General features: G+C 42.7%; 1 protein-coding gene across 1 annotated transcript; it reads left to right on the top strand.

Moving 5' to 3' along the window:
• Positions 1-17,919: 17,919 nt before the first annotated feature.
• On the top strand, positions 17,920-56,663 carry LOC106604621 (ankyrin repeat domain-containing protein 50). The gene is made up of 5 exons (XM_014199439.2): positions 17,920-18,175; positions 19,128-20,188; positions 40,213-40,448; positions 52,343-55,884; positions 56,379-56,663. The coding sequence occupies exons 2-4, from the start codon at positions 19,686-19,688 to the stop codon at positions 55,879-55,881; spliced, it is 4,278 nt and encodes a 1,425-aa protein (XP_014054914.2). The 5' UTR covers positions 17,920-18,175; positions 19,128-19,685; the 3' UTR covers positions 55,882-55,884; positions 56,379-56,663.
• Positions 56,664-72,089: the final 15,426 nt, after the last annotated feature.

The following is a 72,089-nucleotide window of genomic DNA, read 5'->3' as shown; positions in this document are numbered from 1 at the left end:
GAGGTGCTGGAGGTCCCCCCGCCCCCCCTGGACATCGGGGGGGCCCCGGCGTACACAGTCCGAGCCATCCTGGACTCCCGACGTCGGGTCGGGGGCCTGCAGTACCTCGTGGACTGGGAGGGGTACGGTCCGGAGGAGAGGTGCTGGGTTCCGGCGGCGGACATTCTAGATCCACCTATGCTACAAGAATTCCATCGTCTCCGTCCGGATCGGCCGGCGCCTCGCCCTCCGGGCCGTCCCCGAGGCCCGGAGGGGGAGGGGTACTGTCACAGTATCTAACGAAGGTGGCGCCCCTCCTCGGTCGGGCGGCGCTTGGCGGTCGTCGTCGCCGGCCTATTAGCTGCCACCGATCGTTGTTTCTGTGTCTTTTGGTTTTGTCTGTCTGTCTATCTCGCACCTGTTTTGTGTTTGTCATTAGTGGGGGGTTATTTAGTGTGTATTTTCAGTTGGGGTTCTCGTGCGGGATTGTTTATTGTCCACTCAGGACAGTTGTGATTATAAATTGTGATTGTAGATTATTATTGCCGGGCTGCGCCCCGTGCGCTTTTCGTTTCCAGTGCGCTTATTTTGGGAAGGTGTTTTTCCCCTGGCAGACTTCGCCACGCGCCTGGTGCCCTACGGCTATTGCGTGTCAATAATATTATTAAAACACCGTTGCTCCGGCCCTCTGTCTCCTGCTCCTGATTCCACCTCTCCACTGGTCCTAGACAGTCGTGACACAAAACCTTTATCCAGGTTCACTGGGGTTGGACAAGATTAGTCTTGCTCTGTGAGAAGTCACATTTGAATCCATTGAAAGTAGAACTTGTCGTTAGTTTAACACAGTAAGCACTGTTGTATTATAAAAATAATTCCAACATTGATTATTTTAGTAGAAAAAAAGGACGAAAGAGAATGCTGCTGGGATACAACAGTAGAACTCTGTAGGTAGAAGGAGCTCTTTGGTAAAAGGGTTAAATAGTCTTTCAAAAAAATGACCAAGGCACTCTTCATATAATTAGTTTAAATGCCTTAAGTTATGGAATGTTCAATAGAACAAAAAGTTTAAAACGCTGACGCGTTTCGGCAGCATGGCCTTGGTCAGGGAGAACAAAGAGGATTGTTATAGTTCTTATAGTCTATTTGTTTTTCTTAGCTTTTTGCATTATCCATAGGAAATTCTGTAAATGGTTTAAATTAAGTAGGTTCCCGTTTGCAACATGTGTCATAAACGGTTTTATCAGTGAGTGGCACCAGATGTTCTCTTAGGGTAGCAGATGCATAAAGAGTTTTGTCTTCTTGTAGATAGAATCTGAACCCCTGTAGTCAAAACAAACATTGTGCTGAGACAAATACACGGTTGAATGGCAATGCTCAGAGGATTCAGCATGACTGGTAGCCAACAAAGATTTCAATCACAATGAAATACTCTGACATTTTAATGTTATGCAGGGTTATTGTGTTATTGAGACGGTCATACATACACCATAGCACATTATTGGGTGGCTGGGAGAGGGAGTTTGACTATTTCAGGGGCCATGTGTAAGTGTCTGCTTTTTTATCATGATAACTGGTTGGGAAGCAGTCAGTTGAAGTTACATTGCGGAGACAAAATGTTGATCTTATGGGAGAAAATGTGGCTTTTAAGAAGAGAAGAACAATAATTTTATTTGTGTAGTAGAAGCTGTGTTTTGATGCAATTTCAGTATATTCCCCATTCAGTCAGTTTGGGTGGTTCTTACAGTATGGGCAACATTTATTCTGCCTGGGCCATCACGGCCTAAAGATGCATCTAAAGTAGAAACAGCATAGCCTGCGATCATACAATACCAGGCATGGAAATGTAGATCACTCAGCTCATAACCATAAGTATGCGATAATTGAGAATTTCAATAAGCATTTTTCTACGGCTGGCCATGCTTTCCACCTGGCTACCCCTACCCCGGTCAACAACCCTGCACCCCCCACAGAAACTTTCCCAAGCCTCCCCCATTTCTCCTTCACCCAAATCCAGATAGCTGATGTTCTGAAAGAGCTGAAAAATCTGGACCCCTACAAATCAGCCGGGACCCTCTGGGCCCTTTCTTTCTAAAATGATCCGCCGAAATTGTTGCAACCCCTTTTGCTAGCCTGTTCAACCTCTCTTTCGTATATTTTGAGATACCCAAAGATTGGAAAGCTGCCGCGGTCATCCCCCTCTTACATTTACATTTAAGTCATTTAGCAGACGCTCTTATCCAGAGCGACTTAGAAATTGGTGCATTCACCTTATGATATCCAGTGGAACAACCACTTTACAATAGTGCATCTAAATCTTCAAAGGGGGTGACACTCTAGACCCAAACTGCTACAGACTATATCTATCCTACGCTGCCTTTCTAAGGGCTTCGAAAGCCAAGCTAACAAACAGATCACTGACCATTTCGAATCCCACCGTACCTTCTCCGCTATGCAATCTGGTTTCCGAGCTGGTCATGGGTGCACCTCAGCCACGCTCAAGGTACTAAACGATATCATAACCACCATCGATAAGAGACAATACTGTCCAGCTGTATTTATTGACCTGGCCAAGGCTATGAACTCTGTCAATCACCACATTCTTATCGGCAGACTCAACAGCTTTGGTTTCTAAAATGACTGCCTCGCCAGGTACACCAACTATTTCTCAGACAGAGTTCAGTGTGTCAAATCCGAGAGCCTGTTGTCTGGACCTCTGGCAGTCTCTATGGGGGTGCCACAGTGTTCCATCCTCGGGCCAACTCTTTTCTCTGTATACATCAATGATGTCACTCTTGTTGCTGGTGATTCTCTGATCCACCTCTACGCAGACAATACCATTCTGTATACTTCTGGCCCTTCTTTGGACACTGTGTTAACTAACCTCCAGACGAGCTTCAATGCCATACAACTCTCCTTCTGTGGCCTCCAACTGCTCTTAAATGCAAGTAAAACTAAATGCCTGCTCTTCATCCGATCGCTGCCCACACCTGCCCGCCTGTCCAGCATCACTACTCTGGACGGTTCTGACTTAGAATATGTGGACAACTACAAATACCTAGGTGACTGGTTAGACTGTAAACTCTCCTTCCAGACTCACATTAAGCTTCTACAATTCAAAATGTAATCTAGAATTGGCTTCCTATTTCACAACAAAGCATCCTTCACTCATGCTGCCAAACATACCCTCGTAAAACTGACTCTTCTACCGATCCTTGACTTCGGTGATGTCATTTACAAAATAGCCTCCAACACTCTACTCAGCAAATTAGATGCAGTCTATCACAGTGCCATCCGTTTTGTCACCAAAGCCCCATATACTACCCTCCACTGCGACCTGTATGCTCTCGTTGGCTGGCCCTCACTTAATATTCGTCGCCAAACCCACTGGCTCCAGGTCATCTATAAGTCTTTGCTAGGTAAAGCCCCACCTTATCTCAGCTCACTGGTCACCATAGTAGCACCCACCCATAGCACGTGCTCCAGCAGGTATATTTCACTGGTCACCCACAAAACCAATTCCTCCTTCGGCCGCCTTTCCTTCCAGTTTTCTGCTGCCAATGACTGGAACCAACTGCAAAAATCACTGAAGCTGGAGACTCACATCTGCACAACTGCACCTGTACATAGCCCATCTGTAAATAGCCCATCCAACTATCTCATCCCCAAACTGTTATTTATTTTATTTATTTTGCTGCTTTGCACCCCAGTATCTCTACTTGCACACTCATCTTCTGCACATCTATCACTCCAGTGTTTAATTGCTATATTGTAATTATTTCGCCACTATGTCCTATTTATTGCCTTACCTCCCTTATCCTATCGCATTTGTACACACTGTATATAGACCTTTTCTATTGTATTATTGACTGTATGTTTGTTTATTCCATGTGTAACTCTGTTGATGTTTGTGTCGCACTGCTTTGCTATATCTTGGCCAGGTCGCAGTTGTAAATGAGAACTTGTTCTCAACTAGCCTACCTGGTTAAATGAAGGTGAAATAAAAAATAAAAAAAGTAGACTTCAAACAGTCCTGACACACCATGTTCATTTGAACAGTACACAATTTTTGATCTTTATTTAAATGGCACACTGGACAAAACTAGATTTGAAACATCAAATAATAGAAACCCTCAAATGTTTGATTTTACCATAACTTTTAAATTATTATTTATCGAAGCCTGATGTCTGAGGATGTCCGAATATGGATGCTTTGATCCACACGGACATGAGTGGGCGAGACGGGTGAACTACAGTAAGAGATTATGTGATTGGACACACACCGGCATTGTTGATACTCTAAAGCTAACTTACGGTGCCTTTGGAAAGTATTCAGATGCCTTGAAGCTTGGCACACCTGTATATTGGGAGTTTCTTCCATTCTTCTCTGCATATCCTCTCAAGCTCTGTCAGGTTGGATGTGGAGCGTTGCTGCACAGCTATTTTCAGGTCTCTCCAGAGATGTTCGATCGGGTTCAAGTCCGGGCTCAGGCTGGGCCAATCAAGGACATTCAGAGACTTGTCCCGAAGCCACTACTGCGTTGTCTTGGCTGGGTGCTTAGGGTCGTTGTCCTGTTGGAAGGTGAACCTTTGCCCCCATTCTGAGGTCCTGAGTGCTCTGGAGCAGATTTTCATCAAAGATCTCTCTGTACTTTGCTCAGTTCATCTTTGCCTCAATCTTGACTAGTCTCACAGTCCCTGCCACTGAAAAACATCCCCACAGCATGCTGATGCCAGCACCAGGCAGCATTAAAGCTCTGTCAGAGTGACCATCAGGTTCTTGGTCACCTCCCTGACCAAGGACCTTCTCCCCCGATTGCTCAGTTTGACCGGGCGGCCAGCTCCAGTAAGAGTCTTGGTGGTTCCAAACGTCTTCCATTTAAGAATGATGGAGGCCACTGGGGACCTTCAATGCTACATAATTTTTTTGGTATCCTTACCCAGATCACTGCCGCGACACAATCCTGTCTCGGAGCTCTACGGACAATTCCTTTGAACTCATGGCTTGGTTTTTGCTCTGGCATGCACTATCAGCTGTGGGACCTTATATAGACAGCCTTTCCAAATCATGTCAAATCAATTGAATTTACCACAGGTGGACTCCAATCAAGTTGTAGAAACATCTCAAGGATGATCAATGGAAACAAGATTCACCTGAGCTCAATTTCGAGTCTTATACCAAAGGGTCTGAATACTAACGTAAATAAGGTATTTCTGTTTTTCATATTTAATACATTTACAAAAATGTCTAAAAACCTGTTTTCATGTAGTCATCATGGGGTATTGTGTGTAGACTGCTGAGGAGAATGTTTTATTTAATCAATTTTAGAATAAGGCTGTAACGTAACAAAATGTGGAAAAAGTGTTGGGGTCTGAACACTTTCCGAAGGCACTGTATATGTCCAGAAATGGACGTAGTAACTGCAGATTGCCCCTTTAAATGCAAGCTGGTCTCTTACTTTCAGGTGAAAATAAAAATGCTGCCCATATGTTGTATTATGCTATGTGAAGCTTTGACCTTACTCAACATGTAAATATATACTCAACAAAATATAAACACAACATGGAACAATTTCATTGATTTTACTGAGTTACAGTAAATATGAGGAAATCAGTCAGTTAAAATAAATTCATTAGGCCCTAATCTATGTATTTCACATGACTGAGAATACAGATATACCTCTTTTGGCCACAGATATCTTTAAAAAAAATAGGCCTCACAATGGGCCTCAGCATCTCATCATGATATTTTTGTGCATTCAAATTATACCATCAATAAAATGCAAATGTGTTTGTTGTCCGTAGATTATGCATGCCCATACCATAACCCCACCATGGGGCACTCTGTTCACAACATTGACATCAGCGAACCACCCGCCCACATGACGCCATACATGTGGTCTGCAGTTGTGAGGCCGGTAGGACGTACTGCCAAATTCGCTAAAAACATGTTGGAGGTGGCTTAAGGTAGAGAAATGAACATTCAATCCTATGGCAACAGGTTTGGTGGACATTCCTGCAGTCATGCCAATTGCACATTCCGTCAAAACCTGATACATCTGTGGCATTGTGTTATGTGACAAAACTGCACATTTTAGAGCAGACTTTTATTGTCCCCAGCACAAGGTGCACCTGTGTAATGATCATGCTGTTTAATCCACTTCTTTATATGCCACACCTGTCAGGTGGATGGATTATCTTGGCAAAGGAGAAATGCTCACTAACAGTGATGTAAACACATTTGTGCACAACATTTAATAGAAATAACCTTTTTGTGCATACGGCAAATTTCTGGTATATATTTTATTTCAGCTCATGAAACATGGGACCAACACTTTACATGTTGCGTTTATATTTTTATTGTAGTATGTTCGACAGACATTTTTCTTCTAGAGGCTAACATTGCGAGACATAGGCTTTTCTTTCTCTCTCTGAACAACCTCTGATTGAGAAGGCAGCTGTTGCGTTTCTCAGGGGCACTATCAGTAGATCTGAACTAGCTAAACCCTGTCTACAACCAAGTCCTTCTAATCGAGAATGTGTCAGCTGGCGGACCTCTACTGCTCTCCAATTCACAGCACAATGCTTACCTCTATTAGGAAGTTTCGCTTGACGCTCACTGCAACCAGGCTAGTTTGACAGTGACACCCACTAACTAACTTCTGATGGCAGAGTTTTATGAACTTCTGGAACCAATTACACATGCCAGAATTTGACATGAACAGATATAGTAAGGCTGGCGCAAATGATGATGGAAGAGAAACACCAAGATGGATTTCTATGACTCTGGCTTATAGTTATGGCCTAAAAAATACACTTGGAGATGCATCATTTCAGATTTTGGACTAAACCAAAAACATTACTTCTGCCTGAAAGCCAGACCAGTGTATTCCAGAAATGTAATTTATAAAATGTGTTGCTTCCTGTTGCAGGATGGGAGGATGGGTCTGATTCAGGGCTGGATGGAGAGAGGCAAACTCCAGGGCTGCAGTATACTGAGGAGTCAGTGGAAACCTAATTACTTTTGTCTGTGGGAGATGGACGCCTTTGGCTCGTCAGCAGAATAGCAGACGAGATTTAGGGCCCTCAACAGCGCTGGGCGACACTGCTGCAAGGCAGGCTGGGAAGGACGGCTGCAGACTGCTCAGACGGCACCTGACAGGGCTCTGCTGTCATTATACAGCCTCTATTAGTGGGCCAATGACACGTTTCATTGCTGTCTACAGTTGACGGGCATGTTTCCAGATGCAACCCAAAGGCTAGTTATAGATACTGTATATAAATATAGGAGTTTTGAAGTGGGACACAAATAACATTAATGCAAACCTTTTTAGAAAACAAAATCTATATATGTGAATTATGGTGGCTCGATACTCTCGGCACGCTTTGCAACACACGGGACAGTCTCAGGTGCAGTCTGGCCTATTGTACTACCAGCGGGCGAGTGTGTTTACATAAAGACAGCTGATTTCAGTGACGCCTCCAAGACACCTCGGGGTCACTCACTGCTTTGTTGGTTGTGACAGCAGAAGCCTGTGCGCATGTGTGTGTCTGTGTGTGTGTGTGTGTGTTTATGTGTGTGTGTGTGTGTGTGTGTGTGTGTGTGTGTGTGTGTGTGTGTGTGTGTGTGTGTGTGTGTGTGTGTGTGTGTGTGTGTGTGTGTGTGTGTGTGTGTGTGTGTGCATGCACGTGTTAAATTGTATGTCTGTTATCTTTGGGCTGCAGACGTGAGGCTTTTTAATGTATCTATTTTTTCCCCACTTTCTCTTAAATTTACCAAGGAGCAAGTCCTCTCACTGGTCAATGGAACATGTCCCAGAATGACTTATCTGTCAATCAGTCTACCCTCCCACCCCAGATGCCTAACATTCTCAGACAAACTCACTTCTGCTAATGTTCAAATGGTCTCATAATACACCATGGGTAGCCTGACTAATGGCAGTCTGTGGTGAATAAACATCAGAATGTCATCTGGACTTTATAAATAACGCATTTTCTCAAAACATGGTTGTGTAAAAAAAGATTATAACCATATAACATTGATGAGGTAGAGTGCTAGATATGCTTCTTATCATCCAGGATGTTTTCTCATATCAGTAGGCATACTGTAAAGTAAACAAAAAGTGTCAACAGACAAAATAAATGTAAAGGATAAAGATTTCTAACCTCGACGGGAGCACCCAGGCAACCCTGAGGCTACTATCAACGCCTTGCTACGGAGTTGCAAAGTTAAAGCCATATCTCAGACTGGCCAATAAAAAGGAAAGATTATGATGGGCAAAAGAACACAGACACTGGACAGAGGAACTCTGCCTTGAAGGCCAGCATCCCGGAGTCGCCTCTTCACTGTTGACGTTGAGACTGGTGTTTTGCGGGTACTATTTCATGAAGCTGCCATCAGGGGGACTTGTGATGTGGGACTTGTGATGACTTGTGATGTGTCTGTTTCTCAAACTAGACCTTCAAATGTACTTGTCCTCTTGCTCAGTTGTTCACCGGGGCCTCCCACTCCTCTTTCTATTTTGGTTAGAGACAGTTTGCGCTGTTCTGTGAAGGGAGTAGGACACAGCGTTGTACGAGATTTTCAGTTTCTTGGCAATTTCTCACATGGAATAGCCTTCATTTCTCAGAACAAGAATAGACTGATGAGTTTCAGAAGAAATGTCTTGGTTTCTGGCCATTTTGAGCCTGTAATCAAACCCACAAGTGCTGATGCTCCAGATACTCAACTAGGCTAAAGAAGGCCAGTTTTAGTGCTTCCTGTATCAGCATAACAGTTTTCAGCTGTGCTAACATAATTGCAAAAGGGTTTTCTAATAATCAATTAGCCTTTTAAAATGCTAAACTTGGGTTAGATAACACAACGTGCCATTGGAACACAGGAGTGATGGTTGCTGATAATGGTTCTCTGTACATCTATGTAGATATTCCATAAAAAATCTGCCATTTGCAGCTACAATAGTAATTTACAACATTAACAATGTCTACACTGTATTTCTGATCAATTTGATGCTATTTGAATGGACAAAAAAGTAGCTTTTCTTTTGAAAAACAAGGACATTTTTAAGTGACCCCAAACTTTTGAACGGTAGTATAAATATATATGTATGTATGTATGTATGTATGTATGTATGTATGTATGTATGTATGTATGTATGTATGTATGTATGTATGTATGTATGTATATATATATATATATATATATATATATATATATATATATTACCAGGACATGTACTCCGTGCATGCGCTGACCACCTGGCAAGTGTCTTCACTGACATTTTCAACATCTCTCTGTCTGAGTCTGTAATACCAACATGTTTCAAGCAGACCACCATAGTTCCTGTGCACAAGAACATTAAGGTAACCTGCCTTATAGACTACCGACCCGTAGCACTCACGTCTGTAGCCATGAAATCCTTTGAAAGGCTGGTCATGGCTCACATCAACACCATTATCCCAGAAACCCTAGACCCACTCCAATTTGCATACCTCACCAACAGATCCACAGATGACGCAATCTCCATTGCACTCCACACTGCCCTTTCACAACTGGACATAAGGAAATCCTATGTGAGAATGCTATTCATTTACTACAGCTCAGCTTTCAACACCATAGTGCCCTCAAAGCTCATCACTAAGCTAAAGACCCTGGGACTAACACCTCCCTCTGCAACTGGATCCTGGACTTCCTGACGGGCCACTCCCAGGTGGTAAGAGTAGGTTACAACACATCCGCCATGCTGATCCTCAACACGGTGCCCCCCAGGGGTGCATGCTCAGTCCCCTCCTGTACTCCCTGTTCACTCATGACTGCACGTCCAGGTACGACTCCAACACCATCATTAAGTTTGCTGATGACACAACATGGTAGGACTGATCACCGACAACGATGAGACAGCCTATAGGGAGAAGGTCAGAGACCTGACCATGTGGTGCAAGGACAACAACCTCTCCCTCAACGTGATCAAGACAAAGGAAAAAGACAAAGGATTGTGGACTACAGTAAAAGGAGGACAGAGCACGCCCCCATTCTCATCGACGGGGCTGTAGTGGAGCAGGTTGAGAGCTTCAAGTTCCTTGGCATCCACATCACCAACAAACAAACAGGGTCCAAGCACACCAAGACAGTCGTGAAGAGGGCACGACATAGGGCAGATCCTCAAAAGGTTTTACAGATACACCATCGAGAGCATCCTGATGGGTTGCATCACTGCCTAGTATGGCAACTGCTCTGCCTCCGACCGCAAGGCACTACAGAGGGCAGTGCGTTTGGCCCAGTACATCACTGTGACCAATCTTCCTGCCATCCAGGACCTCTATACCAGGCGGTGTCAGAGGAAGGCCCTAAAGATTGTCAAAGACTCCACCCTCCCTAGTCATTGACTGTTCTCTCTGCTACCGCACGGCAACCAGTACCGGAGTGCCAAGTCTAGGTCCAAGAGGCTTCTAAACAGCTTCTACCCCCAAGCCATAAGAATCCTGAACAGCTAATCAAATGGCTACTCAGACTATTTCCATTGCCCCCTGCCCCCCCCCCCCCACCCTTCTGCGCCGCTGCTATTCTGTTATTATCTATGCATAGTCACATTAATAACTCTACCTACATGTACATATTACCTCAATTACCTCGACACCGGTGCCTCCGCACATTGACTCTGTACCAGTACCCCCTGTATATAGCCCGACTATTGTTGTTTACTGCTGCTCTCTAATTATTTGTTATTCTTATCCCATACTTTTTTTCTTTTATTTTCTTAAAACTGCATTGTTGGTTAAGGGCTTGTAATTAAGCATTTCACTGTAAGGTGTTGTATTCGACGCATGTGACAAACACACAAAAAATGACTAAAATGTACATGTAAACACAACTTGATTTGATTTGATTTTGATATACACTAGCGTTCAAAAGTTTGGGGTCACTTAGAAATTTGAGCCTGTAGGAAATTATATTATATTGACCATATTTCCTATTCATGTTGCAACTCATTTCATGTATGTTTTCATGGAAAACAATGACATTTCTAAATTACATGGATTACATGTAATCTGTAATCCCTGCTGTCTCTGGTATCAAATGGTATCAAGAATATGCATATCCTTGCTTCAGGTCCTAAGCTACAGGCTATGTCATTTTAGGCGAAAATTGAAAAAAAGGGTCAGATCCTTAAGAGGACACCCTCTTTTCACCCTCTTTTCTCTTTTAACGAGCAGGAGAAAATGTTTGAATAGGCTTGCAAGCCTGGCATCACATCCCTCATAGACCCCCATTGGTGAGATTTACAAGCCATATGTTCTCTTTCTTCCACCTATGCAGCACAGCCATACGACTGGCTTCCATATATTTCCGGACAGCCTCTTCAGATGGCCCAGAGAACAACATAGATCTGGGATCTCACTTCCTCTGACAATACCAAGCCTGCCTTCCATTTAGTCATGTTATGTTCCATAGCTTTGAGACCTCCCTAGTCCTTGTCCTCCTCTCCCACTCAAAATGGACTGTTCATATAACTGAGGATGATCAGTTCTGCAATAAGTCTAAATAAACAATATTAACACATAAGAGAAGCGTGTTTTACATGGTGAACATTGTTTCGTTCAGTACATAAAATCCAAATGTACATTATTCCAGTGCAAGAAAAACGTCTGAATCCACCCTTTCACTCTAACAAATGGAGATGATTTAACAACATGACATGGCTATCTGGACGTGAAGCGAGCAAACGTGCTTTCGTCCATTTGTCAACAGACTGTTCTTGACTCCAGTGTACAGAGTAGAGGGGTATTGTGCCAGGGACAGATGGGTAGCCTACATTGTGAATGCAGTTCGCATCTGCTGAGATACAATATATTGTCATGAATGCGTGCCATTGTATGTTCGGGCTAAGTGTAGAAAAAAATATGAATGGCCTAAGCCCTACGCCAACAACTACTGTTTATATGCAACAGTGCATTCAGAATATTCAAGATTGCCAGCTGTGTTTCTTTAGCTTTATCGATGACAGAGAACCATAAAAGGCCTGTGAGGGAGATGATAATGTTGGTATTCCCTGAACAGATGGCATTCTTGCCAAACACACAATTTCCAGCCGCACCTGGTAAGACTTCAGACAGAGCCCAGTTTAGGCAGTAATTGCATAGTGGGTAAGGGAAAGGAAATGCCACCCTGTGAATGGCTACCTTACAGTGTAATCTCCTCAGCAATACTGAAACCACAGTGAAGTTATGCTGAAACATGGTTAACAAGGGAGAGAAGTATTAGGCATCATGTGTATTTCTGAAAACACCGACAACACTAGTGCAGAGTCTTGGAATCGTAGATGGTAGAATTATGCTATTCATTAAGGTAGTGCTTCACAATAAAAATAAACGTGTCAAAAAACGTTAGTGTACTGTAAGTAATATAAGACAAATCTAGATATCCCTGATGGCATCTCTCCAATCACCATGAAACAGATATCCCTGATAGTATCTCTCCAGTCACCATAATACAGATATCCTTGAAGGTATCTCTCCAGTAACCATGGTACAGATATCCCTAATGGTATCTCTCCAGTCACCATGATACAGATATCCCCGACGGCATCTCTCCGGTCATCACTGACCTTGAAAGTCACTCAAGCTAATTAGACAAACGCAATAGACTTTAAAACTAATGTCACCTGTCTTCACACATTTACACATTTTATTTGTTATAATGAAGGTCCTTTACAGCGTCCTTGTTTTTTTAAAAAGGCATTGAAAACTAAGAAATAGGAAAACTAAGAAATAGGCAGCAAAGAAAGAGGCAGCTAAAAGATAGAAAAACTAAGATGTAGGAAAGTAAAAAAATAGGCAGCTAAGAAATAGGCAGCTACAAATAGGCAGCTACAAATAGGAAAGCTAAAAAATAGGAAAACTAAGAAATAGGCAGTTAAGAAATAGGCAGTTTAAAGATAGGAAAACTAAGAAATAGGCAGCTAAGAAATAAGAAAGCTAAAATATAGGCAGTTAAGAAATAGGCAGCTAAGAAATAGGGCAGCTAAAAAATAGGCAGCTAAGAAATAGGCAGTTAGAAATAGGCAGCTAAATAGGCAGTTTTGCAGTGTGGCAAAACAACAGACATGTCATCTCCAGGCCAGTTGGAGGTCACTGCAAGGGGAAGGAAGTGGGACTGTCCGGACGGAGGAGCAGCAAAGGTATCCACGCACCAATCTACCTCTATCGTCAAATAACTTCTGCAGTTCTAAGAGTTGTAATCACATTAGGTATTATATCTGGGTATGTCAAGGGTACCGATACCCAAATACTTGCCCCAATGTCCTCAGTACTGCTGCTTTTAATTTCTCCTATATCATGAATGGGACAGAAAGTCTACTCTCAATCCCTGAGTAGTGGGAAAGGATGCAAACCAGCAGCGCTGCAGACTGTGTGGCACAAATGATTAATGTTATATAAATGAACATAATGAATTTCTAATTACTTGTAATACGTTATTAATTACTGGTTAGTTTTTTGAGCAACATAGGTCTCCACCCGCACCTTTTTGGCCTCTATTCAGATCCATTTTACAACTAGACTATTTTACATATTCTCACCACTACTTAAACGACTTCTAGTCCTTCGTGCAGTACGAGGAACCATGCAAACAATGGTAACATGGTGTGGTGGAGGACCAAGAGTTTATGCTCTTGGTATGAGGTCATCACTCCGCACCCAGAGAGAATGCACGAGGACATCACTCCACACCGACACGCCGTGCTCTTTACTTGTGAACATACGTTGTCTCAAGTGACTCGCTAGCAAAGACGGTGGATAAATGAAGAGTTCACTCAGGCCGTTTTCCTTTTTTTATGGTCAGTTCCGGTCTACGTAAGTGGGTGTCTCCCAAAGACACCAATGCAATAGCAGCTGGGTCTGGTCTGCTTAGATCATTGACTTTTACTGAACCAGAAAAAAACAGCGAGTGGGGTGTCTCACTACCTCTTCCGTCTCTGTCAATAGTGCGCCATGATGAGTCATTGCACAACATATTTCTCCTCCAAAGGCGCTCGTATCTCATAGTTTTGATAAGAGGGAAAGTTGGAAATAAAGAGAAGAGTGAAACTTGTAGCCTTGGATGAGCCAGTTACGTAAGCGAAACGCTGAGAGACAAAGCTGTTCTTTTTTCAAAGGAGTCCTTCAGAGACACATAGACACAGACATCTAATACTCTCATGAGTATCCACCGCAGTCTGGGGGCTTATCACAAGTCCTTTGATTCCACCAAGACTTCATCAATTATTTAAGTCTGTATTGTTTTACAATGCTCACGATTCAATGTCCATGTCCTAGATTTCTGAAGATTACATGTTATTGTTTCATGTTTTATATTGTTATTTTAGAATTAATAATTCAGTACTCAAGAGGTTATGAATTTACAATGAGAATTTGGGTATGGAATTTGGGAACAGTGCTGCAATAGAATCTCAATGAAAAGTGGTTTTGATTGTTATGAGGGTGCCTTCACATGTTGACTCATATAACCCTTGTTCTAAATTCAATGATATAGCTTATGTGAATACCATACCTTATGTCTCATAGGGAAATAGTAAGAATGACGGCAGACTGCATAAACTTGTAACAGTTCTTTTAAAACCACACTTCATTAAAAGCATCCATTAAAAGCATTACTTTTAATGCCCCCCTTAAATACTTTAAAATGTATCCTTCTTTGAAGTGCTCACTGATCTGTACGTGGATGGTTAGTGTAGTTTCCATTCTCTTTCTTTGACCAATCAAACCTTGGCAGATCAGTAATTACTCCAAGCAAGGGACGAAGAGTGGACGCATTTTGTATACAGTAAACAGGGCATTTGTATGACAAATATAGCAATGCTTGGAAGTCACAGGATCTTTAGCATCGATAGTGGGAGATGTAGCCTGAAGACACACACAGAGAGAGAGAGAGAGAGAGAGAGAGAGAGAGAGAGAGAGAGAGAGAGAGAGAGAGAGAAGACTTCCCCCTTTAGTAATGCATCAATGTTGTGCCAGTTTCCCATCGACAGCCAACACACACTCTCACTCCAGGGATATTAATATTTCAGAGAGTAGTTATTGTTAGTTCCAGTCTGCTGGACAACATTGTACAAAGAGTGTCAACTTGGCCCCAGAGCTGTGTGAATCTGTCTTATAAAGTGATTGACAGCATTATTCTCCAATCCACAACTTCTTTGGAGTAGATGGTAGTTATTTATTTTCGGAGGCCAAAAAACTGCAAGGAACAAAAGCTTATTTTCCATGAGAAAACTAAACCCACTCCAGGTAGACAGGTGACAGATGACGTTTACACTATCAGGTGTTGTTATTAATTGCCTGGCTCAGCCTTGGTGTGATTTCTGACATCCCGTCAAACCAATTCACGTCATTTGAGATGAATTCACACAGTAGAAAAACCCAGCAGCAAAACTAAAAGTAGGTCTATTGTATTGTGTTTCTCTGTCCTGAAGGCAGCAGACTCATTATGGTCCTCAAAACCTAATGATATGTCTTAACCTCAAACATAGTGGAGCTCAATGGCCTTGAAATTGCCAACTGCCCTCATTGTTTGAGGGGTCTTAGTACTCTGTTGAAGCATGACACTTGAGTTTCTCTCAACTTGTTTCTGTAGCCCTGAAGACATTGTGTTATGAAGGATTTTTCTAACTGACAGTGAGAGGAAAGCGTGACATATGAAACATGTTTAGCTCCAATAATGGTCCAACAGCAAGGGAGTATTGTGTCTAACAGCAACATATCAAGCCTTAAGAAGATAAAATATTAGTAAACATACATGCTCGTATCAAAGTATTTTCCATATCTACAATTAGAGAAGATGTTGGGAGTGAGAAGGTCATGTCAGTGTCACCCCAAATATCAATAGTCTCTAAATATGTCACTTTAATGGGATATTGATATTTAGACTATATGATTGCTAATCTATTACAGAAGGTGATTCATGCTTTGAGTCCATGATGCAGCAAGCCAAACATTTACTGCTATGCACAATAATCATGCCCCTAAATTACTTCAATAACTATGCTGTGCCTGTACACACACACACACACACACACACACACACACACACCTTAAAATACGTATTTGTTCTTTAGCATGCTCAAATCAAGGAGCTCAAATTGAGTGATTGCTAATTATTATTCACCTGCTGACCTGCTGCTGGGATTTGTAAAGTACACTAAGTGCTATTGCATGTGAAGAAAAAAAAAGAATATGATGCCCCTTATTGTTCATCAATGTTACATTGTCTTCACTGTGGAATATATAGATTTGCATGTATGCTTGTATACAATACATGTCTGTTTTGGAAAGCATGCTGTAATATTTGAGTGGAATAAGCTTGAAGTGGATACACTCAAAATGTTGGATGCACATTGCAGTCCTCTGGGCTTTGTTTGCTGTCTGTAGTGTTGAAATAAATGATATATTACAAATATTTGTTACCCCAGATCTGCAAAACACATCAGCAAATGGCCAATATCTTTTTGTTTTGATTGCCATTTTAAAGGTCCCGTTCTTTATCCTTAAGTTGCAAGTCAAGAAGGTGCAATATGAAGAGCCAGCAGTAACCCACTAACCTACATTCTCAGGCCCTGAAGATCTGTGTGTTTTAGATACCTATATACCAACAACCTTTTTACAGGGCAGTAGAGCATCTGCCAACATTTCAGCAAGAGTACAAAATGGCAAAGACATGGATACTCTCTCTACACTAATTTCCCAAAATAAATACCCTGCTGCCAACCTAATACACCAAATGTGTTAAACTGTTGAGGCGGAATATATTGGACATATTTACAAACGAGAATCCTTATTATGGCACACAATGACCCCCCTGACCTGTGTCTTGTTCTGAAATGAACCAGTTGGTATTTAACTGGCACAGAGAGGGAAAATTACCCAAATTCCGCAGATTGGCTTGAATGCATTGTTGGATACACCTATTGAGCAGTTTGTGCATGGTATAAACAGCAACATGCAGCCTTACCAGAGCTTAAGGGAAGGAGCTTGTAACACCTCAATTCCAGCTGACATTAGAATCGGGTGCAGTGCACAATAACAACCACTCTCTTCTCACAAGAGTGCCATGCAAATGTTGACTGTATGAAGTGAATAGTACATTGGAGGTGATTGTGTTTTGTTATTTTCGTGTGAACAGCCAGATGAAACATAGATTCATACTTCTCTGTGGAGACCCTTGCATGGCATACTGTATTAGTGAGAGGTAAATGTAGGAGGAGACAGAGAGGGGAGATGAGTGTGTATGTGTGTATGATTACAGGAGAAAGGCTGGGTTCAATATATAGATTTGCTTATCTCTCTCTGTCTGTCCACTGGGGGCAGCTCTATAAGCATGCCTTCCCCAGAGGGTAAGGGTCAGACAACACTTTTACAAGAAGGAAAGGTGTTTACTTTGAAATGAAAACCCTAATTGATTCTGTGTGATCTGCAGGCACAAGCAACACTGTTTTTAATTACAACATGTTACAACTGCAACACCATTCTTGTCATTCTTGCATCAAATAGTCAGTGATCTTAGGCAGTTAGCCTGATAATTCCTGTATTCTGTTCTGAAAACACCCATGTGATCAACCAGTTGGAAAACAATGTTTTACACCATAGTGCCTTGAATGATTAACGGTACCTCAATGGTCATCAGTGATTATAAATTGTCTGGAACATTTTTTACTGTCACTTTTTCCTCTATGCAACATTGTCGTAATAACATTAGACCTATATTAGCATTGTTGTTATACATCTATGTAAAGAAAGAAAACAGCTGGTTTTAACGCTAACACTTTTTACTAATTACTGTTGTTCTATAATGCAGAAATTGTGCGATTATTAGGCCGTTATAATGGCGGCTTGGGGAGCCAAAACCCCAATTCCCATCAGACTTTGCGTCCATCCTGCGTGTGTGCTCTGTATGCAAGGAGGGATGGAATTTTGGAGAGCGTTTGGAGGAAGAGAATGGTTTACTGGCTACGGTGCTGTGTTGGATAGCAGGAACCGCCGCTGCTTAAATAAAGAATAATGCAAAGACGCGGATGGACGAAGTGGAAGATGGGGCTTGGAAATCGATTAAGCAAATCAAATATTGCTTTTAAAGCATAGCATTTGGTTAGACGACAGATGGTTTTACCACGGACACAGAAACCAAAGGAAAAGGGAGATTCAGCAAGAGGTGAGAAGCCGTAGGCTATACGAGACATTTCAAAATGTAACATTGAAAAACGTTATACACATTTGCTTAAAGTTTAAAAAAGAGTTGCATTGTATTTTACAAGATTAAGGGCAGCATTCCGTTAATTGGCCTATTTGCTGTTTATGGGCATGACATTATCTTTACATAGTGTATGTTTTTAGATTGACTAAAGGTGTTCAATTGTATTCTATCTGAAATGGGTGAGGTTTTTTGTCATACAAAAGACGGTGTAGCCTAACCAGTCTGGTCCACGTTTCATCGACACCTATGACAGTTTACCCCTAATAGTGGTTGTGTCTACCTATTCGTAGGGTTTTTTCTTGCCGTTGCGTTTCAGTAATGAGTTAAAAACTACCTCTGTAATTTCTTTCTAAAATGAGAGCGCCGTAGCAGGCTATAATGGTTACTTGATAAAGTGTGTGCCTAGAAAACTGGAGAAAGGTGAATAATAACATTTACCGGACATAATACATGTGTTTTAAAGTGACATACCTATTACTGTTATGCAGTATAGCGCCCACCTGTATTACAGATCTGAATAGAAACCGACACTTTAAGGTTATTGCTTTTAGTCATTATTGCATTGTGGGATGGGGAACATCGATGTAGTAGGAAGAGAAAGGGGGTCCTCTCATTTTGGAGTTTTTCCCCCGTTCAGGACGGATGTGAATTATTTGCGACACAGCCACATAGGAAGGAAGAAGGATCAGAGAGTCGGCTAGAGAAACTGAACGAAACCATGCCCACAATCCAAGTGTGAGGACCATCCGCAATGTCTTGTTAGTTACAGTGTTATAAACAAACTCCCCATTCAGCAAACCAATGCTATGCATTTTCGAAATGAGAGTGAACTGTGTAGTTGTATTGCTAGATAGAAGTTGAACCTGTAATCTGATTTTTTTTTTTTTTTACACCAAACTGTTTATTCCAGGAAAGTGACCAGGCGCTCAATGTTTATGGAGAGACCAACGCATCTCTGGAAAATGTAATGGAAACAAATCTCTGCTCCAGTTTCTCTTTGAAATGTATCAAGGGAAACAAATAACTGACTCTCAGGGCTAATCAAGCAGTGGTTGAGTTTGAAAGTGGATGTACTCAAAGCACTGTGCCCTGTCATGCACAACACCATGTTAAAGCAACAAACCTGGAATAACACTGAGCATTCAGTCCAGCCAATGAGAAAGCCATGGAAAAAGTTTGTGGAAAATGTACAGTATAAGCCTCAATTGTGACTCTTTTTTGCCCCATATATTAAGCGACGTCTCAAAAACTGGTTTTCTTGTCCACAACCATTCTGTGTTTTCTCAGAAGGGAGCCTCAGTTTCACTTTGGCTTTATGACAACACTAAGGACAGCTGCAATCAACTTGGAAAGGCACATGTGGAGCCAACAAAATGGATATTCGAATTTACAGCTGGCCCACTCTGGGTTGAAAATGTGAGGGCAAGGAAAGCCCTATGAGGAATAGTCGGAATAGCAGTATCTCAAAATGGCCCAAACCAGTTTGCTGCAGGGGAAGCGTTTTTACTGCAGGGACTGGGTCTTCCACAAGATCCAGCACTGCATCCGGGAAAAAACGAATGGCCTGAGTGGTGTGACCACCACTCCCAGCAAGCAGTCCTCTGCCTCCGGTACTGGCGCACCCAACCCCAGCGGCAGTTCTGCAGCAGGCTCTGCGAAGGCCACCACCTGGGGGGTGTTACTGGTGGGAGGGCCTGGGAGTGGGAAGACGGCCCTATGCACAGAGCTCCTGTGGCCCACCTCAGTCCAGGGTGCTCATCGGGGGCTGCAGCAGCAGAGTCTGGCGTTCCATTTTTGCCGTGCGGACGACTCGGACACACTCTGCCTTGGCGGCTTCATCCGAGGCCTTGTGGCCCAGATCTGCCGGAGCGGCCTGGTGCCGGATTACGAGGAGAAGGTGCATGAGCCAGCGGTGCAGAGCGCCCTGCAGCCCGGGGAGTGTGAGAGAAACCCCACTGAGGCTTTCAAGAGGTAAGTGAAACCTGCTACCCCACCCCCTTCCCTCCTCTCCCCTCCTTGCCTTACCCCACCCCTCCCCTTTTCACTGCTCAAACACTTTCCTTAACCCCACCCTCCTCTGTCCCCCTACTCATTGATGAAATGTTTGTGTTGTTGTTTTCCCCTCGTGTGGCATGCTGTGGGACTGTCCCCACTAGCCCTTGGTTAAGGAAAGGTCAGTTATTTTAAGTGGCACCAAAGCTCAGGTGGCCAAAGGGAAGAACATACAGCTTTGAAGTGTTTGACTGATTGCCCTATATCTGAAACAAGTACAATTGGACATACAGGATAAAAAAAACATGTTAGACTGGGGCTTTAAAAGGGGTTTAAACCTGTATTTTTAAAGTAACTGCCATGTGTGTATGTTACTTGCACGACTTGTCTGCAAGACGTGTTAGCCAGTCTATACTATTACACACATGGGATGGGTCAGCCAGTCTATACTATTACACAGATGGGATGGGTCAGCCAGTCTATACTATTACACACATGGGATCGGTCAGCCAGTCTATACTATTACACATATGGGATGGGTCAGCCAGTCTATACTATTACACATGGGATGGGTCAGCCAGTCTATACTATTACACAGATGGGATGGGTTAGCCAGACTATACTATTACACAGATGGGATGGGTCAGCCAGTCTATACTATTACACAGATGGGGTGGATTAGCCAGTCTATATTATTACACAGATGGGATGGGTCAGCCAGTCTATACTATTACACACATGGGATGGGTCAGCCAGTCTATACTATTACACACATGGGATGGGTCAGCCAAGCTATACTATTACACACATGGGATGGGTCAGCCAGTCTATACTATTACACACATGGGATGGGTTAGCCAGTCTATACTATTACACACATGGGATGGGTCAGCCAGTCTATACTATTACACACATGGGATGGGTTAGCCAGTCTATACTATTACACACATGGGATGGGTCAGCCAGTCTATACTATTACACACATGGGATGTGTCAGCCAGTCTATACTATTACACACATGGGATGGGTCAGCCAGTCTATACTATTACACAGATGGGGTGGATTAGCCAGTCTACACTATTACACAGATGGGATGGGTCAGCCAGTCTATACTATTACACAGATGGGATGGGTTAGCCAGTCTATACTATTACACACATGGGATGGGTTAGCCAGTCTATACTATTACACACATGGATGGAATGCAGTGTTGAACACACATGCCTCATGTCTGGCCATCTGGTGATGCTTATTGCACCATCTCTACATCACACACTGGGAAAGTAGGTCAAACGTTCAGCGAGGTAAATCATTTTTAAATGGTCAACAGACTCATTGATTTCCCTTGGGTTTTACACCTTTCCCAACGGAAGTTGAGGAAGTAGCCCTGTGTCAGTTAGTATAGTAATAAGGCACTATTGATGCCTGGGACTTGACTGTGAACTTTAAGATAGAAGACAGGTTAACATGGGGACATGGACAACCAGTGGAAATACAGAGGTCCATTTCTGGTCGGTGTCAAAGGAATGGAAAGCTTCTCACAGACTGCATATCCAACTAATCCTGCCCTAAACAAGGGTATTTCTTTACCGCTTGAGGTTTGGTTCAGACAACAGACAGAAATGTTATCCAATGAAGATCACAGCCTTTTGTTTGTGGAGTAAATATGAACTCTGAAGAATTTCTTATCACCATCTCAGGTGTAAAAGTGTCGTGGATGCTGTTGTACACAAATAATCTCACGGCCCCTTGGCAATCTACTAGATGTTGTCAGGTTGCAGAATGTTGGAATGTGGAAGATCTGTAGCCAAGCCAAGATCCTCCGCTTTATTTTTGCGGACTGGCATGTACAATAGGCAAAGCAAGTAATGGAGGAATATAAAAAAGTGTATTATTCTTTCAAAATGATGGTTCCCCTAATTGACTTTAGGGACATAATTTCACAGTGGGTGGAAAACTCATCTCAGGTGAACGTGTTCCAATAACTAGGCTATATTCTCGATCAATAAAGGAAAACTAGTGTGTTCATTTGTTACATTTTAGTCATTTATCAGACACTCTTATCCAGAGTGACTTACTCTGGATAGGGTTAAGTGGGTTAAGGGTTAAGTGTCTTGCTCAAGGGCACGTCTACAGATTTTTTCACCTAGTCGGCTCTGGGATTCAAACCAGCTAACTTTTGGTTGCTGGCCCAGCGCTCTTAACCGCTAGGCTACCTGCCGCCTCCAAGTAAAGATTTGTTGCTGAACAAGACTGGTGGAGCCTTTGGCCCCCACTCAGTTTTATAACCTTACCAGCATGCGAATGCCAGAGAGGTTAACCAAGTTCTTTGTCCTCGTCAAAGCCAAACAAGCATGTATGTTGATCGTAATCACCGGTTGTGTGTCAATACATTAAACCTGGTTCAGTCGTTGCTTGACATCTCCATACTATGCACTGCCATCCTCTCCATTCACCATTGTGTGCTTTTCTAGTCACCAGAGTAAGCTATATCTTGAATAGGATATCTTGGATAGGAACAACAGCAACATGAAAACCTGTGAGGGAGGGGATCTAACTACAATATGCTTCCCCTCTATTAATGGCCTCTACCGTGTTTTGACTAGAGCACTAGCAGTGGAATTAAATTAGGCCTTGTTTGAAACTATCCAACAACAGTCTCTCTCTCCCCAACATGTCTTTTTTTTCCTCAGGACAAAAGAGCACATAAATAGCTGGAATTAACTCAGTCATGTGGGCACTCTAGAAGCTGAAGGCACTGGGAAATGTGCTGAGAGGGCAGATTACTTTTTTGTTTAGGTGAGAGCTTTTGGGGTTTGTTTGTAAGTCTAATTTCCAAATGAGCGTGCAGTAGTTTGAATAACTGCCAGGCAAATCTGTACGTGGTAGCAAAGGGAACTTGTGGCTTGAATCTGGCTTGAATCTGAAAACCAGGTTTGAGTTTCTTGGCAGAATTTTGTCTGCGTTCTTGCATTTATGACCCATTTGCTTCGAAAGTTGATTGAGGTTTTTCCAAATGTTCTATATTTGCTCCAAATCAACATTATCCACTTAATTGAATTGACTCCCGAAAACAAAATAAAAACATTGTTAAATACATAGGCCTACAGCTAGCATAACAAGCTAATGCTCTAAAGCTTTTTACATGCAAGGACTGAAGGCGATGACAAGGTTGTTGCTAGCCTTTACAAATCACATTGACAGCAATATGCTGCTTTTTGTCTACTGTAGTTGGAGCTTCGGATGTTATTAATAACATCAACATTCATAAACTCCATAAATGATGGATAGTGATATGGATGTATTGAAACTCTGCTGACACTTATGTTCATGGTATATGATTGTCCTAACCTCACAAACCTGTGTCATGATTATCTGGTGCAATTCACCATAACATCGCTGGTATCCTGAAAATACATCTCAACTCTGAGCTTATTTGCATGCCACAAACAGGTGCAACTATGTATCTGCCTACCATCCAAATACATTATTATAAAGGCACAGTTCTTGTAAAGTTGGATCAGTACCTGTACTCTGTTTTTGTACTTTGTAGTACTTATTGTACTTTGTAGTACTTTGTAGTACTTCTTGTACTTTGCAGTACTTATTGTACTGTTGCTAGAAGGTTGGGGACTGCAGAGCGGCAGTCGGGGGGGAAAGAAGAGGATGCTAATCGAAGATGAAAGCGCCGCGCGCCCTTCATGTGGTGCACGGCTGCGGAAGACTCACTGCAGATTAGGCCACGTTTTAAAGGATGCCGCTGTGGCGCGTCAGGCTCAGCCCCAGACAGCCAAAGAGACGGTCTCAGTGGCTGCAGCTATGACTCAGCATTCTGGAGCCAGCCCCTCTGTCCACGTCGCTTTAACTTGGCATACAGGGGCGGTGGGTATGGGAGGGGATGTTATGACACCAAATAGCCCAAACACGTTCATCGGATCCCCTTTGCGTGTTTGCATGACGAACATATTAAATGTTAACTGAGCTATTGGCTGCACACATTAGGAAACGGGGAGGTCGCTAAGTGATGTGAAATGAAAGCCCCGGCAGATTTTTTTTGTGCATTCAGAGGATGTCAATTTGGCAATGCCGTGTGGGATATGCCTACTTCTGTCTCGCGCTGACTGGAGTGAATGGGAGGGAAGGAAGTTGCGTATGCTTTGTCTGGCACATGATGTCTTCTTGTGTGTCCTCATCAGGATGAAATACAGGAGACCCTCTCATTGTCCCCACAGGCTGCTTCATCAGACATTTACCATGCTGTGTGTGTACTGTGTAGCGTGTCCCAGAGTCCAATTTTAACAGGAGTATATACATAGGGGTAGGAGGTTAAGAAACTAAGATTTAAAGTGGGCTTTTTTTTACAGAAACAGATCTGGTCTCTCTCTTGTCAGCAAGAAGCAGATTGTGCAGTCAACCTTTCTACCTGTTCTTGGTTATGGTGATAGTATTTATCAAAGTGAATCTGCCTCTACTATTAAACCCCTGGATGCCGTTTTATCACTGGAGACAGTTTTATCACTCATCACTATATTCTTTACCAAAAGATTGTCTGGACCGCTTTGAAGTCACGTAGATCACATCATTACACTCTTTTTATTTACAAAAGCCTACTCCACAAACTTCTGACTTACCTAACATCACTGTTAAGATTTAAAATGAAAAGTGATCAAACCCGTTCAAGGGTTGATTAACTCTGGAGACTCCTTTGATGTCAAGGGAGTTAGGTAGATCCGTTGTGTGTGGAATGATGTAGAATGCACTTTAGAATTGGAGGAATTGGTGCCTCTAGGGCATTTCAGACGGATCTTAGGGAACTTTTTTACTGAAGAATGTGTCTGTTTTTTTATGATTTTGTTTAGCTTTTTGTGTGTTGTTGTGTATAATAACGTCTAGTTTAATGTGTATATGAATGTGTAGTTTCATGTGTTTATTGTATTTTGATGTGTATTGTGGTGCTATACAGGGATCATCTGGAAAAGAGACCTTGGGTCTCAGCATTGACTCCCTGTCAAAATAAAGGTTTAATCAAATAAAATAAAAATTGGTCTGGGAGTTGGCGGGATGAAATTTCAGATTCCACTGACATTGTTGAATCACTGGCAGCCTGCCTGGCCGGGAATGCATACCTTAGCACTTAAAAAGTTATATCATTTCAGGGGTTAGTGTAGGGAATAAACCTGTTTGTGATCAATCAACTATCTTAAATAGCTTAAAAGCACAACATTTAAATACATTTTCTGGTTATGCCAAATTGGACTCATGTTTAGTTTTTTTTGCTCTGTTTGAAATAGATGAATTCCAAAGCACAAAATAAGTTGTTTTTGTGTAGGTTATTGAATTGTATAGGCTAACCACTCCTGTCTTTACCTTGTATTGAATGAACTGTCTACAGAGCACTGTTTATGACAGCTCTAGACCTCTCCCTTTTCTAGGATGTCTGCAGAAAATTGATTTTGCAACATCCATTAACTCATTACCAGATTCCCCTTTTGTCTGTCTGTAAGCCAACTAATTTGCCGTTTTCACCTTGAATCAAGTTACTGCTAAATTGTAGCCAACTAATTTGCCTGTTTTCACCTTGAGTCAAGTTACTGCTAAGTTGTAGTAGCCATTTATACATACATTTAGTCTTCCTTCTTGAGAAAAACGCTTTGTTTAAAAGCCCACATTCAGTAAATCCAGTCAACCAATCCATTACTCCTTGCTACTGCAGGGAGGAGGGGGGAATCCCATGGAGATATGAATTGTGGGTAGAATAGCTTTATGCCAAAAAAGATCTTGATAAACTGTGCAGTTTATCAGAAAATGTCAGAAATGGTTTTCTACTTGCAGAGACTTGTGGGTTGTGGAGATGCAGTTGTTTGAGCTTTAGAAATGTTTGGACTTCTGAGATACCCATTGCTTTATACTATAAATGCTTTTCTGTACTTTCTTTACTCCTCTTCGACTAAATGCTAGTATTGTTAATTCCAGCATAGTTACCAATTCACCTCTGTATACATACAGTGTGAAAAGTCCTTCATTTATTTTATGAAGCGTTCAGCTGAAGTCTCCAAGAGAGCAATAGTAATGGTGTCTTTTGTAGGCACTAACGGAGGCTAACTCCGACATGGCTTGTTGGCCAAAGCCTATGGGGGAAATAATGTTTTTTTTGGGGGGGGGGGGGTAAATGTAGAAACTAAGGTCTACGGTAAACACAGGCTTAGGGGATCTTATACGTGTTGTTCTATGAGATCATCTTCATTAGCTAACGTCACTTTTTGTGAATTTTGAAGCATTTATGTAATCAAAACGAGCATCATTCATAAAGCTTGTGGTAACTGACTGATATTATCTCATAGAAGAAAACATATAAGATCTCCCAAGCCTGTTTACCACAGACATTCTTTTCTGCATTTAAGTATTTGCCTAATAGATTCTTGTTGATTTTGTTTTGTCGTCTTTGACCAATGACAAGTTGAGGAAACATGTACAGTACCAGTCAAAAGTTTGGACACACCTACTCACTCAAGCGTTATTCTTTATTTTTACTATTTTCTACATTGTAAAATAACAGTGAAGACATCAAAACTATGTTATTTAAACATATATATTTCACCGTTATTTAACCAGGTAGGCTAGTTGAGAACAGGTTCTCATTTACAACTGCGACCTGGCCAAGAGAAAGCAAAGCAGTGCGACAAAAACCACAACACATAAACAAATGTACAGTCAAAAATAATAGAAACATCGATGTACAGTGTGTGCAAATGTTGAAGAGTAAGGAGGTAGGCAATAAATAGGTCATAGAGGCGAAATAATTACAATTTAGCATTAACACTGGAGCGATAGATGTGCAGATGATGATGTGCAAGTAGAGATACTGGCGTGCAAAAAAGCAGGAGGGTAAGTAATAATATGGGGATGAGGTAGTTGGGTGTGCTATTTACAGATTGGCTGTGTACAGGTACAGTCATCGGTAAGCTGCTCTGACAGCTGATGCTTAAAGTTAGAGAGGGAGATATAAGACTCCAGCTTCAGTGATTTTTGCAATTAGTTCCAGTCATTGGCAGCAGAGAACTGGAAGGAAAAGCAGCCAAAATAAGTGTTGGCTTTGGGGATGACCAGTGAAATATACCTGCTGGAGTGCATGCTACGGGTGGGTGTTGCTATGGTTACCAGTGAGCTGAGATCAGGCGGGGATTTACCTAGCAAGGACTTATAGATGACCTGGAGCTAGTGGGTTTGGCGACGAATATGTAGTGAGGGCCAGCCAATGAGAGCATACAGATCGCAGTGGTGGGTAGTATATGGGGCTTTGGTGACAAAATGGATGGCACTGTGATAGACTACATCCAGTTTGCTGAGTAGAGTGTTGGGGGCTATTTTGTAAATTACATCGCCAAAGTCAAGGATCGGTAGGGTAGTCAGTTTTACAAGGGTATGTTTGGCAGCATGAGTGAAGTAGGCTTTGTTGCGAAATAGGAAGCCAATTCTAGATTTCATTTTGGATTGGAGATGCTTAATGTGAGTCTGGAAGGAGAGTTTACAGTCTAACCAGACACCTAGGTATTTGTAGTTGTCCACATATTCTATGTCAGAACCGTCCAGAGTAGTGATGCTAGTCGGGCGGGAGGGTGCGGGCAGCGATCGGTTGAAGAGCATGCACTTAGTTTTACTAGCATTTAAAAGCAGTTGGAGGCCACGGAAGGAGTGGTGTATGGCATTGAAGCTCGTCTAGAGGTTTGTTAGCACAGTGTCCAAAGAAGGTATCGTCTGCGTAGAGGTGGATCAGAGAATCACCAGCAGCAAGAGCGACATCATTGATATATACAGAGAAAAGAGTTGGCCTGAGAATTGAACCCTGTGACACCCCCATAGAAACTTCCAGAGGTCCAGACTATTTGTTAACTTGGCTTTCGAAGATTTTAGAAAGGCAGGGCGGGATGGATATAGGTCTGTAACGGTTTGGGTCTAGAGTGTCTCCCCCTTTGAAGAGGGGGATGATCGCGGCAGCTTTCCAATCTTTGGGTATCTCAGACGATACGAAAGAGAGGTTGAACAGGCTAGTAATAGGGGATGTAACAATTTCGGCTGATCATTTTAGAAAGAGAGGGTCCAGATTGTCTAGTCCAGCTGATTTGTAGGGATCCAGATTTTGCAGCTCTTTCAGAACATCAGCTATCTGGATTTGGGTGAAAGAGAAGGGCGGGGGGGCTTGGGCAAGTTGCTGCAGGGGTTGCTGAGATGTTGGCCGGAGTAGGGGTAGCCAGGTGGAAAGCATGGCCAGCCGTAGAAAAATGCTTATTGAAATGATCGATTATCGTAGATTTATCGATGGTGACAGTGTTTCCTATCTTCAGTGCAGTGGGCAGCTGGGAGGAGGTGCTCTTATTCTCCATGGACTTTACTGTGTCCAAAAACCTTTTGAAATTAGTGCTACAGGAAGCAAATTTCTGTTTGAAAAAGCTGACTGAGTGTATTGGTTCCTGACTTCCCTGAAAAGTTGCATATCACGGGGGCTATTCGATGCTAATGCAGAACGTCACAGGATGATTTTGTGCTGGTGAAGGGCAGTCAAGTCTGGGGTAACTCAAGGGCTATATCTGTTCTTAGTTCTATCTATTTTGAATGGGGCATGCTTATTTAAGATGGCGAGGAAAGCACTTTTGAAGAGCAACCAGGCATCCTCTACTGACGGGATGAGGTCAATATCCTTCCAGGATACCTGGGCCAGGTCTATTAGAAAGGCCTGCTCGCTGCAATGTTTTAGGGAGCGTTTGACAGTGATGAGGGGTGGTCGTTTGACCGCGGACCCATTACGGACGCAGGCAATGAGGCAGTGATCGCTGAGATCCTGGTTGAAGACAGCAGAAGTGTATTTAGAGGGCACGTTGGTCGGGATGATATGGTTACGGATTTAGGGTTGTACCTGGAAGGTTCCTTGATAGTTTGTGTGAGATTGAGGGCATTTCGCTTAGATTGTAGGACGGCCGGGGTTTAGGTCACCTAACAGTACGAACTCGGAAGATAGATGGGGGGCGATCAATTCACATATGGTGTCCAGGGCACAGCTGGGGGCTGAAGGGGGTCTATAACAAGCGGCAGCGGTGAGAGACTTGTTTCTGGAAAGGTGGATTTTTAAAAGTAGAAGCTCGAATTGTTTGGGCACAGACCTGGAAAGTATGACAGAACTCTGCAGGCTATCTCTGCAGTAGATTGCAACTCCGCCCCCTTTGGCAGTTCTATCTTGTCTGAAAATGTTATAGTTAGGAATGGAAATGTCAGGATTTTTGATGGCCTTCCTAAGCCAGGATTCAGACACGGCTTGGACTCCCGCGTTGGCGGAGTGTGCTAAAGCAGTGAATAAAACAAAATTAGTTAGGAGGCTTCTTATGTTAACATGCATGAAACCAAGGATTTTACAGTTACAGAAGTCAACAAATGAGAGCACCTGGGGAATGGGAGTGATGCTGAGGGCTGCAGGGCCTGGGTTATCCTCTATATCACCAGAGAAACAGATGAGGAGAAGGATAAGAATATGGCTAAAGGCTATAAGAACTGGTCGTCTAGTGCGTTCGGAACAGAGAGTAAAAAGAGCAGATTTCTGGGCGAGGAAGAATAGATTCAAGGCATGATGTACAGAGAAGGGTATGGTAGGATGTGAGTACAGTGGAGGTAAACCTAGGCATTGAGTGACGATTAGAGAGGTTTTGTCTCTAGAGGCGCTATTTAAGCCAGGTGAGGTCACCGCATGTGTGGGGGGTGGAACAAAAGGGCTAGCTAAGGCATATTGAGCAGGGCTGGAGGATCTACAGTGAAATAAGACAAAAATAACTAACCAAAAAACAGCAATAGACAAGGCATATTGACATTAGGGAGAGGCATGTGTAGCCGAGTGATCAAAGGGTCCAGTGAGTAGCTAGGCGAGCTGAAGACATGGCGATTCAGACAGCTTGCAGGCCGGGGCTAGCAGGCTAGCAGATGGTCCTCAGGGGGACGTCGCAATGGAAGAGCCTGTTGAAACCCCTGTTGAAAGTCGGCAGACCAGCTGTGATGGATTGGCGGGTCTCCGTGTCGGCAGAAAGGGTCCAGGCCAATTGCCAAAAGAAGTATTGAAATCCAGGAATTGTCTGATGGATCTCTTCGGCTAGCCGAGAGATGGGCCTAGCTCGAGCCTAGCTCCAGGCTAACTGGTGCTTACTTCGGGACAGAGACATTAGCCAGGAGTAGCAATTCGGATAGCAGCTAGCTAGCTGCGATGATCCAGAGTAAAGGTTCAGAGCTTGCGGTAGGAATCCGGAGATGTGTTAGAGAAAAAGCAGTCCAATATGCTCTGGGTTGATATCGCGCTGTGCAGACCGGCAGGAATTGACCGTGCTGAGGCAGCTGATGTCCGCGTTAACGGTGATGACCGCTAGCAGTGGCTAACTGACTACTAGCTAGTAGCTAGTTAGCTGGCTAGCTTCTGATGGGGGTTCTGGTTCTAAAGTATAAAAAAAAATAGCAGATCCAGACCACATTGGGTGAACAGTTTAATTTCATTCATAATAACGTCTTCGTATCTCAAAATCATTGTCATGTGGTTAATAAAAATGATATCCAAATCTAAATGAAAATGGTAAACCTAAATAGTAACTTCTATTGCCATTGCCAACTATGTAGAAATACCCTATAAAGCCACAAATAAAAACATTGCAGCCTGCAGATAGAAAATATTCGGATAAAAATGAATATCCCATAAATCACATTGCCTATGCATGGCCTGTCTGCAACTAACTTGAAACGTATCAACTATTAACTTGGGTCTGGCCCGACGCTTGCGCTAGCAAACTTGCAACATAGTATAAAATATTTTGGGCCCTCAAGAGTTTCCCGCTCCAATGAGCTCAGGACAAACACAGCTGTAGGCTAATTTACGCAAGGGATAAGAAGTAATCAGGTAGGCCTATTTCATGTTGTTCCCACTGGATCAGAGCATGACATTTTTCCTTTCACGCTGAGTGGAAAGATTTTATATTTTCAAGATTTTCAAATACATTGAGGAACTATTGTGAATCTCAATGGATGTTAAAACAGACTTTGTTTGCTTGCAGTTTGAGGTGAAGAAAACATTACTTTGAGAAGCTCCACAGCTCATTAGTGGTGGTGCGTTATGCCAAATCAGAAATACTATTACATTGCAAAATGGGCACATTTATATTCCTACATTTGCGTGCAGGCCAGGTAGCCTATGAACCTACTTCTATGCATAATCAGGTGTGTGTCCTTACTCAACATCGACAGGCGCACATTAATATGGAGTTGGTCACCCTTTGCTGCTATAATAGCCTCCACTCTTCTGGGAAGGCTTTCCACTAGATGTTGGAACATTGCTGCAGGGACTTGATGTCGGGCACTGATGTTGGGCGATTAGGCCTGGCTTGCAGTCGGCGTTCCAATTCATCCCAAAAGTGTTCGATGGGGTTGAGATCAGGGCTCTGTGCAGGCCAGTCATGCAGGCCAGTCAATTTCTTCCACACCAATCTCGACAAACCATTTCTGTATGGACCTCATTTATCTTGGCCAGGTCGCAATTGTAAATGAGAACTTGTTCTCAACTTGCCTACCTGGTTAAATAAAGGTGAAATAAAAATAAATAAAATGTTGTGCACAGGGCATTGTCATGCTGAAACAGGAAAGGGCCTTCCCCAAAAGTTGGAAGCACAGAATTGTCTAGAATGTCATTGTATGCTGTAGCTTTAAGATTTCCTTTCACTGGAATTAAGGGGCCCGAACCATGAAAACAGCCCCAGGCCATTATTCCTCCTACACCAAACTTTACATCCGCCAAACCCAGTTTCGTCCGCCGGACTGCCAGATGGTGAAGTGTGATTCATCACTCCAGAGAACAGGTTTCCACTGCTCCAGAGTCAAATGGCTTTACATCACTCGCGCCCATGCTTGGCATTGCCCATGGTGATCTTAGGCTTGTGTGCGCTGCTCGGTCATGGAAACCCATTTCATTAAGCTCCCGACGAACAGTTCTTGTGCTGATGTTGTTTCCAGAGGCAGTTTGGAACTCAGTAGTTAGTGTTGCAACCGAGGACAGACAATTTTTACGCGCTTCAGTACTCGGCAGTCCCGTTCTGTGAGCTTGTGTGGCCTACCACTTCGCGCCTGACTCGTTGTTGCTCCTAGACGTTTCCACTTCACAATAATAGCACTTACAGTTGACCGGGGAAGCTCTAGCAGGGCACAAATTTGACAAACTAACTTGTTGGAAAGGTGGCGTCTTATGACGGTGTCACATTGGAAGTCACTGAGCTCTTCAGTACGGGCCATTCTACTGCCAATGTTTGTCTATGGAGATTGCATGGCTGTTTGCTCGATTTTATACATCTGTCAGCAACGGGTGTGGCTGAAATAGTTGAATGCACTAATTTGAAGGGGTGTCCACATACTTTTGTATATATAGTGTATGTAATGGGGAATTGATGGACACTAACAATCAAATGCAAACAATTCACACAATGAAGTTATGAAACAATGAATGTGCACAAATTGGCGGGAGAGAGCGCAGTCTGGAGAGAGACGTGCATTGTGCATCTTAGACACACGCCCTATCTTCTTGCACTGTGCCATCCCTGCGGCCACGGCAATGGGTTAGTTCACAGAGATGGGCACGAATAAGACTATATATGAGAAATGTTTTATTTAATCAAAATTGATTAAATAAAACATTTCTCATCAATCTACACACACTACCCCATAATGACAAAGCGAAAGACATTTTTTCAATTGTATAGTAAAAAAAAAGAAGAAATACCTTATTTACATAAGTATTCAGACCGTTTGCTATGAGATTCGAAATTGAGCTCAGGTGCATCCTGTTTCCATTGATCATCCTTGAGATGTTTCTACAACTGGAATGGAATCCACCTGTGGTAAATTCAATTGATTGGACATGATATGGTCATACCTGACAGTTGACAGTGCATGTCAGAGCAACACCCAAGCCATGAGGTTGAAGGAATTGTCCGTAGAGCTCCGAGACAGGATTGTGTCGATGCACAGATCTGGGGAAGGGTAGCAAAAATTCCGCAGCATTGAAGGTCCGCAAGAACACAGTGGCCTCCATTTTTAAATGGAAGAATAGTGGAACCATGAAGACTCTTCCTAGAGCTGACCACCCTGCCAAACTGAGCAATTGGGGGAGAAGGGCCTTGGTCAGGGAGGTCACCAAGAACCCAATGGTCACGCTGAAAGAGCTCCAGAGTTCTTCTGTGGAGATGGGAGAACCTTGCAGAAGGACAACCATCTCTGCAGCACTCCACCAATCAGGCCTTCGTGGTAGAGTGGCCAGACGGAAGCCACTCCTCAGTAAAAGGCACATGACAGCTTGCTTGGAGTTTGCCAAAAGGCCCCTAAAGACTCTCAGACCATGAGAAACAAGATTATTTGGTCTGAATGCCAAGCATAACGTAAGTGGTGGGAAAAGTACCCAATTGTCATACTTGAATAAAAGTATAGATAACTTAATAGAAAGTTACTCAAGTAAAAGTGAAAGTCACCCAGTAAAATACTACTTGAGTAAAAGTCTAAAAGTATTGGGTTGTAAATATACTAAAGTATCAAAAGTAAAAGTATAAATCATTTCAAATTCATTTCAAATTCCTTATATTAAGCAAAGCAGACATTTTCTTGTTTTAAAAATGTCTGGATAGCCAGGGGAACACTCCAACACTCAGACATCATTTACAAAAGATGTATTTGTGTTTAGTGAGTCTGCCAGATCAGAGGCAGTAGGGATGACAGTGTGTTCTCTTGATAAGTGCATGAATTGGATGATTTTCCTGTCCTGCTATGCATTCAACATGTAATGAGTACTTTTGGGTGTCAGGGAAAATGTATGGAGTAAAAAGTACATCATTTTCTTTAGGAATGTAGTGAAGTAAGAGTACAAGTTGTCAAAAATATAAATAGTAAAGTAAAAATACCCCCCAAAACTACTTCAGTTCTACTTTAAAATATTTTTACTTAGGTGCTTTACACTACTGCGTAACATCTGGAGGAACCCTGGCACCATCCCTACAGTGAAGCATGGTGTTGGCAGCATCATGCTGTGGGGATGTCTTCAGTGGAAGGATCTGGGAGACTACATTTACATATTTCTTTCTTCATTTTAGTCACTTAGCAGACGCTTTTATCCAGAGAAACTTACATGAGGTTGAAGGAATTGTCCGTAGTGCCTTGCACAAGGCACATCGGCAGATTTTTCACCTAGTCGGCTCAGGGATTCAAACCAGAGTCCTTTCTGTTACTGGCCCAATGTTCTCACCCGCTAGGCTGCCCACACTGTCCAGTCAGGATCGAGGGAAAGATGAACAGAGCAAAGTACAGAGAGATCCTTGATGAAAACCAGCTCCCTAGCACTCAGGAACTCAGACTGGGGCATAAATTCACCTTCCAACATCGACCCTAAGCACACAGCCAAGACAACGCAGGAGTGGCTTCGGGACAAGTCCTTGTGTGGCCCAGCCAGAGCCCGGACTTGAACACGATCGAACATCTCAGGAGAGACCTGAAAATAGCTTTGCAGCAACACTCCCCTCCCCATCCAACCTGACAGAGCTTGAGAGGATCTGCAGAGAAAAATTTGACAAACTCCCCAAATACAGGTGTGCCAAACTTGTAACTTCATACCCAAGAAGACTCGAGGCTGTAATCGCTGCCAAAGGTGCTTCAACAAAGTACTGAGGAAAGGGTCTGAATAATTAGGAAAAATGTGATATTTCCATTTTTAATACATTTGAAACATTTCAAAAACACAGTTTTTGCTTTGTCATAATGGGGTAGTATACAGATTGATGAGGGGAAAAAAACTATTTAATACATTTTAGAATAAGGCTGTAATGTAATAAAATGTGGAAAAAGTAAAGTGGTCTGAATTCTTTCTGAATGCACTGTGTGTGTGTATTTATATAGTGCTGCTTAAAAGTATGTGAATCCTACAGGGCTGGTCATTATTTTGCAATAAAATATTAAAATAAACATTAAATCCTTATCCAAACCCCAATTCGTAATACATTCCAAGGAAATGACAGAAACACATTTTTTTTTTAATACATTTTCATTGTTTATTTAACAAAATAGGTTTATTTAACAGAAACTCAGATTTGATATGTCCAAAAAATGTGAACCCCTTCAGTCAATAGCTTGTGGCACCTCCATTAGCAGCGATAATTTAGAGTAAATGTCTCCTATAGCCAGTATTCGGTCTCTGACAAATGTTTTGAGGGATTTTTGCCCACTCCTCCTTATAGAACTCAGCCAATTGAGCTGTGAGGGGTGTCTCGCATGAACTGCCCGCTTCAGGTCCTGCCACAGCATCTCAATTGGATTTAGGTCAGTACTTTGACTTGGCCAATCCAAAACTTCTTTCTCCGGAGACGTTCTTTGGTAGATTTGCTTGACAGCTTTGGGTCGTTGTCTTGTTGGAAAATCTTATTTTCACCCCAGCTTTAGCTCCTTGACTGATGGCCTGACGTTCTGTTCCAGAATCTCCTGGTAATACCTCAGAATTCATGGTTCCCTTAATGATGTGGAGTCATCCAGGTCCAGAGGAGGAAAGCAGCCCCAGATCTTGACATTCCCACCGCCATGCTTGACTGTTGGGGTAAGGTTATTTTGGTGGTAGGCAGTATTGGGTTTTCGCCAAACATAGCGATGTTGATTGTGACCAAAAAGGTTAATTTTGGACTCATTGGTCCAGATAATAGACTTCCAGTAACCTTCAGGTTTCTCCAGGTAGTCTCTGGTAAAGTTAAAATGGGCAGTTTGGTTCTTTTTTGACAGCAGAGGCTTTTTCCTAGCAAACCCTCCCATGGATGGCATTTCGATTCAGTGTTCTTATTGTTGAAGCACAGTTACCGGAGATGCAGCAAGGGAGGTCTGCAAATCTCTAGATGTTATGTTTGGGTTGGCTTTTACCTGATTTACTATTGTTCTTGAGGCTCTTGGGGATATTTTGGAAGAGTGTCCACTTCTAGGCCGAGTTGCTGTCATTGTAAATGCTCTCCTCTCCATTTTCCATTTGTAAAAAGTTGACTGATGGAGCTCAAATCTTTTTGAGATGATTTTATAGCTTTCCCCAGACTGATGAGATCTCACTACTCTCATCCTGATCTCCTCTGAGATCTCCTTTCGTCTCGGCATGGTGTGCTTTGCATTCACCTGGATGGGTTTCTGACCAGGTTTCTTATCTATATTTATCAGAGTCCCGCCCAAACTCTTTCCTAACGATCTCTCCTTTGATTGGTTCATTTGGTTCCCAATTATTTACTCACCTGATTCTACTTACCTACTTGATTTAACCAATGCAACTTGGGGTTCACTTATTTTTGCACCTACACTAATGATTTTGTAATTGAGTTTTTCTACTACATGCATGATTTCCTCTCTACCAGAGTTTCCCAAACTTGGTCCTCGGGACCCCAAGGGGTGCACGTTTTTGTTTTTGACCTAGAACTACACAGCTGATTCAAATAATTAACTAATCATCAAGCTTTGATTATTTGAATCAGCGGTGTAGTGTTAGCGCAAAAACCAAAACGTGCACCACTTGGGGTCCTGAGGATTAAGTTTGGGAAACCCTGCTCTACACCAACGTATGGTGTTGGTAAATATAAACCTCTTATGTCAGATCAAAAATGATTCAATTAAGATTTCATTGTAAAAATGTTTAATGTAATTGCACAAGGGGTTCATATACTTTCAAGCAGCACTGTGTGTTTATATATATATATATATATATATATATATATAATATATATATATATATATATATATATATGTATATATATATATATATATGTATATATATGTATGTATATATGTATATATATGTATGTATATATGTATATATATGTATGTATATATGTATGTATATGTATGTGTATATATGTATGTGTATATATGTATATATATGTATGTGTATATATGTATATATATGTATGTGTATATATGTATATATATATATGTATATATGTATATATGTGTATATATGTATATATATATATATATATATATATATATATATGTATATGTGCAACTTTAGATCATTAGAATGCATTCAGCCAAAAGCCACAAAACACAGCTGAATGGATTTCTGCAAATATGTAAACACCACGGGAGTCCTCTTACATTTGGGAACTTTACAGTCCTATTAATTAGTTCACATTTCTTGCTAGCTAACCAACCTGCATCCCTAGCTGTAGCCACAGAAAAACTATATGGGGATAAAAATTCAGCCACTCAGCCACTCGTCCAACGACATGACATTCCCCAGCAGCTAACAGTAACTAGCTGAAGTTAGGCGCTGTGTTTTCAGCTCGCTAAATAAATAGTTACATCAGTAGATAGCGTGGCTAATAGGGTAGTTTATGACTGACTTGTGATCATTGCCCTTGCTAGTTGAATTGTATTGACGTTAGTTTGTTTTCTTTCCAAAATATTGAGTCATTGAAACTGAATCCCGAATGGAGGCAGCATACAATGTACCAGGCAGCTGTGATTTACAACCTCATAGCAATATTTGTTGAACTACCAAAAAATGTATTGGTGAATTATGCGTCATGCATTGTACTGCATCCATCTATTCTGCAAACAATGCCTAGCTCTATGCCATGGAATGCTGAGTCAAATAGAACCTCATTTTAAAACCTCATGAAGTTGGTTTTGTAGCATAAACTGGGAATTGTATATTTTGGGCTGATATGATTGTCTGCTTGTTTCATATCTACAAAGTAGTTAAAATGCTGTCAGTTCCACTTTAAGGTATAAATTAATAATATGCTTTTTCCAAATCGGGGGCTGGTTGCATTTTCTCTGTCTACCCCCCTGATGGGGCATGAGTCAACTGTTGTCATGCAGTCTTTTTCTGCTAAGCTCTCCTGACTCCGCAAAGAAGCTGAGCAGGCTAAATGGACTCTCGAAAGGAAGAAATCCAGGTGCTCCATTCAAATTGATTCTCATAATGAAGAGTCTCGTTCGGTTTCCACTGTGGAATGCTAGTAGCTATTGCTTTTCAATGGGATCTCTGCAGTGAGTTATTGACTCACCTGCAGCTCTACTCCATTAATAGAATGGTGTCATGGCCGGACATGTATATTGGACTTGAGCCAGTGTCCCTGCGCCATTGCATGACGGGGGAAATTTCAGGCTCAGCGCCCACTCCATAAAATCGACTCAGTAAATTTGTAAAACACGGGCACGGTGCCCAGTGCTGCCTGTAGGCCCAGACATCTTCACTAAACATCATAGTGAAACCCACTTTGCACAGTGTGGCCGGGCCGTGGAAGATGGGGACCGCAGCATAACAGATGGCGGGTGCATTAGGCACGTTTCACGTTCTCTTTCTTTCTCAAAATGATAATGGGCCTCAGCTATTGGCATATTTTGAGGATGGAATACAAAAGCCCCAAATAGTTGGTGTTAAGGTCTGAGGGACAGGATGCGTCACAAATACACTCATCATTGGCTGAGGTACTTAGGAAGTTAGTCTGGCACCCATCCCATTGTTGTGTTCATTTCAAGCCCCTGTCCCCTTCCTGCAGGAAATTCAGTTGTCAACAGTTCTGAAAGCAGTTGATTTTTAGGGAAAGAATGGCTCTTTGTCTCGTAACAAGGCCTGCATTGCTGTCACTGTGAATTTGTTTGTCTCTGCAGTAGTTTGGAGCACACAAACTCTGCAGATAGACATTCCTCTTGGCTGGTTTCCCTGCCTGTACTGCAGATTCGATGTGGGGCTGCAGTCGTCAGAAAGAGCGATCAGCCATTTTTCTCTGAGATGGTGCGATGTAATGATGGAGCTTGCAGGTTGATGACTGCGCATTACCCTCCCTTTCTTGCACTTGAGAAAATGAGCTGCTGGAAAATAGAGGATTGGAGGGCAGGTTTGGCTGAAAAAGTGTTTGCTGAGCCGTTGGAATTGCAGTCTGACTTAAAGTAACATTTAAAATGCTCTAATTTGGGGATCAGCGAGGGCATGCATAACTAAGGGCTGTTTTAGCGGTGGTGGGAATTTACAACAGCAAAATAACAGTTTCAACACAGGAATCAGGTTGGGGTAGCAGCTCTGTACACAGGCACTAAAGTCTTGCCAGCACAAACATGTGGTTGGAAAATAACGGGAACAAATACAGGGCTGGCATCATGGCATTTATGCACGCAGTCATACTACGCATTATCATTCCAGCAAATGGGATCTCCACTTTTCCCTTTGGCTTGCACGCTTATGTTATGTCAATGTAGCATTTAAACCCTTTGGGTTTGTGAGTATAGCTGAGTGTTGGTTGTTTAATGCTGTACATTATTCACAGAGCATCCAGGCTGTTTTAATGGGTGTGTGTAGGCTCAAACACTGACAGGGTTTTTTAACGACTCAGATAATTTACCTTACTATTTCAGACAGTTGTCGGCCATGTAACCATGGCTTGTCTTCATTTGATTCATGTGGACCTGCTCGGTCTGTTTTCAATTGGAATTCTGTTATTTTCTCTCACATTTTCTCTCAGCAGGCAGCTAATAAACTAATCTAGAGGATTGAGTTTATTGCAGTGTTATACAGTCTATATGCAGTGTTATATAGTCTATATGCAGTGTTATACAGTCTATATGCAGTGTTATACAGTCTATATGCAGTGTTATACAGTCTATATGCAGTGTTATACAGTCTATAAACAGTGTTATACAGTCTATATACAGTGTTATGTGTACTGCAGATTTCAATTCCCTAAAGAGGTTTCAGTTTTTTAGATTGCATTTGCACTGTGAAGGCCTGTCAAGGGCCTGAAAGCTAAACTGTGGATGGAGAGAAAGTTTCTAAGATACAATCAAATGTTTGATACAGACTGACATTAAATCCATTTCTGTTGTAGGTGGACTTTCATCCTCACCTCTCCTCAACAGTATCAGCTTGCTGTGGGAAGCGTTAGGTGCACAGAGAGATTTCTAAATCTTTCCTCTTCTATTTTGCCCTACAGGTGTGTTCTCCTCCCACTCTTGAGCTCCAAGCCGCCTCAGCAGGCCCTCTTCCTCCTGGTAGACTCTATTGACGAAGGCTGTCAGCTGGGTGAGGGGGAACAGAGGTCTTCGGGTTCAGGCACCCCCAGAACCATCGCTGAGCTTCTGGCCAGCCACCATGACTTCTTCCCACCCTGGCTCCTCCTCATCTGCTCAGCACGCCGACAGAACAAGGCCATCACCAAACTGTTCACAGGTCTGAGTAAATCTGTTTGGGTACCTTTCGGGTTGGGTGATAGGGTTCTTATCAGGTTTTGAAAGACTTTGTTTTTCATTTCTTTTGGGATCCATATGGTGAGGCTTATGTACAGCATTTGGTATATGTTGTTTAGTATATGCACGTAATGAGTAGTTTTTCACCGAATGGAAAAATGTATCGCAGAACACATTTTAGTTCCCTTTAGACAACACACTTTGCCACACAAACAAACAATTAATGGGAATGTGGCATCTTGTATTGACACTAGTCTGCCACTTGTGGCTCCTTGAAGAATAAAACTTTGTTTGCATACATTAAGCGTATGTTTCTCGAGATATATGGATTTCCTTTGGGTTTTCTGTAAGGCAATCAGTAAAAGCCTTTTCAGTTATATTTAAACTCTTACTGAGCAGGTTATGCCATTTTCTTCTGGCGTACAGATTATTCTATTCCGTGTCGTGATAAATGTCAGCCTTTTCGGCAGCTATTAAACAAAGCACATGTCATGCTGTGCTTCCAGCCACGTTGGCTCAGCGAAAGCTAATTCCATATAGATTTTAACATCATGAATGCTAAAAAGATTAGGTCCTGCCACAGAACGCTTAAATATCACGGTGTCTTGTGAAAACGACTACTGCTCTATGTGCCATGACAAGCCGAACTAGCGGCCGTTATCGAGCTGTCAGAATACCAGCCCACTATTGGGTGATGAGCAGAGAGGCTGGCGTAACATTAATCGAACCAGTAAGAGAGTGTGGGTGTAATACCTGCCGCAGTGCACTGCTGTGTCCCCTTCAGCTCTCCAAACACAACATGTGGGGGATTCGGATGCCCTCCTGTTGCTGTTTGAAACATCATGTAAAACCCGATTTAAAACAGCCCTGTTTATTCTGTGCTCTATTCAGAAAGTGGTTGCCAAATGCAATTAGGCTTTCTGCTGAATAGAATTCCTATGCTATGCTAGTTTAGGTATTACTGGCTGTGGGCAGGGTTAACGCAGGGAAGCTGGCAGTTTTGAACAAGACGATGTACTGATTCATATTCTGCCACATAACTGCAAATGTTAATAAGATGGGCAAACAACTCAGGAAATGTCTAGAGAGATTCAATCGTATTTACATGCGCTGTTTGAAAACACGTTTTTTTGAGCACAGTCAAGGACTTTTGGAATCATGAAAGGATAGGGTTTTGGAAGCCTGCCTGAAGCTCTTCTATGGCAGGGTTTTGTTTTGTACGTCGACAACATGAGCAGGAATTTGAGAGAGGATTCTTAAATCAATATTTTGACCCTTGTGTGGACCAGCCATGCCAATTCCGATGGACATAAAATAGATATGAAATTGAAATGTAAGCATTGCATCTAGATAATCAAACGTAACAGTTGCTGGAAGGTCTGCAGAGGCATTCAGTTCCCATTACACCAGTGACCTGGAACCCCCTGCCTAACAGTATTGATCTAACCGAACATAGCGGCCGATGAATCATAGCTCTGTCATGTCTCCTTTCCGTACTGTCCTTAGCCCACAGAACACACAGATGCATTGCACACATTGACATGAATGGAATACTTTGTCTGATTTGCATACGACTTTAAACGTTTCGGTTATTCCATTCATCATGAGCGGAAACCTATCAGAAATTTGATTGCCCCCAACCGTAGATCCGTATTTGTGGATTTCATGAGACATCAATTGTTGGGGATGGAATTACCGCTGGCATATGCCACCAATGTAAATCCCACATGATAATCCTTATCAGGAAGCATTATCAGGAAATTGCTTCCTGATAATTAATAGTGATATTAATGATTCCTGGTATTTTTACTTACAGGCTTCTCTGTGCTTAAACAGACAGCCCTGTCTTTTGGTTGTTTTGATATGGTTTTATTGAGAGGAAGATTCACCATGGAACACAATCCGACAAACAACAGTTATCTCTTGTGTTTTCTGTTTGACTCCCCTCCTCTCTATCCCTTTAGTTGTCTCTTTGATAAGGGCCAAGCCCATGTCATATCCTACTGTCACTTTAAACGCCAGACAGAATCATTAAAACAGCGAGATACGTTTTACCTGTCTGTTGCAGATGGAAAATGAACATGTCAACATGTCTTTTGAAATGCTGCTAGCTGTTGTATCAGTCACAGAATCAAAAGTCTACACACCCGATAAAGTGGCTTGTGCTTCTGAGTAATAGGTTTAGCATTCACAGAATGCAAAATTCGGAGTTTCTTGACGTAGTCAAGCCATCCGTTTTGGTTTAGTCTGTGTTCAGTGTCCTGTGTTTTCCACACCATCCAGCAACCGTTCAGCTCTGCAGCCTCCCACACACATGCACGCTTACTTGATCTTCCATTAGACACACCCACTTATTTTAACCGCTGTGCGAATACTCACAATTGATGCTTGATGAAAATAGACCACAAGACTTAGGGTATCAAATTGAGTCCAAGCGTACACTAAAAATAGTCCTCTGTATTGTTTACGAGGCCAGTTTGTGTTGGCAGAGCCCTGCCAGAGTGCAGCGTCACGTTCTCTGCAAGGCGACCGCATGCGCCTATTGAAAATAACACTTTTATCCTGAGTGGAGTAGGTGTTTGTAGCCCAGTACACGCTGTTCTTGTGGTTGTGGGAACTTTGCGGTCGCATGAATATAGTGAAGATTGAGTTTGGAGAACGACTTCTGACCAAAAGGTCATTGGGTAGGCCACCATTCAGCTCAAATGATCCTTGAGAATATTTTGGATGGTATCCCTAAAAGTGTTGACATGGAAATCGACTCATTTTATCTCCAAATATTTTTGGGGGAAGTTTCTCTCTCTCTCAGATTTGTCTTGAAGGTTAACATGATCAGGATTTAAGCTGAAAGAGCTTCTTCCCGGACTGTCTGATTGCCTTACTATGTTTGCCCTGCACTCTTTGTAAACAGCGGACAGCGAAACATTGTAGTCTTGACTGAAAATGACTGACTAATTATGTGAAAACTCATTCAGAATGCATGATGAAGCCCTGTCTTGTCTCCCTGTCAGAGTACAGTAGAACTGTAGTGATGGATACCATCTGCCCAATAAAGTTTTCAGTGCAGTATTGGCTGACACACACAGTATGGTATTCTCTTTTTGGCCATGTATAGCAACAGGATTTTAAGTCGGGCATATTTCAGTTTTCACCCAGGAATAGTGGCTGGAAGCCTAAACCCTTCCAGGGGACATTCTTCTGCCCTCCACAGGGAAATAATGTTTCACTTGTTCATTTCTTTATCGAGACAACATTTATCCATTGGGCTATTGAGCACAAATCTTTCCCATAACTAATGTCTACCACATACATACCTGTTACTCCCCCCACGCTTGTGTGTCACCATTTACGCTGCGTCCGTTCTCTGAAACGGTGGTTTTGTCAGCAGCTTTTGTTTCCTTCTCACGTCTCTTCAGAGAGAGAGAGTAGTCCACCCTAGTGAGGAGCTGCAGTCCACCCTAGTGAGGAGCTGCAGTTCACCCTGGTGAGGAGCTGCAGTCCACCCTGGTGAGGAGCTGTAGTCCACCCTGGTGAGGAGCTGTAGTCCACCCTGGTGAGGAGCTGCAGTCCACCCTGGTGAGGAGCTGCAGTCCACCCTGGTGAGGAGCTGTAGTCCACCCTAGTGAGGAGCTGTAGTCCACCCTAGTGAGGAGCTGCAGTCCACCCTGATGAGGAGCTGCAGTCCACCCTAGTGAGGAGCTGCAGTCCACCCTAGTGAGGAGCTGCAGTCCACCCTGGTGAGGAGCTGCAGTCCACCCTGGTGAGGAGCTGTAGTCCACCCTGGTGAGGAGCTGCAGTCCACCCTGGTGAGGAGCTGCAGTCCACCCTGGTGAGGAGCTGTAGTCCACCCTGGTGAGGAGCTGTAGTCCACCCTGGTGAGGAGCTGTAGTCCACCCTGGTGAGGAGCTGTAGTCCACCCTGGTGAGGAGCTGTAGTCCACCCTGGTGAGGAGCTGCAGTCCACCCTGGTGAGGAGCTGTAGTCCACCCTGGTGAGGAGCTGCAGTCCACCCTGGTGAGGAGCTGTAGTCCACCCTGGTGAGGAGCTGTGCCTCCTCCTCTGCTCCGGCTGTGAATGGACCATTCTTTGCACCAAAGCCAGGTGACAGGCCTGATTTACCACCACTGACCAGAAATGAAAATAGCAGGCCTCTCCTGCCCCCACCTTAGCTATCAGACCAGCCCTTGTCTGCAGACCCAAGCTTGGTTACGAGGGGCCGCAGAGCATAGGGCCCCTCCGAAAGAAAGTCAAAGCACTCAAACGTCTCCATCCTGGGAGTTGTTTTCTTCTTTTTTGTGCAAATGGAGAGGCCTCACTATATTCTGGCCTGCTGACAACACAAATATGGATGTAAAGCATCGAGGACTGTTAATTTATTCGACACCAGGAGAGGAATGCTCCCCAAAGAGGGATGAAGATGGTGTTTGGATGGCCTATCATTAACCAGCAGGCTCCACTGTCATGACATATTGTCATAGATGTAGAAAGCGTGGACATAGTACGGGTGATGTAAAATCATTAGAAATGGGAGGGATGTCAGTGGAAGTGACCATTCAAATAACTTTGTGCTAGATATGTGGGCCACTGATTTGTCAGGAAGGTATTGCTTACAGAATGCATTGCCTCAACGGACTAAAATATCCTTAAAATTATAGTATTTGGTTGTTCTATGGTTATTTCGATATGTTTGATTTAATACCTTTTGATCTAATACCTTTTGAGGCAATCAAATTGTTAAATATAACCTATATCTAATTATGGTTATCTACTAACATCATAGTTGCTGAGTTGGTGTTTACAGATTGTGCATCAGGTTTGTATTCCTATATGCTGGTTAGTCTCTGGGTCTGCGTGTTGAGCGCTACTTGGCTGTGCTGAAGACAACCATAATCCCCCTGAATGCTGTATTTACCACGAGCAGTCTGACAGCCAAGTAAATTACAGGTCTTCTGTGTCTGTGTATCTATGAGACCTTTGGTGCTGCACCGCAGAAACATGACTCAAGACACGGTTGAAGAACTCTGTCTCTTTGCCTTCTAGGTGATGGCCTTTTGGTATGCAGCATGGCCCTGCCAACAATCCCGGTTTCATATAACAAGATCAGTATTCTCTTTAGGTTTCTGTATAGGCATGTCGGTTCTCGTTTCGATACAGGGATCTTTAATTAGGTCTTAATTTGATTTCAGGAAAATAAATGCCCTATAATTTCTGGCAAGCCAATGGTTCGCCTTGCAACGGGGGGTAAAGTGTGCTAAAGACAGGGTGGTATGCCAGACTGACTCCGACTCTCATGCCAAGAATAACTTTGCAAGTACCTGATTTTACAGCGCGCTCTGTGAACATTCCATGGGCTGAGCTTTAAATCTGGTGCGTGGACATGCTGAACAAAATGGTTCCAGACTCTCTGCTGCACACCGATAGCAGATAGAGGTTTATTTGAAGTGACGGCAAATAAAACATGATTGGCATCCAAGGCTGGACACGTTACTCTGTGCCGAAAATTGAAAATCATAAAGAGTGGGTCAAAAAGGGCTGAAGGTAGCCTAGCGGTTAAGAGAATTGGGCCAGTAAGGTCGCTGGCGCGAATCCCCGAGCCGACTCGGTGAAAAATCTGTAGACGTGCCCTTGAGCAAGACACTTAACCCTAATTGCTCCTGTAAGTCACTCTAGACAAGAGTCTGCTAATGACAATACATTAAAACATATATAAATGAATTAGGTCATTAAGAGTTGAACCATGGCAAGATGTTACCAAAACAATACTGTTCTTTCTAGTAACTATTCTTTACTGGTTAGGTGATGTGGTAAGGATAAATGGCTGCCCTAGTTGTGAAACATAGTATCTCCATCAGTTTAATGCAGGCTTTCAAATGTCATCTGGAGAAAAAGGCTAGTCACTGGTGCAGCTGCATGTAAAAAGGAGGCTTCATGTCAATCCAGCTGTAGATATAGTGACCCGTTGTGGGTCAAAGACTAAAGCTGAGCATAGCCACCCAGGTGTGCTGCCTTATGCATTCATCTCATACCACTATCCTGTAGTATCTCTGGAATACAACACAGCGTTTCATTGGCTGGATATCTCCCCTAATCAGTCTGCAGGCTCTGCAGTGTTTCACATAAATCATCTTTGATAGATGTATTCCTGCAGCGTGTGATGCGTTTTCATGCAGGTGGCTTGATGGGACCATTAGATTGTAGACTGTAATACTAGGCGGTACTAAAGGGCCTTAAGTGTATACCTTTCAGTGTGCCCCAGTCCACTCAGTTACCACAACAGGTCTAACTGGAAGGTCTCCTCTCCCGTTTTGAAATTCAGGAGAGGGCACGTTCGGACAAGACCCGTTCATGCTTGTGCCACCAGGATTACTCTCTGCAAATTAATTGTTTGAATATTTATGTGGTCGTTTCCAGTGGCACGTTTAGTTCTGCTTCTCATGTCAGGATGCCGCGTAAGGACAAAAATTGCACAGAAATAATTTACATAGTTATATTTCTCCCAACAACTAAACTTGAGTACAGTTACAGTTTTCGTTTCTTACTTCTTTTAAATGAGACTTTCATAAATACCATCTTCCATCTACATTTCTCAATAACAAATAGACTATGGCATCTTTCCACAGTTCACTAACATTTGTCTCATGTAATCAGTGTTAGAGCGTGCAGCAAACATTTTTCAAAATGAAAAGGCAACTGAAGCTTTTAAGACTTATTTTTCTACAGACGGTTTGAGCAGAGTCTCGTCCCACATACTTGTGTTTGGGAGGCTGCCGTTTTCGGTGTTGGAGCCAAGACCTCTGCAGCTGTTGGACAGGCGTTTGTCGAGTGGGGGGGTGGGGGGGTTTACGGCAGGCTAGAGGAGAGGAGCTAGGGTTTCTGTTTACCTTTTGGATCTTATGACTTAATATGGTGGCACGCGAAGAACGTGACAAATTTGAGACGCTGTCGGTCAGAACCAGGACCATGGGTCAGAACCTGTAACCACCCCCCCCCACTCTGTACACACACACCCTACCTCATTTGTAATCTGACAACGGTTCCTCATTTTGTATTGGGCTGTGTCTCTCGTGGCTACTATCCAGTTCCGTAACGAGCAGCAGCTGGCTCAGAGGCCTGTACTCGGCACTGCATCCCTGGCCTGATGAATGCGTCAGTTGTTGGTTGGTTAGCTGTCCCTCTCTGTTCAGACCCCTGCCATCCATGCTCGTGCTGTTGCAGCCCCCCAGTTACAATTGACTGTGGTCCAGTTGACCTGGAAAGTTTCAAGGCCTGGCATCATGTCCTTGCCTGCAGTTAAAAGAAAACACGCTTCTTGAAAGGCCTGTGCAGCATGAGTCATGCAGACCTCTGATAGCAGTTAATTGTGTAGCTAGTGACTACATCTGCTACTGCGATGAGCCGAAGTTGTTGCCTCAACTTCCTCTTGTGTTCATCTGTGCCACACGAGAAGAACAATGATATTGCCATGACTGCACAGCAGAGTTTCAGGCCATATGAAGTGATGTCTGTGACTCAAGTGGGAATTGTAGGTCAGATTCCTCCATTTCTAGTAATTTAATTAAAAGACTTCTGGTGTGTTCAGACAGGGGGCCCATACTTGTTCATTTCTTTCTTTTCCTTTCTCTGGGCCTCTGGAAATGTTTTCAGGGATAATGCTCTATTTCAAGATGGCTGTGGTTAACTTGCTCCCTCTCTTTTCCTCCTCTTGACTTTTCCACATCACCAGTGTTCATGATGTACATGTGAACAACTATGTAGGAACTGGGGGAGGACAGTAGTCTCAACTGTAGGAGAGAAGGAGTGTATTTGTTGTTAATCATTGTCTAGAGAAAGAAATAACTGCTACAATTTGCTATGCAGTGCAGTCTGATTCACTGATACTCTGATGGCAGGTTACACATGTCTAAATCGAACATTGAGACAACCTTTTTAAAAGACAACATGCTCAGGCAAAGGCTCCCGGCTGGCTAAAATTGACTTTTAGGTAATCTGTCGTAGATATCGTTCAGTCCCCCCTCTTAATGGCCTCTTCCTCCTCTCGGGCAGTGGGTTTCCTGTCTCCGTTGGAGGGATCCCGAATGCTTAGCGGAGAATGAGACTGAGGTGGAGCAGGAGGCCACAGGGCCTGGGAGAGGCAGTGGAAAATACTCTGTTGCTAAAAACATTGACTGACACACAGAGGCTTTGGGTCATTGGGTTCTAAGTAATATTATGGTGATCCTACTGTACTCTGTTATTAGTGACTACATTAAGTAGGACAGATTAGCTGCATTGTTTTTTGTCGTTTCCGTTATAGCATGAAATGGTAATATACCACAGATAGCCGTTTGTAATTATTAGGAATGGCATTTTATAATCTAGAACATAATTAGCCGTAACTTGCATGAAACATTTTCTATTCTTCAAGGATTGGTTTATCGCACATGTATGAGTACTGCCAGGTTCATGTATCGAAAGCTACAATGACAATGATTAGAGGGGTGTGCCTCATGTACCTACATGTGTGGCTCCATTGCCCCTGTGTGGGATAAGGTTTCATAGTCTTCTTTCTGCATAGAATTATTAATGGAGGGAACAATGCCACAGGCTTTTTGATACATGTGCGCTGACAATCAAACCAACTCAGTTTGTAGTATTAATGGCACTGATTGATTCTGAGCATGTTAATTGTCTCTAAATGTTGTCATTAGTCTCTGTCTAGAATCCTCTCAGATGCTTACTTTGTAATGTTTGTTTTATTTATCATGTGGGTGTGTTTAAGGTACCTTGATTTAATTAACCCGGTTACCCTAACCCAGGCAGCAGGAAATGAGCCCATTTCTTCAGGAAACATTTAGAGGCGGCTTGTTTTTGATGATCTAGACAATTAGATAAAAGAAAGGAATTTAACACCCGTTTCCCACAGCAGGAGGCTCGTTTAGAATTGAGAAATATGTCAACATTGAACGAGTCTCCTGTTTCCCCTCTGCCCCAGAAGGCCTGAGACCATGGGAACCGTAAATAAATCTATGCGGAAATGCTTCCCCTGCCCTTGGGTGTGTAGCCTGAGCTAACTGCTTCAACATGAAGGAAGTTTCCCCCTACATGTCTGTTAGCAGTCTGGCATGGAGCAATTTTTCCCTATCTGGGAAAGGATTGCTACTGCACATTAGTGAGGTCATTCATTAAGACCCATGGTGATTTCTTTCTAAAAGTCTGGTCTGTGCATGTAGTCTGTTAATGAGTGAAGCAATATAGTTGTCTTATGGCCATCGCTGTACTATAAACTGGAAATGGCTCCCAGGTGTTACCTACTTTGTGGCTTTTTTCTCAAATATATTACAGTACAGGTCTCAATGCATGTTTCTGTGGTATGTGAGGAGAGATCATTTTAAGGAATTAGTTGGGCCCTGAGCTTTAAGGATTTTGATGTGTATTGTATGAGAGTCTTTCTTGCGTGCTTTATTTTCCAAAACTACTTACACTGAACAAAAATAGAAACACAACATACAAAGTGTTGGTCCCATGATTCATGAGCTGAAATAGAAGATCCCAGAAATGTTCTGTACGCACAGTAATCGTATTTCTCGCAAATTTTGCGCGCAAATTAATTTACATCCCTGTTAGTGAGCATTTCTCCTTTGCCAAGATAATCCATCCACCTGACAGGTGTGGCATATCAAGAAGCTAGTTAAAAAGCATGATCATTACACAGGTACACCTTGTGCTGGGGACAATAAAGGCCACTCTAAAATGTGCAGTTTTGTCACACAACATAATGCCACAGATGTCTCAAGTTTTGAGGGAGTGTGCAATTGGCATGCTGACTGCAGGAATGTCCAGCAGTGATGTTGCCAGAGAATTTAATGTTACTTTCTCTACCATAAGCCACCTCCAACATTGTTTTAGAGAATTTGGCAGTGCATCCAACCAGCCTCACAACCGCACACCACATTTACATTTACATTTTAGTCATTTAGCAGACGCTCTTATCCAGAGCGACTTACAAATTGGTGCATTCACCTATAATATCCAGTGGAACAACCACTTTACAATAGTGCATCTAAATCTTTTATGGGGGGGGTTAGAAGGATTACTTTATCCTATCCCAGGTATTCCTTGAAGAGGTGGGGTTTCAGGTGTCTCCGGAAGGTGGTGATTGACTCCGCTGTCCTGGCGTCGTGAGGGAGCTTGTTCCACCATTGGGGTGCCAGAGCAGCGAACAGTTTTGACTGGGCTGAGCGGGAACTGTGCTTCCTCAGAGGTAGGGAGGCGAGCAGGCCAGAGGTGGATGAACGGAGTGCCCTTGTTTGGCACATGTATGGCGTTGTGTGGGAGAGCCGTTTGCTGATGTCAACATTGTGAACAGAGTGCCCCATGGTGGCGGTGGGGTTTTGGTATGGACAGACATAAGCTACGAACACGATGGCAATTTGAATTCGCAGAGCTACCGTGATGAGATCCTGAGGCTCATCGTTGTGCCATTCTTCCATCACCTCATGTTTCAGCATGATTTCCGCCAATATCCACCAACTTCACACAGCCATTGAAGAGGACTAGGACAACATTCCACAGGCCACAATCAACAGCCTGATCAACTCTATGTGTCGCGCTGCATGAGGCAAATAGTGGTCACACCAGATACTGACTGGTTTTCTGATCCAAGCCCCTACTTTTTTAAGGTATCTGTGGCCAACACAAATACCTTTATTTATATATATATATATATATATATATATATATATATATATATATATATATATATATATATATATATATGTATGTATGTATGTATGTATGTATTCCCAGTCATGTGAAATCCATAGGTTAGGGGCTAATGAACTTTTGACTGATTTCCTTATCAATTGCAAGTCAGTAAAATCTTTGAAATTGTTGCATGTTGTATTTTATATTATTGTGTAGTATATTTTACAATCCTATTGATATGTCTTTGGTTAAATGTATTGGAATGATAATGCATTGTGTTTTCTTAGGATAATCAAAGGCCTTCTGCATCAAATACCCCTTTAGAGCATCAATTACAGCAGCTTTGTTTTCCACAGTCCTTCACAAAAGATCTGCCATACTGATGCTGAACTGATTACTCTGCCAGAGACCAGGGTCACGCTCTCAATTCCTTTGAAAGGTTTTATTTTAACATGGCTTTACCACTAATTAGTCTCTGCTTTAGGAAATGAAAGCTTGACGTAATAGAATTTTTCAAAGGTAAAAGATCAATGGGAAAATAGAGTGACTATATTCTGAAGGTCAGATGTCTTTCTGAGAATTTAGGGTCACCATGGGAAAATGCATTACTTGTCTTCGTATGAGTGCTGAAATTCAGTGGAAAGTGTCACGTCCTGACCCTAGTAATATGTCATTTTCTATAGTAGAGTAGGTCAGGGTGTTTTGGGGTGGTTTTCTATTTCTATGTTTATTCTAGGTTAGAGTAGGTCAGGGTGTTTTTGGGTGGTTTTCTATTTCTATGTTTATTCTAGGTTTCTATTTCTATGTTGGTTTATTTTGGGTTGATCACCAATTGGAGGCAGCTGGTCCACGTTGCCTCTAATTGGAGATCATATTTAAGTTGGGTTTTTTTCTATTGTGTTGGTGGGTAATTGTTTTCCGTTTTGGTTGTCTGTTGCCTGACGGAACTGTTTGCTGTCGTTTTATTTCTTTGTAAAAGTGTTTAGTTTTCAATAAAGAATAATCATGAGCACTCAACACGCCACATCTTGGTCTCCTCTATACGACACACATTACAGAAAGACTAATTATACCCGCTCTGTATTACTCTGATATACTGTAACACTGCCATATTAATATTGGAAATGTTTGGGAAGAAGTTGGTGGAAATTAAAGTTGGTGGTGAACTAATAGTTTTTTTTCTTCTATTTTCTAGGATTCCGTAAAATCAGCCTGGATGACCTTCGCAAAGCCTACATCGTCAAGGACGTGCAGCAGTACATCCTCCACAGGCTCGACCAGGAGGAGGCCCTTCGCCATCATCTTACCAAGGAGACGGCCGAGATGCTCAACCAGCTGCACATCAAAAGCAGCGGCTGCTTCCTGTACCTGGAGCGAGTGCTGGATGGGGTGGTGGAGAACTTCATCATGCTGCGAGAGATCCGCGACATCCCGGGCACGCTCAATGGGCTCTACTTGTGGCTCTGCCAAAGGCTGTTTGTCCGGAAGCAGTTTGCCAAAGTCCAGCCCATCCTTAACGTGATCCTCGCAACCTGCAGGCCGCTTACTGTCAAGGAGCTTTACTATGCTGTCTGGACCAAAAACATGGCCCTCACCATGGAGGACTTTCAGAAGAAGATGGATATCCTCTCCAAGTTGTTGATCGATGGCCTCAGAAGTACTAAGATCCTCTTTCACTACAGTTTTGCCGAGTGGCTCCTGGATGTTAAGCATTGTACCCAAAAGTACTTGTGTAATGAAGCGGAGGGACATAGAATGATGGCAATGAGTTACACTTGCAGGGCCAAGCAGCTCAAACCGCTGGAGGTGCAGGAGTTTGCCCTGCATCTGATCAAATCCAACATGCAGATAGACTCTTTCAACCTGGCTCTTTGGATGGTGTGGAATGGCACACCCACTAAAGACTCTCTTTCCACCTCCATACCTAAAGAACAGGAGGTGCTGCAGCTTCTGGTCAAAGCTGGAGCTCATGTCAACAACGAGGACGACCATGCCTCCTGCATAGTGCAGCAGGCATTGGAGAGAGAGGATTCCATTCGGACATTGCTAGAGAATGGGGCCTCTGTGAACCAATGTGACTCTAGTGGCAGAACTTTGCTGGCCAATGCTGCGTACAGTGGAAACCTGGATGTGGTGAACTTTCTCATATCCAGAAGAGCCAACATGGAGCTGGAGGACAGCCATGGACAAACGGCACTTACTCTTGCTGCAAGACAAGGGCACACTAAGGTGGTCAACTGCCTCATTGGCTGTGAGGCAAACATCAATCACACAGACCATGATGGGTGGACCGCCCTTAGGTCTGCAGCCTGGGGTGGGCATTCAGAGGTGGTGTCTGCTCTCCTCTACGCCGGTGCCAAAGTTGACTGTGCTGATGCCGACAGCAGAACCGCCTTGAGAGCCGCAGCTTGGGGAGGCCATGAAGACATCGTGCTGAACCTCCTCCAACACGGGGCAGAAGTCAACAAAGCAGACAATGAAGGAAGGACGGCTCTCATTGCAGCGGCATACATGGGGCACAGAGAAATCGTAGAGCACCTCTTGGAACACGGGGCAGAGGTGAACCATGAAGATGCGGACGGAAGGACAGCCCTCTCAGTTGCTGCTCTCTGTGTGCCTGCCAGTAAAGGTCATGCCTCTGTCGTAAGCCTCCTCATTGACAGGGGTGCAGAGGTCGACCACTGCGATAAAGACTGCATGACACCCCTTCTTGTGGCTGCCTATGAAGGACATGTGGACGTAGTTGATCTGCTGCTGGAAGGTGGAGCTGATGTGGATCACACTGACAACAATGGCCGAACGCCTCTTCTTGCAGCAGCATCCATGGGCCATGCCTCTGTTGTCAATACCCTGCTTTTCTGGGGTGCAGCTGTAGACAGCATCGACAGTGAAGGAAGAACTGTTCTGAGCATAGCGTCTGCTCAAGGGAATGTAGAGGTGGTCCGAACTCTGCTGGACAGAGGGCTGGATGAAAATCACAGAGATGACTCCGGCTGGACCCCACTGCACATGGCCTCATTCGAGGGTCACCGGCAAGTATGCGATGCCCTCATTGAGCAAGGTGCCCGATGCACAGAGGTGGATAACGATGGTCGAATACCCCTGATATTGTCTGCGCAAGAGGGCCACTACGACTGTGTCCACATTCTTCTGGAAAACAAGTCTTGCATCGACCAGAGAGGTTACGATGGGAGGAATTCTCTCAGGGCGGCTGCACTGGAAGGCCACAGGGATATTGTTGAACTGTTGCTGAGTCATGGTGCTGATATAGATTATAAAGATGCAGACGGACGCCCAACATTATACATATTGGCACTTGAGAATCAGCTAGCAATGGCGGAGTACTTCCTGGAAAATGGGGCAAATGTGGAAGTCAGCGACACAGAGGGAAGGACAGCCCTCCACGTGTCCTGCTGGCAAGGGCATGTAGAAATGGTCAGGATGCTGATCAACTATCATGCCGACGTGAACTCTTGTGACAACGAGAAGCGATCCGCCCTCCAGTCAGCAGCTTGGCAAGGCCACGCAAACGTTGTGCAGTTCTTGATTGACAATGGCACTCACGTGGATAATACATGTAATCAGGGGGCAACAGCGCTTGGCATTGCTGCCCAAGAGGGGCACAGAGATGTAGTGCAGATCCTTCTGGAGCATGGCGCTGACCCCAACCACGCAGACCAGTTTGGACGCACAGCCATGCGAGTGGCTGCAAAAGGGGGGCATTCAATGATCATCAAACTTCTTGAGAAGTATGGGGCCTCAAGTCTTAATGGCTGTAGTCCTTCGCCAGTACACACTATGGAACAGAAAATCCCACTCTCTGTATCTGGGAAAATGCACTCCCTCACAATCAAATCCAACAGCTCTGGCAGCACAGGAGCTGGAGATATGCAGTCATGTGGACGTGGTTTACAGAACGGTCCTGTCCACGCCTTCAGCTCCCCTTCGGAATCTCCTGACTCTACTGTGGACAGACAGAAGTTGTCTCTCTCAAATAATTCCCTCAAAAGTTCTAAGAACTCCTCACTGAGAACCACCTCGTCCACAGCTACTGCACAGACTGTGCCGATAGATAGTTTCCACGGAATGACCTTCACAGAGCAAATCCAGCAACACTCTCTGCCTCGCAGTCGGAGCCGACAATCCATCGTCTCACCTTCCTCCACCACCAAGTCCATTGGACATCAGCCGGGGTCTCCAAGTGAATTTGACTGGGATCAGGTTAAGCCAGGTCTCAAGTCGACCAAAGGGAGTAAGACCAAAAATACCATATCCAACAGCAAAGGGGGCTCTGGAGACAAGAAAAGGCTCAAGAGCATTGGCTCAACCCAGGGTCAGGTGTTAGAATATGAGATGACCCAGTTTGATAAGAGGATTGCGCTCAACAAGTCTGTAGCGAGCATTGCGGTGCAAGATCCTCATTGCAAGATCATGGTTGGTGGCTCCACCCAGCCAGAAGGGGGACTAACCCAAGAGCAGTTATTCATCCAACAGCAGAGCATTGCAGAGAAGAAGCGAAATGGCATTATGACCAACCCCAACTACCATCTTCAGGGCAATCAGGTTTTCCTCGGGAGGGTTTCTGTCCATAGGACTGTACAGAATAGAGGACACCAAGACGTTCTGGGGAACTACCCTATAGGGGAGACTGAATTAAGCCTTAAACAAGTCTTGAAACTGCAGATAGAAGGATCTGACCCTGGGTTTAACTACAAAAAGGAAACTCCATTATAGTTGGTAAGTGTTCAAACTAATCTGATGTCATGCTTTTTTTTAAGCATTAAACACTGGCTCTAGAGTTCTTCTGGGGTTCAACAGTTGTTTTATTAAGGATATAATAAGTAGATGATCAATTCAGACGTGCTTTATTTTCAGTATGATTTCAAATGGTTTCATTACATCTTGAAGATAGAAGTACAAGTTAACAACATGCAGGGATGGGATGTAGACTGAAGATCAGAATCCCTGTATACATGTCTGTATATTACTTGTATGATTGATAGCCACGTTGTTGATACAGTATGTTGTTATTAAAATACAATCTAATGACTCACTCACCACTACTGGAAACACTGTATGGAAATTTCCTGTCAATATTTTATTATCATTAGTAGAACTTAAACAAACTTTAACATGACTGATGCATTTCAAAGAATGTCCTTTTCTGGCCAAGAAGACTACAATGTTTTCCAACTCAGCACTAACCCAAATCATTTTCATTACCGTTTCAGATGTCTTGAATGCCATTCGTCATGCAGACATCGGAGGGAATGTGCCAAAGCAACTATTTTCATCCGCATAAGAACCGATTGAATTGTTTTCCACTCTCAAGTGGAACACCTCAGAAAACCTAAGGGAAGAATGTTGATCGCTGCACAAGGCTTACATGAACTGATACTTCAATGTGCCTACATCTGTTACAGTCTTCTCAGTGTAATCATGCACACTATCATTTAATTTAATGTATTGATATTTATGCAGTGTATGCACTTTTTAAAAAGAGAATGACAAACATGCATTTGTTCAGTCTCCCGTTTATGCTCATGTGTTTCAAACTAATTGTTCAAAAGGATCATATATATAATTTTTGTTTTTGTCCTGCAATCATACACACCAACAGCAATTTACCGCTGAGTACATTATCGCATCTGATCAGAGGGACATCAGGATAATCGATGACATGGGATAATGTTGTACGCATTGATACTCTCTCTTTCTGAAAACCCCAAATAATCGGTGTTAACTTTGTTCAGTGTGCTAAACATATACTATATATAAAGAAAAGTATGTGGACACCCCTTCAAATTAGTGGATTCTGCTATTTCAGCCACACCTGCTTCTGAGGGGTATAAAATCGAGCACGCAGAAATACAATCTCCATAGACAAACATTGTCAGTAGAATGGCCTTACTGAAGAGCACAGTGACTTTCAATATGGCACAGTCATATGATGCCACCTTTCCAGCAAGTCAGTTCGGCAAATTTCAGCCCTGCTAGAGCTGCCCCGGTCAACTGTAAGTGCTATTATTGTGAAGTGGAAATGTCTAGGAGCAACAACGGCACGCCTTGAAGTGGTAGGCCACACAAGCTCCGAATAGGACCACCAAGTGCTGAAGCGCATAAAAATCGTCTGTCCTCGGTTGCAACATTCACTACCGAGTTCCAAACTGCCTCTGGAAACAATGTCAGCACAATAAGTGCTCCTCGGGAGCTTCATGAAATGGGTTTCCATGGCTGAGCAACTGCACACAAGCCTAAGATCACCATGCGTAATGCCAAGTGTCGGTTGGAGTGGTGTAAAGCTCGCCGCCATTGTACTCTGCAGCAGTGGAAACGCGTTCTCTGGAGTGATGAATCACGCTTCAACATCTGGCAGTCCGACGGAAGAATCTGGGTTTGGTGGATGCCAGGAGAACGCTACCTGCCCCAATGCATAGTGCCAACTAAAGTTTGGTGGAGGAGGAATAATGATCTGGGGCTGTTTTTCATGGGGTGGCATAGTGGTTAGAGTGTTGGACTTGTAACCGAAAGGTTGCTAGATCAAATCGCAGAGCTGACAAGGTAAAAATCTGTTCTGCCCCTGAACAAGGGAGTTAACCCACTGTTCCTAGGCCGTCATTGAAAATAAGAATTTGTTCTTAACTGACTTGCCTCGTTAAATAGAAAATGGTTCAGGCTAGGCCTCTTAATTCCATTTAAGGGAAATATTAATGCCTATAATTTTGGAATGAAATGTTCGACAAGCAGGTGTCCACATACTTCTGGTCATGTAGACTATGTTGTGTGTAATATGATAATAGTTAAGGCAATTTGCTATACAAGTATAATCAAGCATATTTATTTAGGAAAAAGCCACTTTCATTTGTATTGTAAGCTCTATCATGGTGCTGTGTTCAAAAAATTCCTGCAGTTATTTTGGACTCCATTTTGATCATCCTAATACTATTTTCTTTGCTATGTGTATTGTAGTACTGCAGATACAGTACCTAAGGGGGAGAGTTCGTTGAAAACGTTAAACCAATGTGATTTCATTTTGTCCCTGTGGGACTTTTCATTTGTTTTTGTGTGCATTTAAATTGATTAAAATAACCATTAGTATACTGTCAACTACAGGGTTTGGTGCTGATGCAAAGGTCTCAAGCTTAAGCCAGGGTGAATGCATTCGTTGACAGAATTCTATATATAACCTGCAATGCAAGAAACTAAATTCAAGCTTTGTTTCCCCTATTGTGGTGTGGCTATGTTTTGATAATTGCAGTATATTTTGGGGCAAGACACAAAAAAGGCTTAAGGTTCACTTGTCACGACTTCACCTAGTAGTAGACTTCAGTAATATGATGTTATTTAGGCATTGTTTGAAATGTATGCTTATCATGCCAAAGTTGAAACTGCTTTTTTCTTCTTCGCCCAAGCGGCTGCAGATCAGTTACCCCAGCTCTAGCGCCGCTGGCAAGGGAGGGGGAGGGTCCTGGAGGTGGTGCTTTCGGATTGGAAACATCTGTTTCTAATGGACTATGTGAAGCTGTGTGAGCATTTGCGTCTCATATTTTTGCAGGCTTTTCACAATGTTAACAGTGAGCAATTTTGTGCCAAAAGAAAAAAAACGGAAAGCTGTCGCATGCACAAACGCATACGGTATAAGCCCAAGTCAAAGCCCTCCGCTCTCCAGTACAGCTTGAAGGTGTGCTACAGTATGAAGGTATAAAGGAAGGTCTCGTTTTAGGATCAATTCTGGACAAGTATTCAAACTTGTTTCGCCATCTATCAAACTGTCATTATTTGTCTTGCCTGTGTTGTCTGTAATATTGTTTTGAATTGACCCTAAACAATTTGATTGTAAATAGCTTACCATGTACATTGAACTTTTCATTTAAAAAAACGTATTTCCTGTACTCTATTAAGCCGAATTTTCTGATGTATATTAAAGTGCTTAATAAACATATTTGCTTTACTGCTGGAAGTTAGACTCTCTATTGTTACATTATTGTAATTTAATTATCACCATATTCTCAATTAATCCTGTTAACCACTGTACCAGACACTTAACAGAGATGCATACTATGCCATGTCTGTTCCCTATTGGATAACCTTACATGTTGAAGGCCATTACATGCATCCCTAAGCATTGAGCAACCATTTCATCTCTTGTCAAATAATTTCCCGTTTTGTCATTGTTGCCTGCCTTAATGCGTTGAATCTCACGAGGCCTACTTATACACACAGATTGATTTGATTACTGTATCCACTCGAGAAGTATGTCACGTTCTGGGATAGTCATTTCCCAATGAACCTTGTGTCAATTGTGTTATCTATTAATAATACATGGCTTTCTACTGTGAGGTTAGCTATATGATGCAACATACAAAGGTAATCTGTTGATTCATTGGATAATGTCTTTTACTGACAAATTGACACTGAAATTTATCCAACTCCCATTTTTCAATGAGTCTCCATAGTGGATATCGGACTCAAATTGAAGATTGTATTGCAACCATAATTATTTATAGCCAACTTATCCGAGCATAGATGAAGTCAAATAAAAGCCTGATTCAGTAGCCCCCAGTGGGGTGGACATTTGGTCATAATGCAGAAGGTAGATAAAGAATAGGTTCTGATTTTCCTGTTATTAAAGCTTTATAACCACAGGCTACACTGTCAATCTTTCCCCACTGTGCAGTTGACGGAGGAGGGCCTAACCAGGACATTGCATGCATCGCAGCACTTGGATCAAACTGAAGTGGAACAGAGGGCTGTGCCAAGCTCCATCACTGCTCTGGTTCACTCAGTTCACCACATAGGAAGAGGTACGTGAGAGGTCTGATCACAGGGATGGTATCGTATGTTGCAAGGGCGATTAACTGTTTATTCTGCTTCCAAATAAATAAAGTGTTGAAATTATGCTTGATTTGAAACCGATTGAAGCAAACATTTGTAATCAAAACAGAGTTATTAGCAGTTTATTTTTATAGGTTGTCGATTATAATGGTTATTTCTCTTTTCTGTTATCATGCTTTTGACAGTAAGTAACTTCGATCGTTGCACCCTTTTCATCCAGGCATTGACTGAACAGGAAAATTTTGTTATTTTGTGGTTTCGAATATAGAAATATAATTACTATAGGTTTTGTTGTTGTGGGTTGGGGGGTGGAGTAGTGCCTTCGATGCAATTTTCAGGCTATTCTGTAATACAGAATTGAGCCCATCAAAACAAAGAGACTAATCTTGCTCTATGGACTTCAGAGCTTCCAACTACAAACAAGGGCGACATGGTCTTTGATATTTCCACCCTGCCAGTAATAAAAACATTCTGTTGTAGGTCCTCACATATAGAATGTGTTAAGGGGATTCAACCAGGGTGTTAATGAGCAAATCACCTGGTGATGACATCATCAGGAGTGTCCATGTTTGGGTCTTTTGGACTCTGCCAGTGTCCACATCTGTTTCTCCTCCTTTTGCATTCTCACCACAATACAACCTCTGAACAGAGCACAATTGTTTTCCGTAGACCAATTTCGAGTAATATTGCATTCAAATTACTTGGTAAATGGACGCATCTGGCATGTTTTGATGCCAGTCTGTTCATTAGTGATCTTTAGACATGTGATGGGACAATATGCTGCTGTGGTGTTTCAAAACAAGCACATTTAGTGGATGAGTTGGATTGGAGTAAGGAAGTATACTGTATCCTGTCAGCAGACAGTGTAGCAGCTGGTGAGGAGCAGTAAAGCAGGGGCCATTGACAAATCTCTCAATGGGAAATATAAGTCCACTCATTCATTTATTTTATGACAAAAGTGCCGTGAGGCATAACACTTTATCCGTCTGGTTCGCAAATTGAAATCGCCAGAGGTTTCCATTGCTAGGGTTTTCTTAATAATCATAAATATTTCGAATTTTGCTGAACGTTCCTGCAATGAGATAATAATTTACTGGAGGAAAAGGTTATGATTTGCGTTCGCTGGAGGGAGATTTATTATGTTGCAGATGGAGGCGGCAAATGAACTTCAGAGCAGCATTAAATACATGCCCTGCTGCATATCTCATTACCTTGGGAGCTGGCGCTGCACTCTCCTGAATTCTAAGTTGGTGAAAGGGAACATTTCTCTTCATATGAGGCAATGTTTTAAGGCAGAGGACATGACTGAACAGATAGTATAAGAAGACGTTAAACGGCCGTTTGTTAAGACTGAAATCATAAAAGCATGGTGGAAAGTAGACTTGTGTTCTGAGATGATACCCTTCAAAGGAATGAATGAATTGGCCCTCATGACTAACAAAGTACAAAATAAACTGTTTCTAAGCAATACCTGTCAACGTCTTTTTAGATGTGTTTTTCACTTGCTGCCCTCCTTTTTGACCAAAGGCAGCATCAAACCAAATATTGATATGCAACGATAAAAACATGCCTTGTTCAATAAAGGTAGCTATCTATATGACCATATTTTGAAAGCAGGTGCCTCAAGACAGCTAATGCTAATATTTCACATAAAATAATAACAGTATATGCATATTCCGTATGCCTTTGTTGCTTAAGGTTACCTAATCCCTATGATCTATCAAGAAAAGTGGATAAAAAGCCTTAAAGGACTCTCCAAAGAAAATCTGTTCTCTTTGATGCTCAAAGCGATGGCCCAGTATGTACACAGGTGTCCTAGTTTCACTGTAGTCTGAATACCCCTCATGACTGAACATTCATATCTGGCATTTCTTCACAATAGTTTTAGTGTTGTCACTGAGGAGACATTTCTTTTGAAAGGCTGGCCTTTAGTATGTGAACCGCCCATATACTGTACCTTTGTACCACACAGACGTCATTTCTCATTACAGATGATGCCAAGGGAAATAAACAGCAGTTCATTACAGCCTAACCATCCCAGTGGCCAAGACAGAGGACTAGATTAAACTGCTGTTTGCAGCATTTGATACTGTAGCTTGTGATATCTTCTCTTTTTCATGTCTGTGGGACACAAGGGAACTGGAATCTTGCAGAGACAGCTGGGAATAATCATCAACAGATTTACCTTCCCCCTTTCAGCTATAAACATTGTGCACAACGGAATGAGATTGACTCTCTATCAAATACACTATTCGTTATCAAACCACGAAACTGAGGAATACGAAAGCGCACGCATTTATGCATATTGATAAGCTACATGAACAGCTTATTGTGTTTGAGCTATTATAGTAGGGAGTTGGTGAATTTTAGCAGTGGTGACTTTCTTCAGCAAATAATCCTCGCTGACTGTTGCTTGGTTCAGCTCAGGACACCAGTGCTCTTCTCTGCTCTGCTTTCCACTGCGTCGAGCGAATAAAAGTATTAGGTGTAGAAGGGCCCTGGGACAAATGGCGAATTGTGGAGAAGAAACAAAAAACGGTTACTGTGTATGATGGAAATGAGAATGAGTATGGAAGGAGCCTGGAAATCAACGTAGTGAAATGACAAGCAATGCTAGATGTGTGTGCCAGACGATAGCATGAACTCCAGAGGGCATTGTTGAATATTGTTCAATACAGTGTGGAGAAAGGGTCTGAAGACACCGGGGGAACACGAGATGGTTAGCTACTGGACACCAATAATAGTTACTTTAACCGACACCAATAATAGTTACTTTTACAAAACAGCTATGCCCATGATTCCAGGGCTAAGACAAACTTGTGAGGCAGAAAGGGCTAACTCGTGGGCAGCCAAAATGTGCAGACTGACATGTTGCCTTACTAACTGATCACTCCGTCAAAGCCTGCCGCTCAATCCGGCCATGTGTTAACTACCATCGAAATCATTGACCGACCCTTTGTGTTCGAGTGACCCTCAAAGTTAACCGCAATTCAGCACAATCAGTGCATGACCTTCCGACTCAGCCCTCCCCAAATGCGCATTCTCACTGGCCCCATGGCCCTTCACGTACCCCTCAACCCCTATTCCAGGTCAGTACCTTTGACTCCTCGTAAAGGGGCCCCTTTCTGCTGCTCTGGCCAGTCAAGCAGCACATAGAGTCTGAACTCATTAACCACAAAGGACTGGGCTGTGGAAGAGGTAAGGGCTCTCAAGTGGTCTGTCATTTATTTGACCTACTGACTGTGTGTACACATACATGTGCCACAAATACCATTTGAATATTTGCAATGCACATAAATACATGTATACATTTTTTTTTATTTAACTAGGCAAGTCAGTTAAGAACAAATTCTTATTTACAATGGCGGCCTACACCGGCCAAACCCGGACAACGCTGGGCCAGTTTTCCACAGCCCTATGGGACTCTCAATCACGGCCGGTTGTGATACAGCCTGAATTCGAACCAGGCTGTCTGTAGTGACGCCTCTAGCACTGAGATGCAGTGACTTAGACCACTGCGCCACTCGGGAGCCCAAACATGTAGCCTTGGGTCATAGTTACTACAACCTAGAATGCGCCTCTCTGGCTAGATCTGTGTACTTTTCTTGATAGCCATGTGAAACTATTTATTTTCGGCCCTTGGGTCGTGTCTGAAACTTCTTTAAAAACATATCATTTCACACTGGAATGAGTAACTGAGACAAATATGTTGGGTATGACGTGTCAAGCATCTGCGTATGTGGGCTATATGGAGTTTAGAAGGGATATCAAATCAAAGTTTATTGGTCACGTACACAGATTTGCAGATGGTATGACAGGTGCAATGAAATGTGTTTCTAGCTCCAACAGTGCAGTAATAATACACACAAATCCAAAAAGTAAAAAGATAGAAATTAACACCCATCCACCGAGTGTACAAAACAGTAGGAACACTATCCTAATATTGAGTTGCAGAACAGCCTCAATTCATCGGGCATCAACTCTACAAGGTGTCCAAAGTGTTCCACAGGGATGCTGGTCCATGTTGACTCCAATGCTTCCTACAGTTGTGTTAAGTTATCTGGATGTCCTTTGGGTGGAGGACCATTCTTAATACACACGAGAAACTGTTGAGTGTGAAAAACCCAGCAGCGTTGCAGTTCTTGAGACACTCAAGAACTGCAACATCTGGCACCTACTATCATACCCCATTCAAAGGCACTTAAATATTTTGTCTTGCCCATTCACCCTCTGAATGGCACACATACACAATCCATGTCTCAATTGTCTCAAGGCTTAAAAATCCTTCTTTAACCTGTCTCCTCCCGTTCATCTACACTGATTGAAGAGGATTTAACAGGTGACATCAATAATGGATTTTATCTTTCACATGGTCAGTCTATGTCATGGGAAAAGCAGGTTTCCTAATGTTTTATACACTGTGTGTGTGTGTGTGTGTGTGTGTGTGTGTGTGTGTGTGTGTGTGTGTGTGTGTGTGTGTGTGTGTGTGTGTGTGTGTATACATATATTTTTACTATTTTCTATATTGTAGAATAATAGTGAAGACATCATACCTAGGAAATAACACATGGAATCATATAGTAACTAAAAAAAGTGTTAAACAGATCAAAATATAGTTTATGTTTGCGATTCTTCAAAGTATCACCCTTGGCCTTGATGACAGCTTTGCACATTCTTGGCATTCTCTCAACCAGCTTCACGAGATAGTCATCTGGAATACATTTCAATTAACAGGTGTGCCTTGTTAAAAGTACATTTGTGGAATTTCTTTCCTTCTTAATGAGTTTGAGCCAAATACCAAGTCCATATTATGGCAAGAACAGCTCAAATAAGCGAAAAGAAATGACAGTCCATTATTACTTTAAGACATGAAGGTCAGTCAATACAGAAGATTTAAATCGTATCTGGGAGCGAGGTGTTATGTTAGGCGTTATGTGTCTGTTATGTGGCTGGATTTCCATTTATAAGCCATGGTTGTCTGGAGTCCTTGCCACATACGTCTCGTGTCTGAGCCGTTATTCCCTGTACTGTCGTTTTGCCTCTGATTGCCTTATTGAGGTCATAGCTGGTCTGTTTGTACGTGTCTATGTTCCCAGTCACCTTGCCATGTTTAAATGTGGTGGTTCGCACTTTCAGTTTTGCACGAATTCTGTCATCTATCCACAGCTTTTGGTTTGGATAAGTTCTAATCATCACAGTGGGAACAACATTCTCTATGCACTTCCTGATGAACCCAGTCACCGAGTCGGTGTATACATCATATTATTCTCAGAGGCGACCCGGAACATTTCCCAATCCGTGTGATCAAAACAATCTTGAATCATAGATTCCAATTGGTCAGACCAACGTTGAACAGTCCTTACCATGGGTGCTTCCTGTTTAAGTTTCTGTTTATAGGTGGGTAGGAGCAGAATGGAGGCGTGATCTGATTTCCCAAAGGGGAGGTCGGGGGATGGCATTGTAGCCGTACCAGAAGGGAGAGTAGTAATGATCCAGGGTACATGACGCGCGTGTAGCTCAGGTGATGTGTTGATAGAATTTCGGTAGCGTTTTCCTCAGATTTCCTGAGAGACGTCACGGTGTCTGCTTGGGAGGGAGGGATATACACGACTGTGATGATGAAAAAAGTCTCTTTGAGGTAATGTGGTCGGAATTTGATTACTTGATTTCCTGTACATTACCACAATCACACAATGAGTTGTCCCCGGAGAGTTCTTTCTTCCTGTCCGTGCGATGGATAGAGAACTCCGCTGGCTGAAGGACGGGGACAATATATCCAGAGAGCCATGATTCTGTAAAACAGTCCCTGATGGCTCTCTGGAAGGAGATCCTCGTCCTGAGCTTGTCTACTTTATTGTCCAGGGACTGAACGTTAGCGAGTAATATACTCTGAAGCAGTCGATGGTATGCACGCCGCCTGAGTCTGACTATGGCCCCACTTCTTCCTTTTCTCCAGGTGTCAGTGTTTTGGTGCAGCCCCCAGGATGAATAAAGTTGCCTCATGAAGTTCAAACAAAGGATCCAGGTCAGGGAAGTTGAATTTCTGGTAGTGACCTCTGTTCTAATGTCCAAAAGTTATTTTTGTCTGTGTGTAATACTGTAAGAAACGTTCTGAGCAAATAATGTAAAAAATGACACACAAAAAAATGAAACACTACAAAGTTGGCTAGGAGCTAGAAATAGGGTGACCGTGTCTGTTGGTGCCATCTTGTCCTCACACACACGATGAAGAATTAATGTCGTTACAGCCAAAACTCACAGGAGCGTTGAAATTCCATTAATGTACTGTGGTGTTTGAGGGGGTGAAACAGTGCAGGTCCAATGCTCCTTCACTTTGACAAAATGTACAATCCATCATGCAAATGGGAAGACTCAAGAGGTGAATTTTAGTTAGTAGTCCATAAAGAAGTCTTCTTCTTTGTCTTCTTTTTCTACATTTATTCTTTGCACTGGACAAAAGGCAAATGTATATGTTTTGTCCTCTGGAGTTACGATTACCCATGGTTACAAAGGTGATTTATATACACCAGCCATTTCACTACAAACCAGTTATCTTCTAAATAAATGGGACAATTACGGAGGCTTGAACCTAATGCATTGCAGGACCTACATAATGATGGATTGCCTCTGAGTTAAAAGGATGTGTAGGCTCTACATGACCAAGTTTCAAGTTTTAATGTCACGTACAGCAGAATATGTCCAGCTGAATTCATTACCTTGCCTTATACGAGAATCACTCAAAGACCAAGACCAAGGCTGCAACAGATTAACATATAAATGGAACTACAGGCAAGCTCTTGCCCCTCATTTCCTATCTGTTTATTTAGATTTTCTGTGAGGTCAGTGGGATTTCAATGAGAGATGGGTGTCTTGTGAAATGGATTTACCACACAAGAGGAGACAACGTGGGTGGAAATGTTTTCTTCCCTTTTCCATCCCATAATGCATCCACTTTGTCAAGGTATCTTTGACACAAGTTCTCCACTACATAAAGCTTTTTGTGTGACAAAATAAATAGGCCTAGGCACATAGTACATTCAGTTAATGGCCTCTATGTTTGGTATGTTGAATGGATATTTCACATAGAAAGTATTGCATAAGTGGCAATAGTTACATAACACCACTCCTGTGGAGAATAATAATTCAAAAGCCAAACTAATTATGGAGTGTTGCCTCAACAACAGCTTCTGAGGACCACCTGAGAGCGTTCCTCATTCATTCTCTGCTAATTGTTTTCTCCTATGTTTATTTCAGCCCTCAAACATGCACTAAATTAAACTAAACCAACACATGTAGCACTGTAATTGCATGTTACACTAGCGTTGTTATTTTGAGAGGTGCAGCTAGTTTTTATGCATGTGTATGGGTTTGCTGTGTTTACCGCATTTGACAGAAATGATATATGTACAATAACACAATATTTCTGTTTTGTAATATGGTATTTGTGAGTGATGGAGGGATGATTTTATAAAATTGCCAGTTTTCAGAGAGGGTTGATTTGAAAAGGGCATTTGATTGTCATAACTGGAGAATGTGTTAAACATAAGTGACCAACAGATTTGACTACATTGTTAATAACTGCCTTTAATTTGTGCTGTACTGCATAACCGGCAAACACATAACAAAAGTGGGCTTTTATGAAAGCATGAGTTTACAGCACGCTTTATTGCCTTGAAACAGGGAACAGAATAGGAAGAGAGAGAAACCTGTATGCAGGCCAGCTCTGAATGGCTGAGTCATTGGTAGATGCTACCACCCTCAGAGTGCAGACCACCCCCTCACATAGCCATTAGGGGCTATGCAGTTCTCACTCATCAACGCCCCTGCAACAAATTACTGCTCAGGCACACAGAAAGTGACGGAACGGTGAAAGAAAGGGAATTTTTAATGAGGCATGGGTCAATTCTCAATCTACTTGTGTACCTTCGTTTTGTTCTTCTTTGGCTCATCATTTCGACTTTGGCCTCCAAAGATGTCTTTTGTTTTTCAAGATGTTGCTCATTAAATCTAAGCCTTTGGCCTTTTGATGGAAATATACATATTTAGACAGTTTGTTCCAAACACAGTTTGGATGACCCAAGGTGTGCAGAGCTGTTTTCTTAACATTTTTATCGATTTACTGAACAGCAACCGCATTAAGATGGGTGTATTGTGTATATATTAAATACGGTAGGTGGTAATGGTCTTTCTTCATGAAACCAAGAATTTAGCATCATATAGTATCATTTTTGATGACCAGTTTCAAAACGTGTAGAGACTGGATCGACGCACTCAGGGTGTTAAAGTAGACATATGCATGTGATCGACAGTAAATTGTGCTCACTAACCTTGATTTTTTTTCTGTTGTAGGAAATGAATAAATATACCCTGTTATGTAACTTTGGACCTGAATGTCACCCAACATCCTCTTCATAAACACACATGTACAGATGAATGAGTTGTACTGTGTATATCAGGGTCTGCTTTACAAGCTGTCAATGACACTTAGAATGACGTCAGCTCCAGTAAATCTGATTCAATATTTATTTTTTTATAGAAACATGCTACTCGGCTTCCTGTAATCATACTAATGTTTTAAATACACTTGACATAAAAAAAAACAAGCTCCATTAAATGAAATGTAACGCAACTATTTCCCTACGTTTGTCATGACACATTTCACCTGCCTGACCTGACACAACAAGAAGTGGAAACCGCCGACGGCAGGAGGAAATGAGATGACTCTAACAATGCGCCAAACATCCCACAGCCTTGGTGTCCACAATGAAATTCAATTCAGCGTGTCATGGCCTTGTTCTGCTCAGGAAGCTATTATAAGATGGCTGCCTTGGAGCCTTTTCAGACTGGCACATCTTTGTACAGACACACCATCGAATGTCAAATATTCTATAAACCTTTGTCATCTATTTGAATCGTCATCCGGTTATATAAGCTTGGCGGAGTTCTTTAAAGTTAAGAGTAGAAGATTATTAAGAAGTTGTACTTTTAAGGTGAAGTGTGTACACTTAGCCTACGCATTCACACTTTTCCAATTAACCGACGTGGAAACCAAGATGAAACCTCCGATTCTTTAAACTCCTGAGTCATTGATTTGTAAAATTTCTCAATAGAGCATTCTTAATTTGTATGCAGACATCAAACATTCAATAACCTTTTTTTTTCTTTCAGCAGGGAGATCAAAATGAACAGCGGATGCAGTTGGCGACAGCCTTTAACTGGAGGAATACCAATAAACGGAGTGATTCAAGGCCTGCAATCAATTTGTAATCCAAAAGAGTTATAGAGCATGCAGGACCCATTTGACCTACGCAGCAGATGGACACGCATTGCCAAGAGGGTAACCATTGTCCCATATCGTCAGAAACTGTCAGAATAAATGTGATCGCAATTACACAGTGTTACCTGCAAACATAAAATGACTGCTACGTGTTGATGAGGATCATAACCATCAAACTGTAGTATACCGGTGCTGAGCGATTATAACCAACTTAGGTTCAGTTATTTGAATTCCACTTTGTTCTGGGTTTTTTCTGTGAGCTCAATGTGCACATTGGGCAGTTTCTCTAGAGATAAATCAGATCAAGCCCGGACTGTGCAATGTATATTCGACCTAGTTTAGAGCAGAAAACGTGGTAATGAACTACAATGACCATAATCCATTGCGTGCCTACTTGTCGGATCTGTGTTTCTTTTAAGACTGCTATTCAAAATTGACAGAAGAATGCTCGATGAGAGGGATAGTGAGCAGTTGCTCCATGAGTTATCTCTACCTGAAAATACATGATCCAAATGATTGATAGTTGGTATTCAGCAGTTATAAAAGTATGCCTTACTTTGAACTACTAAAATAGTGATTTTGTCAGACAGCATAGGCAGCAGCTCTATAGAGATACGATGGTGACTTGGAATTAAATAATAAAGTCATCAAATAAAGCAAATGTAATATACACAACAACTGAAACATTTTATTAAAGTAAAATAATGTGAATAAATGATGGTTAATAAGTGATAAGCAGTAATGGGCAGTCACTACCATCATGGGACTTATATTAATTGTTTTATTCTGTGTTACAGCATTCAACCCACATAATGCATAGTGTATTTAATCCTTTATGATTAAAATGATTTGAAACCGAAATCTGTGATTATTTTCTAACAATCTAACTAAAACCGAACCGACCTCAAAAAGCACTAATCGCTCAGCACTAGCATTATCAGAACAGCCATAAAGTCTATGAAGAATCACATGTTTAGATTGATACTGATGGTAATTCTAGGGCTATAAACAGATGATTTTACCCCATCACTGTGAAGGTAATCAATCTCTCAGTGGCTTTATACCTTCTCTAAAAAGGCTTTCCAACCTACCACAATCCATCCCTTCAAGGTGATTACTGCTCTGGAGTGACAGGCCTTGGCATATGACACTGGGAACATGATAAGGAATCATTGAGTGCGGGGGAATGGGTCTCAAACTCTCAAAATCCCCAGCCCTGTCCACCATATTGGTCTTCTCACCAGTCTCTTCAGATCTGTGATTACTTCAAGAAGGAACAAGGAAAGCAACAGAAGAGCTACAGTGCAGGACAAAGATATGCCTTGTCTTAGAACTCGCTCCACCTCTCAGCTGCAACCCATTGATTGTCTAAGTCCACGCAATCTGCAAGGGAATTCTCTCTTATTCACCTGTCCATGTGGATTATCGTCACACCACAACTGGGAATTGGGTTCACCAGTGGTACACACATCACAGGCCGTCCTCATCCTGTCTTCTGGAACGTTTGTGCAATTACAATTCTCCTGATGATGATTATTAAGTCATTTAGCAGACCTCTTATTGAGGGGCAGCTAACAATGCATGAAATGAATTAGAATGTGGCGCCTGACATCTGCCAGGTGATTACATGTGGGCTTTTTCCTGTGTGCAAACAACAACACCAGATACTGGTCATTCCTTTGGTGAAGAATAGCGCTGCTACCTGCGACTGTTATGAATGCATATTATGCATAGGATGGTTCATTCAGATGATTCTGCAGCTAGATAGGCTCTAGGCCATATGCATTAGCATCGAATAGCCCCGTGATATGCAACTTTTCAGGGAAGTTAGGAACAAATATACACAGGCAGTTAGAAAAGCTAAGGCTAGCTTTTTCAAACAGAAATCTTTATCCTGTAGTACTAACTCAAAAAAGTTCTGGGACACTGTAAAGTCCATGGAGAATAAGAGCACCTCCTCCCAGCTTCCCACTGCTCTGAGGCTAGGAAACACTGTTACCACCGATAAATCCACTATAATTCTGAATTTCAATAAGCATTTCTCTACGGCTGGCCATGCTTTCCACCTGGCTACCCCTACCCCAGTCAACTGCCCGGCACCCTCCACAGCAACCCGCCAAAACCCACACCATTTCTCCTTCACCCAAATCCAGATAGCTGATGTTCTGAAAGAGCTGCAAAATCTGGACCCATACAAATCAGCTGGGCTAGACAATCTGGACCCTCTCTTTCTAAAATGATCTGTCGAAATTGTTGCAAGCCCTATTACTAGCCTGTTCAACCTCTCTTTCGTATCGTCTGAGATTCCCAAAGATTGGAAAGCTGCCGCGGTCATCCCCCTCTTCAAAGGGGTGACACTCTAGACCCAAACTGCTACAGACCTATATCTATCCTACCCTGTCTTTCTAAGGTCTTCGGAAGCCAAGTTAACAAACAGATTACGGACCATTTCGAATCCCACCGTACCTTCTCCGCTATGCAATCTGGTTTCAGAGCTGGTCATGGGTGCACCTCAGCCACGCTCAAGGTCCTAAACAACATCATGACCGCCATCGATAAGAGACATTACTGTGCAGCCGTATTCATCAACCTGGCCAAGGCTTTCGACTCTGTCAATCACCACATTCTTATTGGCAGACTCGACAGCCTTGGTTTCTCAAATGATTGCCTCGCCTAGTTTACCAACTACTTCTCTGATAGAGTTCATTGTGTCAAATCGGAGGGCCTGTTGTCCGGACCTCTGGCAGTCTCTATGGGTGTGCCACAGGGTTCAATTCTCGGGCTGACTCTCTTCTCTGTATACATCAATGATGTTGCTCTTGCTGCTGGT

The sequence above is a fragment of the Salmo salar genome, chromosome ssa05 (genome assembly GCF_905237065.1).
Source record: "Salmo salar chromosome ssa05, Ssal_v3.1, whole genome shotgun sequence".
NCBI classification, from domain to species: domain Eukaryota; kingdom Metazoa; phylum Chordata; class Actinopteri; order Salmoniformes; family Salmonidae; genus Salmo; species Salmo salar.
The sequence above is the reverse complement of the archived record's forward strand: the minus strand, read 5'-3'. Positions and strand labels throughout refer to the sequence as shown.

Bases quoted from the DNA above. Each gene is read 5' to 3' on its own strand.
- LOC106604621 (XM_014199439.2), top strand. From the start codon at position 19,686: ATGGCCCAAACCAGTTTGCTGCAGGGGAAGCGTTTTTACTGCAGGGAC. The intron at 20,189-40,212 runs GTAAGTGAAACC...TTTGCCCTACAG, and splicing joins CCCACTGAGGCTTTCAAGAG to GTGTGTTCTCCTCCCACTCT. The intron at 40,449-52,342 runs GTCTGAGTAAAT...TCTATTTTCTAG, and splicing joins CATCACCAAACTGTTCACAG to GATTCCGTAAAATCAGCCTG.